General features: G+C 37.3%; 1 protein-coding gene and 1 pseudogene across 2 annotated transcripts; both read right to left on the reverse strand.

Moving 5' to 3' along the window:
- Positions 1–30,473: 30,473 nt before the first annotated feature.
- Positions 30,474–31,350, reverse strand: LOC143562133 (transcription initiation factor TFIID subunit 7 pseudogene; annotated as a pseudogene). The gene is made up of 3 exons (XR_013140430.1): positions 30,970–31,350; positions 30,769–30,894; positions 30,474–30,666 (listed from the first exon to the last, which is right to left on the reverse strand). The product of XR_013140430.1 is annotated as a transcription initiation factor TFIID subunit 7 pseudogene (transcript).
- Positions 31,351–35,768: 4,418 nt separating this feature from the next.
- Positions 35,769–38,044, reverse strand: LOC143562121 (feruloyl CoA ortho-hydroxylase F6H1-3-like). Its single transcript, XM_077050023.1, has 2 exons — positions 37,248–38,044; positions 35,769–36,430 (listed from the first exon to the last, which is right to left on the reverse strand). Exons 1-2 carry the CDS (start codon positions 37,757–37,759, stop codon positions 35,857–35,859), a joined length of 1,086 nt encoding a protein of 361 aa, XP_076906138.1. The 5' UTR covers positions 37,760–38,044; the 3' UTR covers positions 35,769–35,856.
- Positions 38,045–72,089: the final 34,045 nt, after the last annotated feature.

The following is a 72,089-nucleotide window of genomic DNA, read 5'->3' on the forward strand; positions in this document are numbered from 1 at the left end:
AGTCATGCGCACAAGTCCAAACGGATGGACTTGGGATATATGAATCCCGAAAAACCGTAACACCGCGCCTACAAACCTTGTCATCGGAAGACGAAGGTTGCAGTGGGTGAAAAAATGGGTGTACAGTGAAATATAGCCGGGAGGCGGGTCCGCCTCCGTTTGCCCGGCCACAGGCAACATGCAGCCAAACACAGGGAGAAAACCCTGTGACGAGATGAGGCTGTCGAGATCGGCCTGCCTCAGTTTGCAGGGGATTTCATTCCACCTTTTCGTGGCCTTGGTCCTCCCTACTTCCTCCGATGTGGTCTCAACAACCCTCTTCCCCTTGCCCTTTTGCTTCAATGTCGACATCACCACAGATTTCACACGGCGTCTTCGAGAGGCAATAGAGGTGATTGAGGGGTTAGAGGAGTTTGAGCTATCAGACATACAATAACAACAGCAACAGATAACAGGGTATTTGGAAGCAATAACCAGAAAATCGGAAAGATAGAAGCTTTGGAGTACACAACAATGAAGATGAAGATAAAATTTTTTGCTAAGGGCCTGCTTTTATAGGCCCAGGAGAGAGAAAAGTGGCAACTGATCGGATTTCACGCGCCCCCACTCGCAGGTGTAAGCCAACGAGGGCGCGGCACGTGTCCCTAACACTGTTGAGGGGACATAAAAACGTAACGGACCTTCCACGGAGCAGAGACGCGCCCCCACTCGCAGGTGCAAACCAATGCGAGCGCGACACGTGTTCCAGACAGCTGTGCGAGGGGACATGAAAGGCAACTGTAGCACCTCGAGCACACGAAACGTCTGACACGTTTACGGCGCACGTCACCACCAACCAACCACGTGTTTGGACCCTTCGTTTCAACCAAATGGATAGAACTTCGCGCAACGATGGAAACAACCAAGAAAACGACAAAACCCCATTAAAAAGACCAAATCAGTAAGTCTAATATCTATCTTACCGCGCTAGCGCGAGATAAGACACATATTAGACTGGGGGGGGCTTGAAGAGGTATGTACCCGCCTCAACACCGAGCAAGGCGGGTTAACCCACAAGATAAAGACATTATGAAGGCACAAAGCCAAAACCTATGCGCATGGCGCATACAAAACATGCTCAGGCATCATATGCCCAGGCACACATATGCTCGCGCATCACATATGCGCGCGGCGCATCACATATGCGCGCGGCGCATCAGCGCGCGGCGCATATCACATGCTCGTGTATATCACATATGCTCGCGCATCACATATGCGCGCGGCGCATCAGCGCGCGGCGCATATCACATGCTCGTGCATATCACATCTGCGCATGAAATATCTGCGCGTGAGAATAAAGAGAAGACCTCGCGCATCCTCAGGATTGGCGCATATCACACATGCACATAATCGACCTCGTCCTTATCCAAATCAGGATTAGGGCAACCTTGATTGTGCACGTCAGACAACCTTCCAGAAGGCATCTTTTTAAGGAGTAAGAATATGCTGATGTTGATAGCTGCCAAATGAAAGGTCGACAACTCAGCATGACACATGTGCTACCACGTGATTACAACCAACGAGAAAGCGCCAGGTGTCCCAGAGGACACGTGGCGCAGTGCGATTGGAGGAGGCCAACGAGGTTGAGCCCAATCAGTGGAAACCCTAGCACTATAAATACAGCATCAACTCCACTTTGATGGACACATTCATACTCAATCATTGACAGTTACAGGCAGTGATATCACATTCAATCATATTGAATTACATTCACTCACAGTCAGTTACATACAAACACACAGTCACACAATCATACAGTATTCAGCTATTAAGCAATACTCTGGAGATTCCCTTACTCTCATATTATTATCTTCTCCACCATATACTTATTCTCACGCCGGAGGGTTACCCCAAAGAGGACCCCTCTGTCCCTTTCTGAGGGGTAAGTTAACGGCGTTGTTCATTTTGTAGGTGGAAGAACACAGATCCAGAAGAACCATCGGTGAAATAGTACAATCAAACCCGAGGAAAGTAGATCTGCTACCAGCGAGTAGATCCACGTTTCTTCACAATAATATGCTAGGCAACTCATTTTTAGTTTTTATATTTCTAAGTAATAAATTAGTACAAATTTATTTGAAACGTGTAATTTTCAACAAACTAATGTGTATACTGTATACTCTATGTCCAGCATTATACCTGATACACTACAGGTAATGGACTAGCTATAAGACACAGTTTTACAATACGGTATAAAACTGAATATACCGATACTTGACGGCCTGTACTTACCCAACCCAAAAACGTCTCATCGTCATCCATGTTTCATACTTTGATAATGTCATTTCTTATGTATTTTAAAGGAAAATTGGATTTTAATAATCCCAACTTAATGCAGTTGGCCGATAATAATCCCAATTTTGAAAATAGCTGTCACTGGTCCCAACTTTCACACTATTTGTTTTCACTGGGCCTCTGTTAAAAAAACTTAAAGAAGTTAAGTTTTTTTCAAATTTCAAACTGATATTTTAAGGCTTTTGATCGGAATGAGGATACGAGTCGATTTATGTAAAACTTACCTTCAAACGGTTGTCCAAACGACTTAAGGATGCCTCAATTCCGGTGTTTAAACTTTTATTTAACAAAAATCAAGTTGTTTGAACGGCGTTTCGAGTTAAGTTTTACATAAATCGACTCGTATCCCCATCCGATCAAAAGCCTTAAAATATCAGTTTGAAATTTGAAAAAAACTTAACTTTGTTAAGTTTTTTTTAACGGAGGTCCAGTGAAAACAAATAGTGTGAAAGTTGAGACCAGTGACAGCTATTTTCAAAGTTGGGATTATTATCGGCCAACTGCATTAAGTTGGGATTATTAAAATCCAATTTTCCTATTTTAAAAAGGTGTGTCAAGCTTATAATAAGTGAGCTATACACATTGAACACCAACTAATTCACCAATCAACACCCATTGTTAATTTTCACCAAAACATACGTTTACTAGAAATCTTGCAAGGGGAATCTACTACCCAGGGGGTACCCATCAGGGGTGCCCGGGATTAGGGCTGTTTACGAGCCAAGCCGAACCGAGCGAAGGCTTGCTCGTTGTTTGGCTCGTTTACAACCGAACCGAACGGCTGAAATTCGAACCGAGCGAAAACCGAAACTAGCCAAATTTGAATCGAGCATTTTTCGATCGAACATCGAGCATTATTTATTTCTTTTTCACTTTAAAAGTTTCAATAAGAAACAAATTTGAAGGTTGTAAATAATATATTTTATAAATAAATTAGTAGGTTTTAGATAAACGTGTAATATATTGTAAAGTTTTATCAAAAAATAAGTTTGAAGCGAGATATAATGACTATGTAAACAAACTTCTAGTATTCTAAAAACTTGAATCGAACAAATAAAACTATAAAATTGACGGAATATGAAAAATTTAAAGGGGTAAAAATAATTGTAAGCTTATATTTATGTGTTTTGTCATATATAATTATATATAAAATAAATTAAAAATATTCGATCCGAACCGAACCGAGCAGACCCTTGCTCGTTGCTTGGCTCGTTTACAAACCGAACCGAGCAGAGCGGCTCGTTTTCAATCAAGCGTAAAAACGAGTGAGCATTTTTCGAGCAATTTCCGAGCGAGCGACGAGCGAGTTCGAGCGACGAGCGCTTTGGACGGCCCTACCCGGGATACCCTTCAAATTTCACGAAGAAGAGTAAAATACATTTTTCTTTTCTGTTTTATGTATTCGAATATACTAATGAGCAAATATTAAGATACCACTATGTTCAAATTTATTTTGAGATATTTCAAATTTTTTTCTCTGGATACACCACAGTACCACACTATGATATATCCAAATAAAATTATATATTAACTAGTTCTAATTTATATATTAACTAGATGATAATTATTTCATTACATTCTTTTTTTGTTGTGTATAAATTATCTGTTTTCTTTTAAACAACTAGACTTTCCGAGCAACATGGCACATTATATATGAATTTACTATAACTTAAATTAAAACACGTCAATAAACATGTAAGAGTGACTGGGTGAGATTGAGCTTACGGTTGAGGTGAGGAGTTTGAAGACTTGGGCACTACGGCTCATGCTTATGCCCTACGGGAACATCACCTTGGTCTAGTGTGAGTGGCCCGTGAGCGCCACACTACTGAATTTGAAATTTTCGACCATTGGAGCAATTTGTCCATTTTGAAATGGCTAGAATAAAAAAAATAAAGATACAAAAAAACGTGTTTTAGTAACATACAAATCTTAACATTTTTTTACACAAAAATCATTCTTGCTAATGAGTTCAACATCCTCCAAGACCAATTAAAATATATGTGTTGATGTCGAATCTACAGCTTTACTCAAATGGCTCAAACACACTTGATTAACTCATAGACTTCATATAACCGAATGGTTAGAGACGAACCGAAAGGTTCAAGAACAATGTTCTTTACAATCTTCTAATCTCCAAAACACCTCATCACTCTATGGACTTAGACGTTCTTAAATAATAGAAATTGTTTCACATAAAAAAAAGAAACAAATAAAAGCCACCAAAAATTAAGTGAACTAAAATTTAAAATAATTTCATATAATTATCTTGTAACTTGTTCCCCAATGCTTCACTCCAATTATTCCTCCTCATAAACCATATTCGGTCAGGTCAAATTATGAGTGTTAATACTCCTGTAACACGCGCTCTTGAACAATTTAAAAAACATGATGTTTACATGTTTGTTTGGATTGATTTGTTTTTTTTCAAGTTTGAATGTATCAAATAATAGAGATTTGAACCATTAAACCTTTTGAACACTTTTTGAATTTTCGGTCATTCCTTTACGTGCCAAATGAATAATGAATTCGTGCATTAAATAAACTATATTATTGGGCAAGTCACAATAGTTATCAACCCTTGTATCACAATTATATAAGGCTATGTGTAGTGGAGGGGCTACAATTTGGGACGTTTTGCGCCGTGTGACACCCATTTAGCAAACGATGAGAATTTGTTTTTGGGGTGTAAAAGTGTAGGGACTACAATAATAATATATATATGTATATGTATATATATACCACACACATATTAATAAAATATTAATATTCTTCAAACCTTTTCAGGCGACAAATAGTCCCCGCCCCCGCCCCATTTCGCCCCAATTTCGTCCAGGGGCGGTGTTCCACCTTAATTTCGCCCCAAATTCGCCCACTTTCTCGTCCAGTACGTTTGGCCTAATAGTCTTATTATTTAGTATTAAAAGGAAAGGAAATGAGTCTATTGATGTGTACGGAAAAGAGACAAGTCGATGGAAACAAGCATAAATAATGTTATAGCAAATAAATCATTGATATAAGACTTAAGAGTTTTTTATTCAACTTATTAGTTTATGAACATATTATTATGATTAGTTGATACTTTTATAAACTTATAACTACTGAAGTGTAGAATTTATACTGATAAATGATTAGTTGATCACAAGTAAAAAAATTTATATAATATCTCAAACTTCTTTATATGTAATTATTTATATTTTCATAATTTAATTACTTGTAAAATGAATAATATATATTAAATTAATTGTACTACAACACTGTTATTAAGAGTTATTAAGCATACCATAAGGCATAAAACATTAAATCATATGCTTATATTGAATTCACATATAACAAATCTACTCATGTAATTTATTAAAAAGTTATAAAACATAGGAAATAAAGAACATGATAAATAAACACGGTAGCTTTAACTTTTAGGTACCTTTTTTCCTGTTATTTAAACCCCCAAAGAAAAATTAATTATATTATCTCAATTAATAGTTAATTATTGCACTTTTTTTCTTCTAAAGGAAATAAAGCAATGAGCGAGTCGGTTACGTATAATGCATTAAAAGTCCAACACCACTCATTCATTTTATTTCATTTCTTTTGAATTTATTAGTTGAAATTTCATGAATCATAATTATTATTTGACTGGTTTGCTAGGAAAGTTAAATATGCCATCTTTATTCACACCGAACCTTCAATCCACAACAACCACTTAATTTGCCGAGAAGTGAAATTTATACTTTTATCTATACTCTCTAATAAAATACTACAAATTTTGTCACTTGTCACTTCTACATTAAACCTCATTCTTTTTAACAAAATTATAATAGTAAAATAATAGTTACAATTCTTAAAATTCATGCTTTAAAATTTGTTAATTTAATATTTACTTCCTTTTTTTTCACATTTGATATTTATAATTGTTGCTACAACAAAGATAAGACCAATGATAGTGAATAGACTGGTTAGGCTAGGAGGCTTCAAAGGTTCAGGTTAGCCTAACGCAGGTCGTGGTGTCCCTCTACGTTTGCAAAACGTAGAAGGAGGTTCACTAGTTAGTTGTTCGTTGTTATAGCTCACCGAGGATCAAGAACCGTGATGTTTGGAATCGGTTTTAGGATGATGTTCTTGGTGAAGCTATGAAGTTATTGAAGTAAGAAAGAAATAAGCTATAAGCATATTTCTCAAGGAAGAAGAGGAGATTAGGGAGATGGTGTTATCTGCCCATGTCTGTTCTGTTTATGTTTAAGGCTAAGTTATCTATTTATATGAAGAAGATCTAAGCCTTTTAGTCCAGTTAACTAAACTAGTTAGCCTCTTGTTTGCATAGAGAGTTGACCTTTATGGGCGGGAAGGCTTGGACCGCTGGTCCATAGCTTAAAATAATAATACTTTATCTGAGTATGTACTTTGGTCAGGGGAGAACAGTGACTTGACATCGTACTGTAACACGTGGGTACTTGTTTACATAAGTTTGGGCGGGAAACGAAGCTTTTAACCTTTTAACCCTTTTAGCGTTAACGTGTTTCAGGCATTTTATTATTTCCTTGGGCTACCCCTGTCATCAATAATTATCTTTTACTTTAAAATTGTTTTAAAAGCTATTGTACAACGACTGTATTAATAGTGTTTAACGGGTTTATTGTTTCTTGTATACTAATTATTTATTAAATATTGTATTTTCAAGAACTGTCCGTGTAGTATAAGGACCTCAAACTAGTGTTTAATAATCGAATGTCTCTCTATTTAAAACCAAGAATATATTAAAAATTTCTAAAGGCTGTATTATAAATTTATAATATATTTTGTAAGTGCATAATATATAATTAAAATATGGAGAGACAACGTACAAGACACGGGCTTCTGACTTTTGCACACGTTTTGTTTATTGCTTAAAGGCTTCAAGGCTTGAAGGCTCCGAAGCTTTGTTCAGTTTTGGTTATTTTTTGAATTATTGATGTGACAGTTGATGTGATTGTAACTGTCAGATTGCGGTTTTCAATGACTGCTTTTCATTAATAGTTATTAACTAAATAACTATTCACTTTCATCCAGATTTGTTTAACACTTTCCACCATTAACACTTTCAAGTTTTCTTCGATCCATTACCAGGTTAGTCTCGATCTTTCATCTTTCTTTCGAAATTATGGTTGCCAAAAAGGATCTTTCGATCAGTTTTTCCCGATTGACCCAAGAGGAGGTCGAATCGTTTTGTATTGAATGGGGGATAGGGTTAAAATACAAGCCGATTGCTCCGCCGGTCGACTCTTCCATTGATCGTTGTCCGGCGGGCTTTATCGCTTTATATTGCCGTCATTTCGAATTTTCTAACCTCCGACACCCTTTTTTGGTTTTTGTTCTTAATGTTTTGGAGTATTATCGTATATCATTTGGCCAAATCCATCCGTTAGGGCTTGCTAGGGTTCTGCACTTTGAAGTTTTGTGTAGAGCCCTAGGTTATGACCCTTCGCTTTTGAACTTTTGCCGTTTCTTTCGCTTAGCGAAAAATGGTGATTGGTATACGTTCGAGCATACCAAGGTTGATGTATGTTTGGTTTCCTCGGCGGTTACGACCCTCGGTTCTTGGAAGGACCGGTTTTTCTTTGTTTCTGATTCTATCCTTCCGTTTAAACCCGTTTGGAGACAACCCGAAGCCGTTCTAAATGAACCGGATCCGGCTGAATCTAAGTAAAACGAAGCCTTTTTGAAATCCATTAGAACATGTCCTTCGCGTCTTCGCCCTCTCCCCGAACATCTTCTTGTTTTGTTAGGAATTAGCAAACTCTGGGATAAGCCTAATCGGGATCCCGTGCTTATGAGGGATAATAAGGGTATGCATTTGTTCTTCCCGCTTTTTCTTCATCTTGTTGATATATTTATTAACGGATTTCTTTTGTGTTTGCAGTCATGTCTGCTTTGGACTTCCTAAAGAGTGATGACACTTCCGACGTTGCTTTTACTGATGTTGCAGCCGTTGCTGGAGAGGATTCGGTTGTTCGAGGGAAAGAGGGTCGATTTGAGGATGCTGAGTATGCTGGGGTTGCCAATGTTAAAGGGTTCACCAAGACCGTTGTTCCAAAATCTTCCACTCGTCGTTCTACACGACGTTTGCTGAAGTCTGTTGCTACCTCATCCTCTCATGAGCCAGTTGAGGTTAGTGATGACATTCAAGCCTCCGACTATGGAGGTTGAGAAGGAACAGGGGTTGGTGGTTTCTAAGAAGAAGAAGTTGACTGGCAAGAAGGTTGAGATGCCAGTCGTTCAAGGGTTGGAGGGGAATGCCGTTTATGTGTCGGAATGGAGTGTCAGGGTTGGGGATTCTTTCAAGGATCCTGAAGTTTGTGCCGATGCTTTAGCCCACTTTGCTCCTCCGGGGGTTCGTGATACTATCTCCAAGATGGAAGGTGACTCCTTGTTGTCCAGGTTGATATTGAACTCCTGTAACGTTTTTGCCCTTTTGGCGGAAGGTGTCACCCGCTTTAGGAAAGGGATGGAGGAGTATGAGGAGTTCATGAAGATGAAGGAGAAGATGAAGGCCTCTGTGGCGGCCATGAAGAAAGATGTTGAAGGTTTTTCTGAGAAGGAGAAGGTGTATGTGAAACGGATTGACGAGTTGTCTCGTGGCCATGAGATTGAGATGGTAGGGTTGAAGAAAGCCATGGAGGCTGATAGGGCCAAGTTGAATGCTAACCGTGAAGCTTTTAAGATGCAGAAGAGAACCTTCGACATGGAGAAGGAAGGCTTGAAAGCTTCGATTACTCAGACTTCTGAAAATAACAAGTGGTTGATCGAGCATGGGTTTCAGCAGGTTGTATCCTATTTGCTTCATTCTAAGGAGTTTAACTCGGTGCTGGGTGATGTTTACACGAAGCTTCTAGGTCATGGAAAGCATTTGGGTTTCATTGCAGGCTTCCATCATCACGAAACCGGTCAGCCTATGGAGCAGTCTCCTTTGTTCAACCCTGAAGCCTACAAGCTTTTCACCAGTTCAGTTCACGCGATAGAGAGGCTTACTTACCCTTATGTGGGTGCAGTTTCATCTTGCTATGGTAAGCCACTTTCGGTTTTGCAGGGTTTGAAACCAGCCGGCCTTGATGAGAAGGTTGCCAAAGAGGTCATTGAGTCTTTGTCGAAGAAACGTTCCCGTTCTGGTGATAATGAAGAGACCTTATCTGGGGGAAGCGACGGGTCTCATGTGGCAAGCCTTGAAGGCTCGGCTGTTGCTGATGTTGTCCCACAAGTCAAGAAGTCCAAGAAGGCTAAAGGTGGTAAGGCTAGTACCTGAAAGCCTGTTTCTGATGTATGAACACTTTTATTCGTAGCTTTCTTAGCACCATAAAACAATGTTATGTAATGCTTAAACAATGTAGGTTTGGTATGGAACTCTTAAAGTTCCTGCCTTGTGGTTATGTTTGGCCTTTACGGCCTTTGAACATTTTCTTGGGAATCCATGTGGTTTCCATGTTTTAGCCTTAATCGGCTTATTGTGTATGGATGCTATTTAGTTTATGGCCTTAGAATGACCTTGTTTATGAACCTATGATGTTCTATGTATTTGTGTGTTGATTGCTTGTCTTATTAGTTTGATGTGATTTTAGCTAACATTTCCTTAAGAAGTTTTAGTGCTGCAGTCACTTTTAGCTTCAAGGCTTTGTTAGGTAAAAAGTACATGTTGGCTATCCTTTATATCACTACTTAGTGTATGTTTTTTTTGTTTTCGTAAACTGTTTTGAAGTTTAAGGAACGAATTGGTGTAGGCTATTCAGACCTGTCTATGAGACAAGTTTTGGTTGAAAAAAATTTCTATGTCTCATGGAGTCGAATTGATATAGGTACTCACCCCTTATATAGGTCCATTTAACCCTTGAACCTATTGAGCGATGTGTCCTGGGAGCTCATCCCCTTACACGGCCCTTGCCATGGAGTTTCTTGCTAGGTTCTCAACCTGATTATAGGATAGTAAAGACAAGTTATGACAAAAGTTTATCATTCATTCAAGAGGTTGTTGTTTCACAAAAAGGGAATTATGCATCTCTTGAAATACATTTTTACATTTTGACTAGGCATGGAACCTTCTAAGGGTTTTGCCGTTCCAGTGTCTTGGAAGCTTTTTGCCTTCTGTGTCGGTCAGCTTCTAGGATCCACCCTTGTAAGCTTCGAGGATTGTGTATGGTCCTTCCCACTTTGGGCCGAGCTTTCCTTGGTTTCTTTCTTGCTGGCCTCGTTGTTTCGGAGTACAAGGTCTCCAGGCTTGAAGCGTTCATGCTTTACTCTTGCATTGTAATAAGCTTCCATTTTTTGCTTGTACTTAGCTTCCTGTATTGCGGCTTGATCACGAATTTCTTCGAGGAGTTGCAAATTCAACATGGTCTCATTGTTGTTTGCTTCGAGATCCATGTTGAGTGTTCTTTGAGTCAGAACTCCTACTTCGGCCGGGATTACAGCTTCCGATCCGAACACTAGGCTGTAAGGTGTTCGTTTGTGGCTTGTTTTTTCGGTTGTTCTTATTGCCCATAGAACGTTTGGGAGTTCTTCAAGCCAGTTGTTGTCATGCCTTCCTAACCTTGTTTTGATTCCTTCAACGATGGTTCTGTTTGTTCTTTCAATTTGGCTGTTGGATTGTGGGTATGCGACTGAGCTGAATACTTGAGTGATTCTGAATTCTTTGCACCATGTGCTGAAAGGCTTCTCAGCGAATTGTTTCCCATTATCCATGACCAATACCCCTGGCAGCCCATAACGGCAAATGATGGTTTCCCACATGAAGTCAATGACTTGTTTGTCCGTTATTTTTGCAAGTAGTTTGACTTCAGGCCACTTGGTAAAGTAGTCGACGGCTACTAGCAAGAATTTTACCCCACCTTTGGCCGGTGGGAATGGACCAACAATATCCATTCCCCATTTGTGAAATGGCCAAGCCGAGGAGATGGGGACTAGATCGTGTTTAGGGCTTTTGGGAACCGGTGCACGAATTTGACAGGCTTCACACTTCTTGAGTTGTTCCGTTGCATCTCGGTGCATGGTAGGCCAGAAGTATCCAAGGTTCATCAGTTTTGCAACCACCGTTCTTGGCCCAAAATGAGCTCCAATATACCCTCGTGAACCTCTTTGAACAGATATTAGCTTTGTTCGGGTCCTACACATCTCAGTAGTGGTGCAAAGTAAGCCTTTTTATAAAGTGTTTCTCCTTGTAACACATACTGCCTGGATTTGATTCGAACCCTTTCAACCTCAGTCTGGTCCAAAGGTAACTCACCATTCTTAAGGAACCTTTCTAAGGGAGTCCTCCAATTGGGACCTTCTTCAGTGATTACATCTTGAACCTCCAGTTCTTGTATTGAAGGAGTCTTCAGCACCTCCACCAGTACTTTCTTGGTGAGGTGTGCAAATGTGAGATATGTTAGTTTGCTCAGGGCATCGGCTCTTTTGTTTTGTGATCTTGGGACTTGTTTGATGGTGCATTCTTGAAACGTGGTCATCAACCCTTTTGCCTTTTCACGGTATTTCTTCATGTTGGGCTCTTTGGCTACATAGCTGTCATTGACTTGACTTGAAACAAGCAACGAGTCTGTGAAGACTTGTAGCTTTTGGATCTTCATTTCTTTGGCAATCTTCTGACCAGCAATCAATGCCTCGTACTCAGCTTCGTTGTTGGTGGTCTGAAATTCAAGTCGAAGAGCATATGTAAATTCTAACCCTTCAGGGTTGATTAAAACGAGCCCAGCTCCTGACCCTTCAATGTTGGGAGCTCCATCGGTAAAAAGCTTCCAGGCTTCAGGGTCAGAAGGTTCAGTGGCAGTTGTGTGTATTTCAGGAATGACTTGTTTTGGGATTTCTACAATGAAGTCCGCCAAGACTTGGGCTTTGATAGCTTTCCTTGGGACATAGGTGATGTTATGTTCACCTAGCTCCACAGCCCATTTGGCCAATCGGCCTGAATTTTCTGGTTTTTCAAGCACACTTTTGATGGGTTGGTCAGTGACCACTTGTATAGGGTGTGCTTGAAAGTACCTTCGAAGCCTTCTGGCCGTTTGAATTAAGGCCAGAGATAGTTTTTCCAGAGGAGGATATTTGACCTCTGCCAGTTTTAGTGTTTTACTAAAGAAATAAACGGGTACTTGAACTTTGTCTCGTTTGATGGTTAGAACCGCGCTTACTGCTTCTTCAGCAACAGGGAGAAAAACAGAGTTCAATTCTCCCGTTTCAGGGGCTGCAATAGCTGGAAGTGAAGCCAAGTGTTGCTTCATTTGGTTGAAGGCTTCTTCTGCTTCTTCCGTCCACCTGAAATCTTTCTTGTCGGTGCAACCCTTTAGTGTTTTGAAAAAGGGTAGGGACTTCTCGGCAATCTTGGAGGTAAAACGTTTCAAGGCTGCAAGCCTTCCATTTAGACTTTCCACTTCTTTTTTGCTTTGTGGAGATTTGGTTTCGAGAACAGCCCTGATTTTGTTAGAATTAGCTTTTATACTTTGTTTTCCCACAATGTGTACCAAAAACTTGCCTTCTTCGATCCCGAATGAGCACTTTCCCAGGTTAAGCTTCATGTTGATCTTTCTCAAGTTTTGGAAGGTTTCTAGTATGTCTTCGAGCATTTGATGCTCGATTTTGCTTATGATTACTAGATCATCGACATAAGCTTCCAAGTTTTTGCTAATTTGGCTAGCAAATGCTTTATCAATTAAACGTAGGTAGGTTGCACCGGCGTTTCGTAGGCCGAAGGGCATCTTTTGGTAACAGAAAATACCCTTGTCCGTGTGGAAAGCAGTTTTTTCCTCGTCTTCCACTTTCATGAGAATCTGATGGTAACCCTTGTAAGCGTCGAGAAAACACTTAAAGGGATGGCCGGTTAGAGAGTCAACCTTGAAGTCCATCTCGGGTAAGGGATAGAAATCCTTCGGACATGCTTTGTTTAAGTCTTTGAAGTCGATGCACATCCTCCAAGACTTGTCAGGCTTTCGAACCATGACTGGATTAGCCACCCAAGATTGGTACTTGACCTCACGTAGGATCCCGGCTTGTACAAGCTTTTCAACCTCTTGGCATGTTGCCAAGCTTCTTTCTGGAGCCAGGCTCCGTTTCTTTTGGACAACAGGCTTAACATCAGGAGGTATTTTCAGCTCATGTTCTGCAATGCTTCGATGGATGCCTGTCATGTCTTTCGGGCACCAAGCAAAAACGTCGCTATGGTTCATCAACAGCTTTTCAAGGTGTGAAAGTGTTTCTTTGGAGAGGCTTGTGTTTACCCGTACCTTTTGTTCAGGGTACTTGGGGTTTATGATTAAGCCTTGTTCTTCGTCTTTGCTTTTAGAGTTTTCCCCTTCAACCGCGTAAACCTCTTGGGTAGGTTGAAGGGTAGCAATTCCCATGTCGGTGGGAAACTTTACAGCACCTTGACCAACCGAGACAGCCATGTTGAATGCACATTGCCCAGGCCTTCCTATGATTATATCATAGCTGGAAGGTGTGTTGATAACTATAAAAGTAAGTGGTTTGGTTTTCTTCATCCTGCCTTCACTAAAACAGACATCAAGGGTTAGCTGGCCTAAAGGCTTCAAGGATACGTCGGCGATACCTTTTATAGATGACTCTGAGGGTTGAAGCCTTGAACGCTCTTCCTTGCTCAGCCGGTTAAAGAATCTTTCATACATGATCTCTGTGGCTGCCCCTGTGTCGATGTAGGCTTTGCTTGTTTGGAGTGTTCCCACGTTTGCTTCCACCGTTAGAGGGTTTGAGAGTAAGTTACCTTAAGGCGGTAGGAAGCAAATGCATTGAAGCTCCCAAGCTTCCAAGCGTTGTCATTTGTGGGGAATACCTTGGTCTATATTCACCATATTTATTTCTTTGCCTTTTCTTTCAGCCATCTTGTCTTTGACCCCTTTCACCAAATGAGCCAATTCTCCAGACTTAACGGCTTCCTCAATTCTTCTCTTGAGTTGAAAGCAATCGTTCGTGTGGTGACCTTTTTCATCGTGAAACTCACAGAACTGAGTGGAGTTTTCGTTCTTCTTGCTCTTGGGCAAGGGTCGAGGAGGTCGGAAGTTGTGTTTTACTTCTTCAGTGGCAAGGATCTCCTGACGGGTTTTGGTTTAGGCTGTGAAGTTCACAGTCTTTTCCCTGCTTGGAGGGTTCCGACCTTCAGGCCTTCGTTGATCTGAGCTCCTTGGATATTTATCATAAGGATTGTAGTTCCTTCTCTTTCGGTTGGGGCTGTTGCCTCGCCAACTAGGAGCTCTTTTTCGTTGCTCTTTAAAATCAACGGCCTCCTCGCCTCGAATATGTGCCTCGGCTCGTTCAAGAGCTTCTTCAAGGGTTTTAGGCAGGCACTTGTTAAAGTCCCTTGTGAGGTGCTTGGAGGTGATGCCGTTCATGAAGCCCGCCACCCTTATTTTTTCGTCAGCCCCCACATATTGTAACCCTTCTTTCTTGTACCTTTCGATGAAGTCTCGAAGGTTTTCATCATATTTTTGTTTTATCTGAAAAATGACCGTGGCGTCCTTGACGTACCTTCTTTGTTGTGAGAAGTGGGCCAAGAAGCCCTTGCTCAGATCGTCGAAGCTCCGAAAGCTTTGAGTAGGAAGGTCGTTGAACCATATTCTTGCCGATCCGACTAACGTTTGCATGAACATTAAGCAACGCTCAGCATGGGACAATTTTTCAATTCTGGCTGCCCCAGTGAAGACCTGGAGGTGGTCTTCAGGATCTTCAGTCCCATCATATGTTTTTATATGGGGTGGCATCTTGATTTTTGTTTGGAAGTCATAATCGGCGATTTGTTGGGAGAAGCATGATAGGTTACCGGGCTTGTAAGGCTTTGCAAGATCTTCATCTGGCCTCACAACAGGATTATGACTTGTTGTCCCTTGGTGAGTACCCAGCGCTTGGTTGATGAGCTGGGTCCACGGGAAGTGCGCCATCATTTGAGCCATCATTTGAGGCATCAGGTTAAAGCCTTGAAGGCTTTCAGGTGTTGCTGCTGTTTGGTTTGCTCCCATGGAAGTGCTCATCGCTGAACTTCAAGCCAAGGGCAAGACCGACATGGCCTGCTCCCATGTAGTGGCTGTAGGAGGAGCATTTAAAGTTGGTGACCGCCATATTTGGTTGAGAGTGGTCTCGTGCCCAAGGGGTTCTGAGGTGAACAAAGGGAAAGTCGTCGGGCTTGATCTCCCATAAGTGTAGGGAGAGGGGTTAAAGGGTTGACAGGTTACACTTGGACCAGCTTCAAAAAGAGAAGCAGCCGGTCGTGAGCTGGTTGGAGGGGAATGTGGACTTCCGAGCGACAATGAGGGCTCCGATTCGTCATAATCCAGCCCGATTCTTATTCCTTTTTCTCTTTCTTGGCTCACGTGCTGGTTAAGGAGATGCCTTAGTTGCAAGAAATGTCGTGATACCCCGTCCATCGTCAATTCGACACGTTCTGGGATGTTTGTGACTCCTGCATGAGGAGAAGGAACTCCGGATCGCGAAGGGGTTGGAGTTCGAAAAGGTGAAAAATCGAGGAACACAGGTCTCGTCGAAGTTCCTCCTGGAGTGGAAAAAATCGAGGTCGTCGCCGGAGTTTCTTGACCGACGCTTGGTGTCGGTGTTCTTGACACTTGATTAACTTCTCCAGGAGATCCACCTTCTGACATGGTGATGAAGCTACACTACTGGTCTTTATGATAAAGTAAGCGGCGTAACCCCACGGTGGGCGCCAACTTGTTGCTACAACAAAGATAAGACCAATGATAGTGAATGGACTGGTTAGGCTAAGAGGCTTCAAGGGTTCAGGTTAGCCTAACGCAGGTCGTGGTGTCCCTCTACGTTTGCAAAATGTAGAAGGAGGTTCACTAGTTAGTTGTTCGTTGTTATAGCTCACCGAGGATCAAGAACCGTGATGTTCGGAATCGGTTTTAGGATGATGTTCTTGGTGAAGCTATGAAGTTATTGAAGTAAGAAAGAAATAAGCTATAAGCATATTTCTCAAGGAAGAAGAGGAGATTAGGGAGATGGTGTTATCTGCCCATGTCTGTTTTGTTTATGTTTAAGGCTAAGTTATCTATTTATATGAAGAAGATCTAAGCCTTTTAGTCCAGTTAACTAAACTAGTTAGCCTCTTGTTTGCATAGAGAGTTGACCTTTATGGACGGGAAGGCTTGGACCGCTGGTCCATAGCTTAAAATAATAATACTTTATCTGAGTATGTACTTTGGTCAGGGGAGAACAGTGATTTGACATCGTACTGTAACACGTGGGTACTTGTTTACATAAGTTTGGGCGGGAAACGAAGCTTTTAACCTTTTAACCCTTTTAGCGTTAACGTGTTTCAAGCATTTTATTATTTCCTTGGGCTACCCCCGTCATCAATAATTATCTTTTACTTTAAAATTGTTTTAAAAGCTATTGTACAACGACTGTATTAATAGTGTTTAACGGGTTTATTGTTTCTTGTATACTAATTATTTATTAAATATTGTATTTTCAAAAACTGTCCGTGTAGTATACGGACCTCAAACTAGTGTTTAATAATCGAATGTCTCTCTATTTAAAACCAAGAATATATTAAAAATTTCTAAAGGCTGTATTATAAATTTATAATATATTTTGTAAGTGCATAATATATAATCAAAATATGGAGAGACAACGTACAAGACACGGTTACGTAGTTGTCTTATTTATCACAGTTTTATAACTTATATAAGCAAAGTTGTACTACAGTTTGTAGTATTTTGTTGGTTTTGAAACGAACACATTTTTTTTTCTTGTGTTAAAACAAATAAATGTTTCCAAAAACATAAAATAATTTTATCTAAACATGTTTTAAAGTAGGTTTTGTCACATGAATAAATATTTAATAGATATCACTTCGTTATGTCGGAGTCTTCCCGGCCCATGCAGTATATATTATACAATCCATTTTCCATGTACACGATTATCATTTTATTTTAATAATCAAATGTAAAATAACATATTTTCACTATAACTTGAAAGATGGGATATGATAAAGTTTGTGCTTAGTTACAGCGGTGACTGAAGTCACAAACCCAATACCTTAGGTGTGACCATACTAAACAAAAAAACGACAACGACCGGGATCTCTTATACTTCACCCCTGATCGTCTCAATCCCTATAACCTTTTTTAATAGACTTTCAATTAATATAATAAATAAAATTATATATATTTAATTGAATAGAAATAATTATGGAGAAACAAAGAATGAATCGGATCCGATGAGTTTTAAATATAAACAAAATGTTATATATGTTGTAGTCCCATGTTGGTACTGGTTACATAATACATATAGACATATAGCAGTCATATATAGTCACAAATGTCTCAACATACTATTTGTTCTTTAGATCGATAAGTGATTAAAAATGTACTAGCTAGTTTTTTTATTTGTTCTTTAGTTGTGCTACTTTTTTTTTCTTGAAGGACGAGGTGGTACTGTGGTAGCATGGAAGCTAGTAAGAAGATGGCGGGAACTTAACAATAATAATATTTAAACACTTTATCTAATCTTTTTGGGTTCTTTAAATAAATAAATAAATACACTGCAAGCTGGAGAGCACACAGGGGTAGAGATGATCAAAACGGTTTGGGACTAGGAACTGGAACCGGTTCCTAACCGGTTCCTATATTCAAAACCCCCTTTGAAACCGGTTCCAGGCTCGAACCGGTTAGGGAACCGAACCGGTTCTCCCACCCTCGGACCCCTAACCTATGGAACCGGTTCTTACCGGTTCCTAAACTGGTTCCTGCACTGTAACCGGTTCCAAACGGTTACAGTGTAAAAATTTTTTTTTTTTTCGTTTTTCGTTTGCGATTTGGATTCTAAACTACGATTCGTATTTGTATAGCATGAAAAATAAACAAAACAATTAACATAAAATTCATTTTATTTACTTTAAGAAGTTCAAAAAAAAAAAAAAGTTACATGTTTTAAAATCTTCAAAAACAAACTAACAAAACATTAAACTTATAAATATAAAGTTGTGACATATTGCTTTTAGAAAAGCCTTCTTGTTCGTCGTAATTATTGAGCGGCGACTTCTTCCTCGGAATTACTTGTAGAAATGCCTTCTTGTTCGTCGTGCACTCGAACATCAAGTGGTGTTTCATCTTCGAGAGTGGTTAAGTGTTGAATACGATCGATTGAGTCCAAGTGATCCTTTAAGCAAATGCACATCTCCACCGACTCCGAATTTAGTCTTGTTCTTCTCACCGATATTACCCTGCCACTAAGAGAAAAAGCGGATTCCGAAGCTACCGTAGAAGCTTGGACGGTTAGCAAATCACGGGCCATGGTGGCAAGAATCGGAAACTCGGTTTCCTTTACCTTCCACCAAGCCAAAACATCAAAAGTGCCATATTCCTCTTCGGATAAACCGGTAGAGTAATCATTTGCACTATACCTTCCTAGTTCGCTTGAATGGGTGTTACCCCTTTGTTTTTTAACCGTTACGTTGCGAACGGTGTTCATAAGGCTAATCATGGGATCTCGTGCACTTGAACTTGATGAAGACCCCCCCCCCCCCCGGCATAGGCATGTGTATGTTTGACCCATATTTATTTAAATAAAAGTCATACATAAATTTAAAATTCAAGTTAAAATAATTTTTTGCCTCTGTTTAAAAGTTTGGGTCAATTTCATGCATATCTAAGGCTAAAAAAATTTCGTCTATCACACATTCAACCCCCGTAAACATTTAACATTGGGTTTAAAGCGGCGGCGCAAGTAAAAACCGGTGGCAATTCAAGAAAGTATTTTTTTAATTTAAACTTCATTGGTAATATGATGTTTGAAAACATTGGACTTTTATTTTCAAATTCTTTAAGATTGTTAACCATTAAAAATAACTCCGAAAGAACCAAGGGACTTGTCGGATAATACGTTCCCGATAGTTTCGTAGTTGATGTTTTAAAAACTTCAAGAAAAGTCGATAAGTCATTGATAATTTCCCATTTCTCATTTGAAAAGGGGATTGCCAAATCATTCTCAGCAAGACTAGAATGAAACATTTGTAAAGTTTCTCTTTGTTCCAAAGCACTTTGAAACATTGTGCAAGTGGAATTCCATCGATGAGGTACATCCCAATTAGCTCCCAAAGCTTTTCTTCCCGTATCTTTACAAAATTTTCTATAATCCATTTGTCTTTTTTTACTTTTCTTAAAAACTTCATGTAGCATTAGTCTAAAATCGTTTATAACCGATGTAACCTCATCCGAAGCAAGTCCGTCTTGCACGATTAAATTAATGATATGTGCAACACACCTTGAGTGAAAAAATACACCATTGCAAATCGGCGTATATTTTAATTTTAATTTATCAACCGCCGATGTATTATTCGACGCGTTATCAAATGCCATTGAAAATATTTTATTTTGTAGTTTATAAGTTTTTATAACATAATCTAAAATTTCAAACAAATTATCTCCCGTATGTGGATACTCAAAGAGTTCGAAAGCAATGGTGCGTTTCATCATTTCCCACGATGACGGGTCTACCCAATGAGCGGTGACACAAAGATAAGATTCGGGTAGACCATGTGGAGCCGACCAAACATCACTAGTTAAGTTTATTCCCGTATTTATATTTTCAAAATATGCAATTAGTACCTCTTTGGCCTTCTTCCACAATTTTAAACAATAACGTTTAAGAGTATGACGACTTACGTGAGTGTATTGTGGTTGAAGCGTATCTCGAATCATGGCGGTTAAGCGAGGGTTGTCGAAGTGGCTAAACGGCAAAGCTTCTTGAATCACAAACTTCGCCATACGATCTTGAACTCGATCAATTTGTTATGTAAATATTCCGCCTTCACTATCCATTTGCGTTTGTTGCGAATCGACGTTCTTTTTCAACGCCTTGTAATACGGTTTTTCGATGTGTTTCTTCAAATTTGAATTCGAAAGTGGGTTTAAATAAACCCCACAAAATTTGCACCGAGCCTTCAATGAATGGTCACTCAATTCAACCAAATCCCAATTGCACCAAATCTCTTGATTACGATTATGAGGTACAATACGAACGAAACTTGGTTCGCCGTTGGAACCTTGACCAACCGATGATTGTGAGGCAGCCATAACAAAAAATATGAATATAGAAGAAGAGAAAACAAGAGATTAGAGAACTCAAAACGTTGTAATAGCGTTTTTTTGTATTTTTTGCGTTTGGGTTTGCGTTTTGAGTGTTGTGATGAACCCATGACACCAAATACCTATTTATACTAGTAGTGGGGTGTTTGGGGGAGCCAAAAAACGGCTATTTTTGACCCCAACGGTCAAAAAAACGGCCAAAAAACGGCTACATCGATCCAACGGCTAGAACCGGTTCCTAACCGGTTCCGGATGGAACCGGTTAGAAACCGGTTCCGGTTCGGTTCCGGTTCCTACCCGCCCTCACTCAGAAACGCAAGAACCGGTCACGGATCATCGGGTTGAATCAGATAGGGTCCGGTTCCTACAAAAATCGGGTAGGAACCGGTTCGGGTCCGGTTTGGTTCAACCGGAACCGGTTTTTTTTGATCATCCGTACACAGGGGAGTATGGTGTAGTATTATTTGACTATACATTGGATAAAAATTACATTGTCTTGTGTTCCGTATTTTGTGATCATTAAGTACTTATTATTTCATAATATATAAAAATAAAATAAAATACCGTCTACTTGTATTTCATTTTTTTTTAAATTTCACTCACAAAATAAGTCACTTGTTTTTATTGTGTTATTAAAAAAAAGTCTTTTTTTCCTCATTGTTCTAAAATGCATGTCGACATACTTGGTAGTTCATTGGTTTAATTGGTTAATTTATCTCGAAAACAGTATGTAGGTTGGTATAGGTTGGTAAACATAGAAGAAAAATACAATTGATAGATTATTTGTGTTTGGTCCGGTCCATTAACCGGTGACCGAACAAATTCTATCAATGAGTATTTGTTTAACCGGTTATTACCGGTACAAATGTATACAGTTCAGAATTAATAGTATTAAACCAAATTATGAAACTGAACCACTTAATCTCAAACTATCCAAACAAGCGGACTTGTTTCGGTTTATATTAGAATAACTAATTCACACGACTTATAAACAAACTTTTATGTCTACACATTCATTTGATAAACAACTAAAATCCTCACACTTTGGGAGATATAATAACTTATTTTCTTATAGTGAAATAAGTGTGAGAAATAATGAGTTATATTCTATATTCTTTTTAAAATATCCTCTTACATGGAAAATAAACTAATAATAATAATAATGACGCCAACTGTTTGCTACTTCTACTCTCACGTGGACGCGGCTAATATATGCAGCGGCACCGTCGACACCTTAATTGTAGGCACCTGCCAGGTGTCACTTTACGTATTGTCTTCTTTTTATTTCACTTTTTAATTAAAAAAACCTATGAATATATTTGTCACTGTAACCCAATTGGAAAAGACGATCTTATGTGAATGTATATAAGACTGTGTGTAGTGAAGCTGCATTTTACCCAATATCGCCCTCAGGGGCGGATCTACGGTATAAACGGGTGGTTCTGAGGAACCACCCGAGTTTTGAAATAATAGTGTATTTATATATAAAAAATAATAAAAGAACCATCTTATAAATTAGGAAGGAACCGCCTTATATCCATTTGAAGCGCTTCCCCAGCTGGTAACTTGTTGGTTTTGATACCCGAAGGTCGCAGGTTCGATTCCCACTTTCAAAAGTTTTTTTACTAACTCACCCTAATATTATTTAGGGTTTTATAAGTTTCCCCTCCCTAATACAATCAAATTACAGCTCAACCTTGAGAACCAAGACACACAGCTCTTCTCTTAAGCTCTCAAATTCTTCAGTTCTTTGTTCGATCATAGGTAATTCATGTGGTACAGGTCATCGATTCTTTGTTTTTTGTGTGCGTGTTCTTTTTCAGTTTAGGGTTTTATTGAGTGATCTATTCGTTTTCTATGCATCCATTTATTTTATTAGTATTCGTTTTGATATTTAATTCCGTCTATGATGATTGGAACTTTCTTATGAAAGTAACAGTATAGATTTTAAACCCTCACATCCCCTCCATGTGATTTGAGGAGAAATTACATTTGCCATGTTTAGAATAATTCGTGGTTCCCAATTTTGCATCTGCCATGTTTTTCTAGGCTCAAAATTATCACTCAAGCATGGAGAAGTAGTTAGAATAATTTGTTTAGAGAGAGGTAATGTAACGATTATGGACTGTGATGTGTTTTTATTATTATGGAGAAGTAATGCAACGATTTCAAAATATGAGACTCGTAAGGAATAACTATAAGTATTTTATTTAATTCGTAAAGACTATTTTTATCTATATTATGTGTTTTTTAATTTCTAATGACGGTGTTTCTTATATTATTTTATCGTATTTTTATTATGTAATGAACTTTGCCCGAACCATTGAACCGACCCGAACCTCAAACCGATCCGGAATTTTTTATACCCGACTCTATGAAATTAAAACATCTAAAAGTAGTGCACCACCTGAAAAAAAATCCTAGACCCGCCACTGATCGCCCTCCACACCTCCCCCTAGGTGATCTTGGGTGGTTTTGAGAATAGGGGGGGGGGGGCATGTATTTGTCGTCGTTAAAGTTTGAAAAATAACAATATTATATTATTTTGGGACGATTTTTTTATTACAAACCACTACACTCAAATGAAAATTGCCCCTCCAGCCCTACTGACGTGGCGCCATGTGCCAAATCTTCTCCCCCCCCCCCCCCCCCCAAAAAAAAAATAAATAAAAAAATAAAAGCCCGTGTGGGTCTAATACAAATGGTATAACAATCTAACACTAGGTAATCCAAATTCACTATCTCCTGTTCCGGAGAAACCCATAACCTCCAATTCTAAACTCACAAATTTGTAAATGTTAGCTACCCCAACTAAATAGCGTTGTTAAGATTGTATGCAACGTTAAAACCCATTATTCTAACTTGACAACATGTCATATTAGCTTTTCACGTATTATTTCACATACTCATTTTACTCCGGACGTTATCATACACATGATTTCCACAAGTTCACAATAGTACATTGACTTAGGTTTGTTAATACACGTTGACTGTGGAGTACGATCGAGTTGACTATTTAACATGGTTCTATATATTAATACTACTTGAAGCTACTTAAATAATTGTATTAAACTATTGAATGATGATCCAAGGATGTATGATAGTTGATTTAATAATATAGACTCTTTTGCCTAAAAAAAATACCAACTACTACAAGATCAAAATCAACTAAAAGAAGATAAAAACAAATACATAAGATGAAATTTAACTATGTTTTTTTAACAGCCAACGAATCCTCTAAAATGGGCTAAATTTATCACATCGGGATATAATCGTCTTTCAATCCGGGGAAATTAACCCTCACCTAACGCCCCAACATTCGTGAACACTCGCGCAAAGGCTTGACAGTGTGGTGTGATACAACTCGTTCAGTTCAACAATCCAAGTACTAGTGAACATCAACTACTAGCCTAGTCTCACATCATCATCTGGTGCCGCTAAAACTAAATGATGGGGACACAAATCAAACATGGGTCGCATGAAACACCAAGTATCTCCCTTACCACTATATCAAAAGCTCAATGGTGAAATTAAATATTGGGTTGATAATAACAATAATAATTTTAATAATAATAATAATATAAAATCAGAAAAACACACCACACAAACACAAGATACAAAATACAAAGAAAGCTAAGTATAATATCTAACACATGTTCCTTGTGTATTAATTCATAATATTCACATTATTACATTGTAATTACAAGTTGAAAGTAATGATAAATACTAAAATTTAAACTTTATGGTATTTCCGATATTTATTAGGCTGAGGGGTGTGGGGGGGCTCTAACGGGGGCGCGAGTGGGGGCTCCAGCCAATAATATTATGACGTGTGGCAGAGAGAGAAACTGGATAAGGTGGGAGTTGGAGCCCCCGCTGGAGCCCCTGGCCCTGGTGTGGAGGGGCTCCAGCAGGGGCTCCAGCGGATTTTTTTTTATTATTTTTTTTGTAAATATATTCAAAAAACGTATTATTAAAAAAACTCATAAATTATTAAAAAAAACACACATTAAAAAAAAACACATTAATATCTAAAAATAAAATAAAAATTAAAGTACTAAAAAAACATTATTCTTATTCTTCGGCTTGGTCTTCTTCGATCAACCTCTTTCGGATACGTTCCTTTTGCTTTTCCATCAGCATTTGATCGACCGGATTTAGGTTACTGAAGTCTCTTGTAAGGAAGTCCAAATCTCTCATTCGACTTTTTTCCTTTTTGTCATTAGAGACCACCTCCATGGTTTTGTTGAATTTATTGAGGGATTCAACAAGATCGACGATGTTTACGGCTCCCCCCTCAGCCGGTTTTTTCCCCTTGGCGTCCCGTCCCAATGGCCGCCTCCTCGGCGGTGAAGACGTTTCCTCCCCCGCAATGTTTAGGTCGAATCCAACGCGGCAATCCGACCCGGCAGAAGTGCTATACGCTCCAGACGAACTAGTTTTAGTCCGTTTCGGCCCTACTTCCGCATCATGGTCCGGCGCCACAAGCTCAACCCACTTGCAACACCTTTTCAACCTCTCCCACAACTTTAAATCGTCCCACGTCTTCACCGTCCCATACCTCCGCAAACACTCCTGCCTCCACTCTTCGACAGTGAAATTGTAAACCGCCAAATCATCACTGCCACTTGGTCTCATACGACCGGCGTTCCTGTTGAAAAGATTAGTAAACAAGCCGACAAATTTTCTGATTTCGGACCACCGACCCGAAATCATATCGGCGTTTCGCTCTGTACTCCCAACGAGCGTATAGAACGTCTCCCTAACCTTTGTCCAAAAAACCTTGCTTTTTTGGTAGTCGGCTGCAAAATGAGTAATTAAATTAGATTTCCAGTTAACTTTTTTATTTAACTTTTTTATTAAAAATCATTTTTAAAAACGTTAAAACAATTACCGCAACGCCGATCCTCAGAAATGACTATCCAAGCCCGACACAAGGCTTCCTTCTCATCCGATGACCACGGAGTGGTTTTCCGTTTCGTCCTCGGAGTCGAAGCCGGTCCCGGCCCGTCCTGCAAGTTGTTTTTTCCGGTGGACGCGTCTTCTTGCTCCGGTAGCATCACCATGTGATTCTTGTGTCTCTGGAACAACAAAGTTAGGAGACGGTTGTATGTTGGATGGTTGAAAGCCGGATGTTTCTTACGGCCCCGAATAAAACATCGGTTGGTCTGGTGACGACCATAAATCGTCGTCAGTATAATCTGAATCTAGGTTTGGGTACCAATTTCCAGACATTTTTGGGGTATTATATAGGAGTTTGGGGTATTATATATGAGTTTGGAGATTGAAGTTGTGTTTTGATATGGTTGAAATAGGTTGATTTTGGGGTATTATATAGGGGTTTTTAATGTTTTTTTTTTTATTTTATCCGAGCTCAACGGCTCTTTGCTGCCTCCACATCACCTTTTTCTCTCTCTTCTCCCGCGACCACACTCACGCCTGCCTGGGGCTCGCGCTCGCGCCCCGTTCGCCCCAAGGTTCGCGCCCCCGGTGGTGTGGGGTTAGCGCCTGGGGGCACGAGCGGAGGGGCTCACGCGCCCAGGTTAGCGCCCCACACCCCTCAGCCTTATGGTAGGGTAACATTTTATAAGAAATAAAATTCCACGTCAAATGTCACCTCAGCATGTCAATATCACACCGACGATTTATGCACGGTTTGGTGAGATGTCATATTTAATCTTGAACCAATGGTCCACCACTTTTTGAAAATAGGTTCATCTTATGGCCAAAATAAATAAATTTGTAGCTCAACTAGTGATGGTGCTACTTGCACAATATTTATATAGGAGACCATAATATTTAATAAATTAGGTATGATTTTTTTTAAATGTGTTATTCATACACCTTTTATAGGGTGTATATAGAGATAATATGTGTGTTAAGAGGGTGTGTGAATATTCAAAAAGGGTGTGTGAATAACCAATGCCTTTTTTAAATAATTATGAACTTCATAATTTTATAACTTAACTAGCTTCTAATGATTGGATTAAGAGCCACATTTGTAATATAAATTAATGGAGTTAGAAAACCGTTAGAAAGTGACCGAAATGTCCAAGTCGAAACAAATCGGATGGTTTTAGAGAAAAAACGATCTGGTTTTCAATGTTTAGCAATCTAAAGACCCGGCCCAGTTTGTATCTCAAACTATTCGTTTAACCTTTTTTATATTTATATATTTATATTTTTACAGCTAAAGCCTTACATAAATAAAGCTTCGATTAACTTTTAGAAATACACTATCAAGTAGGTGTGCATTAAACCTAAAAACCGATCAAAAATAGAAAAAACTGAAACAACCAAATCGAATAAAAATCAACGGTTTGGTTTTCTTAAAAACCAAACTTTCAGTTCGGTTTTGATTTTGCGTGTAACTTGAAGCGAAAAACCAAACCGAACTTATAGATTTAAAAAAGTTAACCCAAATATTTTAACTTAAATATATAATAATTAATTAATTATTAACTAACACAAAAAAAATACATACCCAATTTCATTAGTTTTAGCTAACTTGTTCATTTTGCCCACATTTTTAAGCCGAAATGGCCAACTGAAAAGACCGAAACTAAACAGTTTTTGAAAACCCAAATGCCGACATTTTTGCCTTTGGTTCGATTTTAGCCCAATATCAATCCAAACCGACCCGACCCGACCCATACACACCCAACAATCAACTAAGTCCAAACTATGGATTAAAGGAATAAAAAAAAGTCAAAATAGAAAACCAAATCCCTTTCACCGGCCAAATTGCATCACAAGTTCCCAAAAGATATAATATCATCAAGGCGTTGACAAACAAAGATTAAAGAATGTTAACACATGTATGACTATCATGCTATAGTGATTAGTAAGTTGTGCAATAAAGGTTGTAATAATTGTATAAGGTGGGTGACCCTGAAAACACCCTCCCAATCATGCCCTTGTAGTCTTGTGTTGACTATTGTTGTAGGGTTTTTAAAAGTCAAACATACCATGTATGCAAGGTGGCATGATGTACACTTTTGTCACTTTCATAGTTTCATCATGTGAATTGAAAATCACCTTTTTTTTTCTAATTCTTTTTGTGCAACTTTGGCTTATAGCATGCCTCATGCACATATAGAATAAGGATTATTTTGAAAAGGACCAAAACGGCTTATGATGGTGATTTATTCTTAAACCATGACTTAGACTACACGGTGTGGGCGTCATAGAGCGGTGAAGGGGAGAGAACACCACGTCAGGACTTTAATTTTGTGGGGTGGGAGGGGGGGGGGGGGGGTAAGGGGAAAACGGGCTGTATGTGGACGTGATGGAGCCTTTTGATAGCTTTTCACTCTCTCTCACACACACATACACACACACATATATATATATATATAATGGGGCGGTAATGGCCGTTAATTCACAACGGGGCTTTATGAAAAGTTGCTTTAAAGCCTCGTTTCCTACGTGGCTATGACGTGAAGGGGCCCTCCACAACACACAATCTTATGAACACAATGAAATGGTCACGGACATGACATTAGTAAGCAAATTGTCAAAAAGAAAAACAATTTAAAAAATGTTTTTTTTTGGAAAAATTATCTTTGTAACATGTAATACAAGTTACCTACAAATAAAATATGTTTATAAGAATACACAAACACATAAACATGAATGACAATTGACAAACACATTCATGTGAACATGCATGAAGACATGGCAATCTTCGAGATTTCGAATGCCTGAAATAAGTACTAGAAAATGAGGTTTCTTTATCCTTCGATTGTTTAACCAAACTTAAAAAAGCCATCTCTTTTCACACCCGTGTACTTAAATGGTTAATGGGCCCTACAATCAGTAGGTGTATTAATGATCCGATTGAGTCTATTAATAATTTGATCGCCCGTATAAAACTTTTATAAATATACACACACGCACACGCAAAGAAACTTTTTGTCAAAATCAGGGATGCAAACCACATGGGGTTACAAACATAACATGATTGTTTGTGTTCGTATGTTAGGCATTTATCGGACAAACGACGGTTCATGAACACTTTACCGAGAACGTAAACTGACACTAACAGGGACAAATGAACATAAACAAACACAAGTGAACATATATTAATTTGAGATTAATAATCACTAAATCAACACAAAATCACCCAAAAATCTGGAAGTACACTACATAGTATATCCAAAAAAGCTTAACACGGTAATCATAAACTTAATTAAATTAAAATAGTAATAGTAAAAATATATAAAAATATTAATAGTAAACTTCTAATAAATGAACATATATATGTAAACAAACGTAACCGGACGGACGTAAACGAACATAAACGAACGTAAATGAACGAATATAAACGAACATTAACGGATGAACCTAACGTGAACACACGGCCTCTGTTCGTGTTAATTCGTTAAGCTTACCGATCGAAATTCTTTGTTTGTGTTCGTTCATTTATTAAACAGATGAACATAAACGAGCTTCCCGCCGAACCGCTCGACGGACGTTCGGTTCGTTTACAGCCCAATCTATATCCAAACAACCCCTAAAAGTATGGCTCCATAGCTTGTTAAGGCAAATCTAATCATGGACACAATGTCGAGCTGTCGATAAGTGTGACACAATGAAACAAACATGATGTCCAAACCATAAAAGTCCCAAATGTTCAATAAGGATATCTAAATGTGGGACTACTTAATATTTGAATTGGGCATCTATGTCTTGAGCCACAAGCTGTGTATAATACTGTTCCATTAAAATCACTTAGAACCAATGCTAGGTCATAACTTGTCTAAAGCATTTAAAGACATAATAAGTTTAAGCTTCCCATCACTAATCAACTGTGTATTGATTAACTCGGAAAATGCTGACACGGCACTTAACCTTCGAACGTGACATTAAGCAATTATTTTTTAGTATAAATAAAGCTCAAACGAACTGTTACTTCTTCAAACGCGCGAACAGATTTATTTTATAATTTTTTCACATAAGCAATTTTTTAATATGTGGAATCAAAAAGTAACACACCAATAACTTATAAGTTATTTAGAGTTGGATAGATATATATGTATAACTTAAAATACAAAGAAATTAGACCCCATGTAACTAAGTTCATTGAATATAGGTAAAAACGAGTTTGAATCTACCATGGTAAGCGAAAAACATGGTAAATAAATGTAACATGTAGTAATATTGCAACGATGAAAACAAATTTTGAATAAAGTAAAATGTGCTTACTCTAATCCATATCAACATAAGAATCAGTATCATCAGAATCAGTATCATCAGAATCACTTCTCTCGGGCTCCCCAACATTCGTTCCCGCCACTGAAACGTCGTGTTTTGCTGCAAGTGCCGGTGCAGCTTTCTTCATATCACCAGTTTCATTTTGTTCAGTCATATGTGAACAAAAAACTAAAGTCAAGGAAAATAAGTATATAAACAATCATAAATGCAGGGGATGGTTTAAATAAAAACCAATAAGATATATTTTTTTAAACTTCGTGATCTATATATATATATATATATATAGGATTAGGATCATGTGAGAACAATTTTGAAATTGAGAACTTTGAGAACCATTTTGGACCACAAAAAAGATTCTTTTTATAAACAATAAAAAAAATTATAAAAAAAAACACGAAAATAAAAAAAGTAAAAAAACCAAAAATTTTTATTTTTCATCCCGGTTTCATTAAAAAATAAATAAATAAAAATATCGGTTTAACAAAATTATACATATATGTATAATACGAATTTTTTAATTTTATACAAGTTAATCTTTATACACATATGTACAATTAAGATAAATGATAATTTACATATGTGTACATTATGTAAATCAATATTAAATTAAAATACGCATGTGTATAACTAGAGTGTTTTTTTTATGAAAACGGGATGAAAAATAAAATTTTTTGAATTTTTTACTTTTTTAAAATTTTCGTTTTTTTTTGTTTTATAATTTTTTGAAGGAGTTTTTTTTGTGGCTTAAAATGGTTCTCAAAGTTCTCAATTTCCAAAGAGTTCTCTTAGGATCCTCACCCTATATATATATACATATATTTTCTTTTTGATTTCGTAAAGAATAATAACCTATAAAAAGAATGAAAAAGTAAAAATCTAAAAGTTATGTGGTTAAAAGTGATTTTCACGTGTTTTCAAGTTAAATGTGGTATCAAAACGTGCGTGTATTAGACAAGTATAAGTAAAACTACAAAAGGATATCGAAATTTCCAGCAGTTCCACCATTCATGATGTTCAAAAGATCTTTCTCAACTCTTTGCACAAGTTCAGGCTGCAATTAATATAAACATTAAACACCATCATATCATAATTAAAAGTTTAAAGTGCAGAAAATTTACAAAAACATATAATAAAAAAAATAAAAAAATCATACATTTAAATCAGGTTCTCTGCGAAACCTCCGCTTTCTAGCGTCTCGCATAGGAGGGGTAAGACCATGGCGGCTCTCCACTACATCTGGCAGTAGATCACCGCCACCCTCTTCTCTAACTACAATCATCTGTCACATTATACAATTGTCACTATGCTAATGTGAAAAAATATTATAAGTTATAAGATAGGTAAAACCGCCTACTTGACCAATATCTGCTGTTTTGATCAGAACATTATCATCATAAGTTTTGTATGACTCCGTGATAGTCGGAAGGTCCAAAAGTGAAGCGGGAAAACAGTCATTTCCAATTAGAAATGTGCCATTCCTACCGTCGTCTGCAATGTGCGAATAGAATAATAAAAGTAGAGCAAAAGTCCAGAAATTAGAGCAGGTATTAACTAGGGGTGCAAATGAGCCAACCCGCTCGCAAGCTACTCGAGATCGGATCGGTAAAAAGCTTGAAACAAGCCGAGGCTTAACGAACGCGATCTGAGCTTGAGCCTCAAATAAAACTCGTTTGGTTATCGAGCCTGAGCTCGAACCTTGTATGGGAAGATCGTTTAGGCTCGTCGACCCTTGTGTATTTTTTTAATTTTAGCTCTTTTGGACTTATATGTATTAGTTTCATACTACACAACCGAGCTCGAGCTCGTTTAAGGTACTGCACATGAGCTTTGGCTTGTTTGAGGTTTTCTCAAAATATATAAAAATGACAAAGACTGTATATAAGTTTATTAATAAATAATAAACGAGCGAAGCTCGAGCTTTAGAAAAAAAACCTTATAACAAGCCGAGCCCAAGTTTGAAAAAACGACTCAGCCGAGCCCATGGTTGTTAAGAACAAGAGCTCGAAACGAAACGAGCCGAGCTCGCTTGCTCGTGCATTAGAGAAAGAGCTTGAAACGAGCCAAGCTCGAAGTTGAAAAAACTATTAGCAAGCCGAGCTCGAAACGAGCCAAGCTTGAGCTTAATAACAAGAGCTCGAAACGAGCCGAGCTCGAGCTTATAATAACAAGAGCTCGGAACAAGCTGAGCTCAAAACGAGCCAAGCTTGAGCTTAAGAACAAAATCTCGAAACGAGCCGAGCTTGAGTTTGAAAAAACTATTAGCAAGCCGAGCTCGAAACGAGCCAAGCTTGAGCTTAATAACAAGAGCTCGAAACGAGCCGAGCTCGAGCTTATAATAACAAGAGCTCGGAACAAGCTGAGCTCAAAACGAGCCAAGCTTGAGCTTAAGAACAAAATCTCGAAACGAGCCGAGCTTGAGTTTGAAAAAACTATTAGCAAGCCGAGCTCGAACAAGAGCTCGAAACGAGCCAAGCTTGAGCTTAATAACAAGAGCTCGAAACGAGCCGAGCTCGAGCTTATAATAACAAGAGCTCGGAACAAGCTGAGCTCAAAACGAGCCAAGCTTGAGCTTAAGAACAAAATCTCGAAACGAGCCGAGCTTGAGTTTGAAAAAACTATTAGCAAGCCGAGCTCGAAACGAGCCAAGCTTGAGCTTAATAACAAGAGCTCGAAACGAGCCGAGCTCGAGCTTATAATAACAAGAGCTCGGAACAAGCTGAGCTCAAAACGAGCCAAGCTTGAGCTTAAGAACAAAATCTCGAAACGAGCCGAGCTTGAGTTTGAAAAAACTATTAGCAAGCCGAGCTCGAACAAGAGCTCGAAACGAGCCAAGCTTGAGCTTAATAACAAGAGCTCGAAACGAGCCGAGCTCGAGCTTATAATAACAAGAGCTCGGAACAAGCTGAGCTCAAAACGAGCCAAGCTTGAGCTTAAGAACAAAATCTCGAAACGAGCCGAGCTTGAGTTTGAAAAAACTATTAGCAAGCCGAGCTCGAACAAGAGCTCGAAACGAGCCAAGCTTGAGCTTAATAACAAGAGCTCGAAACGAGCCGAGCTCGAGCTTATAATAACAAGAGCTCGGAACAAGCTGAGCTCAAAACGAGCCAAGCTTGAGCTTAAGAACAAAATCTCGAAACGAGCCGAGCTTGAGTTTGAAAAAACTATTAGCAAGCCGAGCTCGAACAAGAGCTCGAAACGAGCCAAGCTTGAGCTCAATAACAAGAGCTCGAAACGAGCCGAGCTCGAGCTTATAATAACAAGAGCTCGGAACAAGCTGAGCTCAAAACGAGCCAAGCTTGAGCTTAAGAACAAAATCTCGAAACGAGCCGAGCTTGAGTTTGAAAAAACTATTAGCAAGCCGAGCTCGAACAAGAGCTCGAAACGAGCCAAGCTTGAGCTTAAGAACAAAAGCTCGAAACGAGCCGAGTTCGAGCTTAATAACAAGAGCTTTAATTTGAATGACAACAAATTAAACATTAATTTGAATGAGATTGAAATTGAAGATTTAGGGTTTATTACGGATTACAAAATCACGCAATTAATTAATAGAATCACTGAGATTGAGATCGTACCTTGAATCGTTGCTATGGTGAAATGATAATACAGGTTTTGAATTGGATAATATTATCAACTCCGGTGGCCGGAATCCAGAGTCTCCGACGAAGCAGAGGTATGGATTTAGATTTTATAGGTTTTCAAACCACCGGTTTATAACCCGGCCCACCTTCGGTAAAAACGGGTTTGGGCCAAACCGGTTTGGACCTGTCCTAACTAAAGGTGCACAAACCGATTTAAAACTCAAAACCGGTTCGGTTTGATCAACAAAAGTCAAACCCGGTTTATGATCAGTTTCGGTTTCGGTTCGGGTTGAAACCGGTTTCTTACCATGTTAAGATCAGTTTCGGTTCGGGTTTTGATAGGTGGTTGTCCGGTTTTGGTCGGTTTCGGTTTGGTTAACCGGTTTTGATGGAGAAAACTACAAACCGGTTCAAATCGGTTCCAAACCGGTATCTACATAATCGGTTTCAAATTGGTTCGGTTTCTTCGTTTTTCGGGTCGGTCTAGTTAACCGCTTTGCTTGCCTACCTCTACTCCCAACTGTCTTGTGTACCAGTTCGTAGTCTTGTTGATGGAAAGCGCCTGAAACCAGTTTTGGACCCGACCCAAGGTAATAACACGTCAACAACCCCGGGTTTATAATCTGGCCATAATCGATATGGTTTGAGCATTATTCCTTGTAAACTACCCGAACCCATTTTTTACAAACCGATTTTTATTATCTGTTGACCAATCCGATTCAGTTTATAGCTCAAACCGGTTTTGTACGCCTCTAATTAAAAGCTTTTTTTTCTCTATTTTTTTTATCATGTAGAATAACAATATTCAGTCTAAGACTAAGGTGGTGTTTGTGTTTTCATAAAAGAGCTCCATAGCCTCTTTTGTCTGCGCCTGGCGACATTGAGGTTTGCAGACTATTTGTTTTCCGGAAGACAATTCATTAAAAAAATGTCTGCGCGCCTTCTTCTTCGCGCAGACATGGACCACTCACTTCTCACCTCTTTTAAATGGTCAAATGAGCATCTAAAATGCTTATTGAAGAGTTTTGAGCGATGAGTTGTTCGAACAATACAATCAACCCAATATGTCATTCAGAAATACTCATGTGCACTTTGATGCTAAAGAAGACGAGGTTGAAGCACATGGCACTGCATCAGATCGAGGATATATGACGCAATTACGAGATGAAATTATTGAGTAGTTAATGCAAAGTACTGAAGAAATTATTTAAAAAAAATTGTGGTTTTATGAAAATTATTTCAGTGTTATTTGACTATTATTTAAATTTCTATGTTGAATGAATTTTTTATTTAAATTTCAGCTTATTTAAGCATTTATGTTATATATTAGCAGTTTGCATACGTTAAAAAGCAAACAGTCTTCTTTTTCATACTGTAGAGTTTTGGTCCACCTCTTCTGCTATAAATGCCTGCAAATATAAGCCGCAAAATACAGACATTTTACCTCTTAAAAACAAACAAAACCTAAAAGCAGGAGAAGTCGTTTTCTACTTTTTCAATATATGGTACATTGCAAGCCTATTGGTGCAAAGTCTTATATTTTAATAAGTACATGCGTGGTTTTAGTTTGTCTTTTTTTTTTTCTTTAAAAAAACCAAATTTCTTTTTGTTTAATTTAATATACAAAACCTTACACCCTCTTGTTCGTCAATCGACACTTTTCAACTTTTACTGGGGTGGATTGACGAAGAAAATAGTGGAAAAGTTTTTGTTTATTAAAAAAAGCTAAATTAGGGATTTTTCGTATTTTGTACTTCTGCTACTTCAAATGAAAAGTGTTTTGCACGTCTGTGTGAGCTCCGATAATTACACTCGGTAGAATGGTAACACATCAAACAACTCACTATTTCAACCTTGACCTGAAACCTGATGGTACTTGCCTTGCAAGACCCATCAACCCGAGACCGACCTTACCATTCATGGTTGATTTTCGGTTCACATTTTTCTGCACAATCGGTTCTAGGCCAGTTCGGACCCATTGGACAGTTCTACGTACCAACACTTATTTACTAATGCATATACACACATACACATGCGCATGCACTTACACGTATACACATTATACACTGACTGTTGTGATCTAGATTATACATAAACAATACAAATATTTTATAAACTATGAATAGTTTTTGGTAGTTTTATTGAATGTTATTATCAACTGGTTTATATATGACCGAGCTACATAATATTGTATAGATTGTATTATATTAGTTTGTTTATTTGGGTTTATAATTGTGGTCTCTTTACTCTTATATTGAGACTTTGAGAGAGACATATTAGTCAAAAATCCGTATGCAACACTTGATCCGATCGGCTAAGATGTTTGATTTTTTTTTTCTTAATAAAAACTTAATAATAGTTGTTTGTGTAACCCGGCCAACCTAGATCGACAAAGTGAACTTTTTTGTATAGCGATCAAACTCACATACTTTATCAATACTCTGCTAAGGTTAAGCATGGTGTACAATAAACTATCGCACCCAAAATAGAAGTAACAAAACTATACTAGTAACAAATTGAAAGTTTAAATACGTTGATTTCATATACTATGTATCACAAGCTTATACAAGCTTGATTCTCCATACATTACATATATCACTCATTTATTCTTTACTCTTTATTCATAAAACAAAAAACAAAACAAAAAAACATATTGTTTTGTTTCACACCTTTGCAAAATCAACTGTGGCCTTCCCATCATGAGCCTTTCTAAAAAAATGCTTGACATAATCCGAGTAGAGTACATTTTTATAGATCGGTTTCTCTCCGCTCTCAATCACTTCCGCCAATGGTCCAATAATGTCACTAGGCCTCGGGTTGACAAATATCGGGACAGAAATCCTGTTATCATTTCCATTAGCAATTACACGATGCTCAACGCTTTTGTACTTACCGTTACTCATGATTTGAAGTGCGTCTCCAACGTTGATTACCAAAGATCCGCTCACCGGAGGGACATGAACCCATTTCATAGAATCTATGTTTCGTACGTATAGCCCCCCAATGTCATCTTGAAGTAGTATTGTGAGTGTGGATACGTCTGAATGACGGCCCACACCTACAGTGAGCTCAGGGTTAGGGCATTTTGGATAGTAGTTAAGGTTGATCCTCTTTGATCCCATTAGAATCGACTCTTTAGTTTCGTCGATTTCTTTTACGTTTAGTCCATTCATCAGTATCTTGAGCAACTTCTTGACAACGGTTTCGGAACTCTTTATATATTCCAAAGCTTGATTCCTGAGGTGACAAAGATACTTTACATATGAAACTTTATTGCGCATGTCAAGTATAACACTAACTAGATGTGTCAAATGTGATACACTTATTTAATTATCAAACCTAGTTACTTTTATCACTTATATAATTTATCACTTCCATCTCCTATGATTAACTAATCAACAAAAACTTATAGATTAATAAATGCTATTTTTTGTTGTTATATTTACTTACAATTTGTTTAAAATAAGGTTATACAATTATGCAAATTTTACTAATCATGAAGTTTTGTTACCTCAAAATGAGTACTAGTTACAATTTTAAATCTTATAATACCTGATTTTTAGTAAAAACTTTTAACTGGCTTCTAGTTAGGTTGCAAATGAGTCGAGCTGCTCGCGAACTATTTGAGATAAGCTCGTTAAAAAGATCGACCGATGCGAGCTGCTCGCGAGCTACTTGGGGCTCAAACTGATATATTATTTTATACATAAAACTATAACAGGAATAAAATATTAAAATAATTATAATTATATAAAAAAATAACATTTTTTTGAACTCGAGGTTGAAAATCTACTCACGAACCAAGCTCGAGCTTTGAAAATAGAACTCGAAACGAGCTGAGGTCTAGCTCTGTGTAAGTTAAATGAGCAGAGCTCAAGCCTAGTCGAGCTCAGGCTTGGCTCGACTCATTTGCACCCCTACTTCTAGTGAGATTTTCAAAGTTCATAGTTAGCATAACATACTTATTGACATGTTTTCTTCATATATACTACATACCATAAGTGGATTAATATTTACATTAACTTAACTCTAAATTAAACAAATATACTTTTACCTACAAACTGGAGGCCAAAGGGAAGCAGCCTCATCATCAGAAACAAAGAACAAGCTAAGATAATCCTTCCACTCGAGCGCTTTCTCCGCTTCAGGAGTAAAGCTCGTACCAAACCGGACACTATTGGTAACCGATTGCTCTTTCGAGTATTTCAGCTTTTCTTCAGCTGGCAACTCATAAAACTTATGAGTTGCATCTTTCACATTTTCAAGAACATGCATGGGAACTCCATGGTTTATTATTTGAAAAAATCCCCATTTTTGCGCGGCATCACATACCACTTTTGTTACCTTTGGATTATCCCAATTCGACAAGTCAATAACCGGGATGGAATCTTTATTAAATTCTTCGTTGGTTGTATGATCAAACCGCTCTTGTGGCGGTTGAATGTACTGGTATGGTAATGTCTTGATCCCCAGGTCGGATAATCCTTTGACCCCATGACCTTTGTTCACTACAAAGTCAAGAATGTTGAGTGGGGTTGAGTGGATAGTGGAGATTGATGGAGCCATGGTTCAAGAAGCTAGTGTGTTAATTAATGTGATGGTTTTGTTTAGTTAGTTTGGTTACTATTTATATATAAAATCTAGTGGAAGATAAAATATAATAAGTAGCAGTATTCATGCCTTGTGACATGCATATACATGGCTATACACATTCCGGTTGGTTTGTGAAAGGAACAGTTTATATTTCGTGTTATTAATATTATTAAATAAATGTTTGATTAATTAAATTCCAGTGGTGTAGAAATCGATAGTTGGTAGTCGGGCGGTGGGATGGGGACTAATGATTAGTCGGAATTAATCATATCGGACTTTAATATAAACTTTTCAATTATATATATACACATACATTATTATATGTAATTTTCATTTTTATATATACGTATATATACATTTTAGCTGGAAATTGGCAATAATCTCATTGAAAACCGTTGAATTTGGCTGGAACATCATCGGAAACCGTCGAATTTGGCCGGAACTTCGCCAGAAAAATGTTGACTAAGTCCCGACTAATTGCGATTTTCACCGGATTCAACCATTGACTTAATTAATTGGCCGACTAGTCCAAAATTAATCAGTGAGGTGGCTATACACACTCCGGTTGGTTTGTTAAAGGAACGGTTTATATTTCGTGTTATTAATATTATTAAATAAATGTATGATTAATTAAAGCTGATATGAATTCTTTTTATTTTCTTTTTTTTTTCCGTAAATATATTTTAATGATTTAATCTAATATATCTGATTTATCTTTTATAAACTAATCTACAATCATGCCTTGAAGGCTTGAACGTTGAGGTAACGGTGATGCTATAACGTTATATTTGGTTCACATAATCGAAACATTATATATTTTTTTTGAAAGGCAAATTTCTTAATCCCTTGTTGAAAGTGAAATTTGAACCCAGAACCTTCACAAATCTTAGGTGTTTTTAGAGGCTTTGCCTCTATCATTGGAACACCATCCCAATATATTTAGGTGTATGAATTATTATTATTATTATTATTATTATTATTTTGTGTTGCCGCTACAGTGCATATTATTATCTATATATAGTAAAACACAAACTTGGGGCCGTAGTATTTTGGTTGGGCCATATGATGCTCGGTCACTGGACCATGCTATTTATTTTTATTTTTTTCATATATTTTAATTTTGGTACCGTAACGAATATAACGAAATGACTGATATTGTATATACTCGCTGCCTCAAAGTCGGGACTGGCAAGACTCGGCTTTTGCCAATGTCCGGGTTTTACCGACCGGCGCCACCTCACCTGTCCACCTCGATTTTTTTTATATTTTTTAGTTCTAGTATCATAACGAACGTAACCGAAACCGATCGAATTCATTTCGACTCACTTTCTCAACGCCAGGGACCAACAACGCTTGAGTTTTCTAACACTAGAGTTTTACCGACCAAATACACGTCGTTTTAAATATTTTGTTTAAATACGTTAATCTTTTATATATTAGTTCGACGAATTTATGGTATCGTTACCAACGTAACTGATACCTACCAAATTCTTGTCGCCGCACCATCGCAACTCGGAATAAACATTGTTTTACCCTACGCTATAAAAGTGGCGCCATATTTTTAAGGTTTTATTCTAAGTATGTTAATTTGACGAATATTTATGAACGTAAACAATACTGACCGAATTCTCAAAACTCATCAATGCAACTCCCGGGTTCGCGCAAAGCGCGAGTAAATTACTAGTTGATATTTAATTTTGACTTAAAAATTCCACATTTTGTTTGAATTGATGTTTAATATGACTTTGTTTTTCCAACCAAGATTGCATTTTGTTGTTGTTCAATTAATTTGATGCAATAATAATAATAATAATAATAATAATAAAGGATATGTTATTATTATTAACAAATTGGTTAATAAGCCTTTGTTAGGACACATTTATCAACTGGTCGACCTGTTTAAGACGAAACATGTTAATCTCAAGCCTAAACTCGTTAATATTTGTGTCATTTTGTGTTAGAAGTTGCGAGTCATGTCTATGCTCAAACCACGTATATACATATGGGGGAAAGATAACGTACAAATGATATTAGCGTGCTAATTGTGAGAATTGGGTAGAGTAATTACATATACAAACAGAGTTATGTAATTACATCATAGAGTAATTATGTAATTACTCTATGATGTAATTCATAATTACCGTACTTATATATATAATTATTGTACTTGTATATACAATGCATATAGGACTACAAAAGTACAAAATAAAACCGTTTTTCTTTTAATCAAGGATATGTTATCAAAAAGAGTTATATAAACACGTTAAGACAAACAAAGAGTACATTTTGATAATAGTAAACTAAACCATTTATGAAAAAAAAGGTTTCATTTCGATGTATACCTCGTTTGATATAAATTCTATATATTCACTTGCAACTCTTGCTATATAGGTTAGGGTTCAATGTTTGGTTGTGAATTTCAGTATGTATTTGTAACTATAACGAACTATACACGCTAATTCACAAAAAAAGCATTTCAATTCAATTAAAATTCCTTACAGAGACGATGTGAGAAGTAAGGTTGCCTTGTTGAGAGAATTAAGGCTCACAATTGAACCTATAACCGATTGCATGTTTGTTGTCCAGTGGTCTCAAATAAATCCAGTTTAAATCTTTAATCGCGCAACTAAAGTATATTCTTTAACCACTGGTCAAGGAGTTCCATTCGTCAACCTAAAAGTAAGCTCATTTAATAAACGTTCCCAAACCCAAGTTTCCACTTATCGAGCTCGAGCCGACTCGTGAGCCTAAATAAGCCTATCGTTTTTATAATTTTTCAAAATATATATTTAATAATTATAATTAATATAAGATGTTATGAAACAATAAATAAAAACAAATAATTATATTATTTATACATAAAATTATAAAGAAACAATATATATTCATAACTATAACTATATTAAAAATAATCAAAAAATAATAAACGAGACGAACTCAAACTTGAAAATCTATTCATGAGCCAAACTCGAGTTTTGAAATAGAGCTTAAGCTCGACTCGTTTGCATCTCTAGAAGCAGGCTGTAAATGAACCAAACGAACACGAACAAGGCCTTGTCCTTGTTCGTAATTCGTTAAGGAAATAATGTGTTCACGAAAGGTTCATGAAAACTTACCGAACGGGATTTTATGTTCGTGTTCGTTCATTATGGAAATCAATGTGCTCACAAAAGGTTCACGAACACAAACGGACATAAATAAAATCGACAGAGCCTCGAGATTAAGACCGATGTATTCATCAATGTGAATAATGAAAGCATGTAAACGAATTGAATGAACACGAACAAGGGCGTGTTCGTATTCGTTCATTTAACTTTAAACGAATACGGACACTTAATCGAACAAATATTTATGTTCATGTTCGATTATTTAAAAATGAACATTTGTGTTCGTTTAAGCCTATCCAGAAGATACATATTGTGACATCTGCCCTGATCCGACCCGACCCAGGTACCCGTTTCTCTGACCCGATCTCTCTTTTATTATTTAATATTTATACTTATATTTTATTTTTAATAATAATAATATATATTTCCTTCCCGCCTCTTTCTCTCTCTTTCTTTCCGCCGTCCCGTCCCTCTTCCTTCTCTCTTTCCGCCTTCTTTTCCCTCTTGTCGCCGTCCCGCCCTTACGCCTTGTTTCCCTCCTCTTTGCTTGTCCTTTGGTTCTTCCCGCCTAAGGATGTCTGCAGCTCCACGCGCCAGACTCCTTACATGGAAGCCTGCGTGAAGACATCTTGTTCCTGCGATGAGTGAAGAGAACTCTTCTCGCAGCACGCTAAGAATGCATGTTCTTCCCGCAATGCGCTAAGAATGTATGTTCTTCCCGCGATGCGCTTAGAATTCTTGTTCTTCACGCAGCACGCTAAGGATTTGTGATTCTTCCCGCAGTACGCTAAGGAATGTTGTGCCAGCCTTCGCGCTCGCGCACTCAGCCTTCCCGCGCTTAACTCTTGTATCTTCTGTTTAAATCTAGCCGTTTGCTTTTGTGTTGTCTTATCTTTTGAGCTGTTGACCTAATCTGCTTTATGTCTGAATAGTTACTTTCGGCGCAGCATGCGTACCAACCCCCATTGGTTGGTAGAAAAAGTGACTGACATTATCTTTTGAGATCTGCTTTTGCCATGCTTGACCAGTACCTTTATCTGACCTGCCCATGCCTTTTTACTGTTCGCTGTCAGCTTTATCTTGCCCCCTGCAGCTGCCATATCTTTTGATATCTTTACTTTTCAGAACTTTTTACCGTTGATATCTTTTCTTTTACTTTTTGAGATCTTTTCCCCTTTTTCTAGGGTTTGTGTCTCCTAGGGTTTTCCTATAAATAATAATAATATTTTCATAACACATCACACACAAACACTTAATCTCTCCTGTTCTCTTGCTCCTTGCTCTCTCTGCCGTCTTCCTCTCCTGCCTCCGTCTTCCTCCCTGTTCTTCCCTGCTTTTCCGGTAATATATATATATTATATATAATAATTTACTTATTAATTATGCTAACTTATAATCAAGACTTAAAACAGATCATTAAAACAATAATCTTATTTATAGGTTAACTTGTGCTTGTTTAAAGTTGGTTCTTGCTTTATCTTACACCGCATCGTTTATCATGTGAGTTATCTCGTATCTAATCCCTTTTTATTTTAAATGCTTTGGGATGTTCATGTGTTCATACAAAACTTGAGTCTTAAACTTGTTTATGAACTTTAGTCGCGCAGTATCCCATGTGTTGAGGACGTTTACTTGGCTGTTTATTTGTATGTGTGTATCATTAACCGCTTTGTTCGGCCTATTCCGCAGTTCCGTTGGTACCATTAGTTGAACACGGGAGACCTATCGTTTACGGTTTTCTTTGTTTACACTTGCACAGATGTTTTCTCGTTTTTATGCTCAATTGGGAGCATGGATTGAACTATGATCTATGAACTATCTTAGGCTTGATCACAATCTGATTACACCCTTGTTAAACTCTAGACATACACGTGTTGCGCGCAGATTTACTGTGTTTATCTATGATTATCTATTAAACTTGATTTCTCACCAACACGCAAGTGTTTGACGTTTATTTTAACACATGTTCAGGTTTGCAGTAGCTGTTTTGGAGCTTGTGGACACGTAGGACGTTTTTACTTTTGGACCTAGAATTAAAATGTATCAAGACAAGTTCATGTTGTTTGAATATTATAATTTATAATATATTGATTTATGTTTGATTTATGTTCTTTATTTTCCCCGCTGCGCGTGCGCGATAAAATGTGTATTAATAAATATTGACACCAATAGTGTCGCGAGTAATGAAGCAATATGTGGCGCCCCGATGTATAATCCGCCTTTGGTCGGGGTGTTACAGATTGGTATCAGAGCTCGTTGACTTTAGGATAGGTGGTTAGACGTAACGGCCTAGAATACCTAAGAGTCCCTTCTCGCGCATGAGAGAAATCTCATGTTTGCGCGCTTATTGTTAATTACTCGTTATTTATGAATATGCTCGCACTTGCGCAGTATATGATTTTATGTTCTATTTCGCGATACTTCGATTTTGGTTGAATTTCGATTTTTATTGATTTTACTTACATATTCGTTTGTGGGATTTGAAAATCCGAAAAGTCATGGTGATACATGAATAGTTGATTTTCAATTTCCATTTACGATTATGTTCTGAGGTTGGAGACTTGAAAAGTCATGGTGATACATGAATTGTCAACCTCCAATACTCATTTTCTTGTATATTTTATATTGAAGATTGGAAAGTCATGGTGATACATGAATCGTCAATCTCCAATACTCGTTTACTCGTATATTTTAAATTGGGAATTCGGAAAGTCATGGTGATGCATGAATTGTCGATTTCTGATTTGAATTTGTTACCTTTATTAAGTCTGCATATGGGGTCATTTATTTTACTTTAACTTTTGATAGCATCTAACTCCGTGAAACCAAGCTTTATAAGATTAAAACTTTGCGCTAAAACCAAGATATTAACTAAAATTAAAAATTTTTATATAGAATGCCTCCGCTATCTCGCCGATTTCAGAGAAGAGAAGCCTCGCGCATGCGTAGACAGCAACGTTCCCAGGAAATGGCCGCCGCAATAGCCCAAGCTTTGAGCCAAAACAATGCTAATACCTCCAGTTATAACATTAAGTCCTTTAATGCGGGTAACCCTCCGAAGTTCACAGGTCTTGAAGGAGCCACCGTGATGCTCCAATGGCTTGAGAAGATTGAAAACGCTTTCCTCCATACCCAATGCCCCTCGGAAAGACGAACCCTATATGCTTCCAGTGTCCTGGAATCCAGAGCGCTTACATGGTGGAATGGAGTAACTCATGCGCGTGGCGCAGAGGCTGCTTCTAGCATGACATGGGAGGAATTCAAGGAAATTCTTACGCGAGAATTCTGCCCTCCCAACGAAGTTAAGCGCCTGGAGGAAGAATTCTGGAACTTGAAGCAATACAGCGGTGAAGCGCGCGAGTACGCGACGCGCTTCCACGAGCTAAGCTTACTGGTCCCTCACCTTGTTACCCCTTCCCGCCGAGCCATCGAGAAATTCCTTGGGGGTCTCCCCATGGAAATTCAAGATTCTGTATGGGCCAGAAACCCAGTAACTCTCTCTGACGCCATCGAATTGGCCGCTGTGCTCAGCGACAACCATGTCAGAGCAGGAACCCTGTTCCTGCGGGGAACTGAGAAGACCAAACCCCCCAAGACTGTCCCTGAACCAACAGAAACCAAACCAGAACCCTCAAACCATAACCAGAAACGTAGGCGCAGACAAGCCTATGCGCTTACCAACCCGCCCATTGTCCAGCAACCCGCTTACCAACCTCCAGTTTACGCGCCTAACCCACTGTCAACCTACCCAGCACCTCCTGTAGTCCACAACTATGCCTTAACCAATCCAGCACTTCCTGCCCCCGCCAACTAAGAAGCCTTACACAGGAAACCAACCCTTTTGCCCAACCTGTAGACTTCATCACCCACCTCAAGTCCCGTGTCGACAATGTAACCGATGTGGCCGCGTAGGTCACTCCGTTGAGTACTGTAGAACCCCTCCCTCCAATCCGATTGCGCCAACACCACCAGCCTACCCGCAGAACCCACAGCCAACTTACCAAAACCCACGACCCAGATCGTGCTTTAACTGCGGTGATCCAAGTCATTTCCGGAACGCGTGCCCAAGGCTACAAGTTCAGATTACTCAAGCGAATCCGGTGAACCAAATTTCGAACCAAGTGACGCGTGGCCGAGCTTTTAACATAACCGCGCACCAAGCGCAAGCGAATAATGACGTAGTTAATGGTACATTTTTGCTTAACGGATTTTATGCATCTATGCTTTTTGATACTGGCGCCGATAGAAGTTTTATCTCTCGCGCCTTTGAGCGGAAGCTTGCGCGACCGCGCAACGATTTAAAAGAAGATTTTTCAGTTGAATTGGCTAATGGCGAAACTGTTTTAATAAACTCGGTAATTAAAGATTGCACGCTTAACCTTAACGAAAACGATTTTCTGATCGACCTCATCCCTATGCCTCTTGGAAGCTTTGATGTTATCATTGGTATGGACTGGCTCTCGAAGAATCGCGCCGAAGTTATTTGCGCCAAGAAGTTGATTCGCATTCCTCGAGAAAATGGTGATCTTCACATCTACGGCGAAAAACCCTCCAGTGGTCTTAAGCTTATGTCTTGCGCCGAAGCCCAAAGACTCATGCGGAAGAAGTGTGTTGCATTTCTAGCCCATGTGGTTAAACCCGATGAAGGAAAGAAGCTTCGCGATATCCCTGTTGTGCGTGATTTCCCTGAAGTTTTTCCTGATGATCTTCCTGGTATCCCTCCCGCTCGTGAAGTCGAGTTCCGTATTGATCTTGTCCCTGGTGCTTCCCCCGTTGCTAAATCTCCTTACCGTCTTGCACCCGCTGAGATGCAAGAATTGGCCAGCCAACTTCAAGAGTTGACTGCTAAAGGATTCATTCGCCCTAGCTCTTCGCCCTGGGGTGCTCCGGTGTTGTTCGTTAAAAAGAAAGATGGATCGTTTCGCATGTGTATTGATTACCGCGAGTTGAACAAACTCACCATTAAAAACCGGTATCCCTTACCGCGTATTGACGACCTTTTTGATCAACTCCAAGGTGCCTCCTGTTTCTCGAAGATTGATCTCCGTTCTGGTTATCATCAGTTGCGTATCCGCGATGAAGATGTTCCGAAGACTGCTTTCCGAACTCGTTATGGCCATTTTGAATTCTTGGTCATGTCCTTCGGTCTAACCAACGCACCCGCCGTTTTCATGGATCTAATGAATCGGGTGTGTAGGCCTTTCTTGGATAAATTCGTGATCGTGTTTATCGATGATGTTCTGGTGTATTCTAAGACCAAGGCCGAGCATGAGCAACATCTTCGGTTGGTGTTGCAGAAGCTTCGAACCGAGCAGCTCTATGCTAAGCTTTCCAAGTGTGAATTCTGGTCTGATGAAGTACAGTTTCTTGGTCATGTTGTAAACAAGATGGGTATTCATGTCGACCCATCCAAGATTGAAGCAATCAAGAACTGGATTACGCCATCCTCTCCTTCTGAGATCCGTTCCTTTCTAGGCTTAGCTGGTTATTACCGGCGCTTTATTTCGAACTTCTCGAAGATCGCTTTGCCTTTAACAGCTCTGACGCACAAAGGTAAACCGTATATTTGGGGCTCGAAGCAAGAAGAAGCCTTTCTAACGCTCAAGCGTTTGTTGTGTGAAGCTCCTGTTCTTGCACTACCTGAGGGTAATGATGATTTTGTCGTGTATTGCGATGCCTCCAACCAAGGTCTCGGTTGTGTTCTTATGCAACGAGGCAAGGTTATCGCTTACGCATCAAGGCAACTTAAGGTTCATGAAAAGAATTATACAACTCACGACCTCGAGCTTGGTGCAGTTGTTTTTGCCTTGAAGATCTGGAGACACTACCTTTATGGTACTAAGTGTATCCTCTACACTGACCATAAAAGCCTTCAGCATATCTTTGATCAAAAGGAACTTAACATGAGGCAACGCCGATGGAACGAACTCATCAGCGATTACGATTGTGAGATCCGGTATCATCCTGGTAAGGCTAATGTGGTAGCCGATGCGCTCAGCCGAAAACCCTGCCAGCTTAACTGTATCTTGCCGCGCACCCAGCTTCACTTCGCGCCGATTCAAAGCAACCTTGAATCGCGCATTCGTGACGCGCAGCGCGCATCCATCAGTAATGGTAATCTTCGCGCCGAGTTAGCGTGTGGCGCGGAAGCACATTTTGTGCCTAATCTGAGTGGAATTCTCTGCTATCTCAATCGCATCTGGATCCCCTTTGATGAGAATCTTCGCGCCGATATCCTGAGTGAAGCTCATAAATCTCGGTATTCTATTCATCCTGGCGCTGATAAGATGTACAAGGATTTGCGCATTACTTATTGGTGGCCTGGCATGAAAAAGGATATTGCTGTGTTCGTAGCTAGATGCCTGACTTGTTCTAAAGTAAAAGCTGAACACCAACGCCCATCTGGTTTGCTCGAACAACCTGAAATACCTACGTGGAAATGGGAATGTGTAGCGATGGACTTTATTACCAAGTTACCTTTGACAGCAAGCAAACATGATAGCATTTGGGTAATAGTGGATCGATTGACTAAGTCTGCTCACTTTCTGCCCATTCGTGAAAACTACCGTGTTGAGCATCTCGCGCAGCTTTATGTCAAGGAAATCGTCTGCCGCCATGGTACTCCTTTGAGCATCATATCCGATCGCGATGGCCGTTTTATATCTCGCTTTTGGAAATCTCTCCAATCTGCGCTAGGAACTCGCTTGGACATGAGTACGGCATATCATCCTCAGACTGACGGTCAGTCTGAGCGAACTATTCAAACTCTTGAGGATATGCTCCGATCTTGTGTTCTTGATTTTGGAGGTAATTGGGATTCACACCTGCCTTTGATCGAGTTTTCTTATAACAACAGCTATCATTCCAGTATCGGTATGGCCCCATTTGAAGCACTTTACGGTCGTAAATGCCGCTCCCCGATTTGTTGGAGCGAAGTGGGTGAAACTCAAATCACAGGACCCGAACTTGTTCAAGAGACAACCGATAAAATCGCCAAGATCCGTGATCATTTGCTGACTGCCAGAAGCCGACAGAAGAGTTACGCAGATCGTAGGCGAAAGCCTCTCGAATTTCAAGTTGGTGATCTTGTTCTCCTCAAAGTGTCGCCTTGGAAAGGTGTTGTCCGCTTTGGGAAGAAGGGTAAGCTTGCTCCTCGTTATGTTGGTCCATTCAAGATTCTCGCGCGTGTGGGAAAAGTTGCCTACAGACTTGACCTGCCGCTCGCGCTCAGTAATGTGCATCCAACGTTCCATGTTTCCAATCTCAAGAAGTGTTTAGCTGACGAGAACCTTCACATCCCACTTGATGAAGTTCAAGTTGATGAATCCATGCATTTCATTGAGAAGCCTGTTGAGATTATGGATCGCGAGGTTAAGCAAACCAAGCGCAGTCGTATCCCTATCGTGAAAGTTCGCTGGGAGTCCAAGCGCGGAGCCGAGTTTACATGGGAAAGGGAAGATCAAATGAAGATCAAGTACCCGCACCTGTTCTCTGCGCAACCTACTTCGAGATAAATTTCGGGACGAAATTTCTTAAAGTAGGGGAGACTGTGACATCTGCCCTGATCCGACCCGACCCAGGTACCCGTTTCTCTGACCCGATCTCTCTTTTATTATTTAATATTTATACTTATATTTTATTTTTAATAATAATAATATATATTTCCTTCCCGCCTCTTTCTCTCTCTTTCTTTCCGCCGTCCCGTCCCTCTTCCTTCTCTCTTTCCGCCTTCTTTTCCCTCTTGTCGCCGTCCCGCCCTTACGCCTTGTTTCCCTCCTCTTTGCTTGTCCTTTGGTTCTTCCCGCCTAAGGATGTCTGCAGCTCCACGCGCCAGACTCCTTACATGGAAGCCTGCGTGAAGACATCTTGTTCCTGCGATGCGTGAAGAGAACTCTTCTCGCAGCACGCTAAGAATGCATGTTCTTCCCGCAATGCGCTAAGAATGTATGTTCTTCCCGCGATGCGCTTAGAATTCTTGTTCTTCACGCAGCACGCTAAGGATTTGTGATTCTTCCCGCAGTACGCTAAGGAATGTTGTGCCAGCCTTCGCGCTCGCGCACTCAGCCTTCCCGCGCTTAACTCTTGTATCTTCTGTTTAAATCTAGCCGTTTGCTTTTGTGTTGTCTTATCTTTTGAGCTGTTGACCTAATCTGCTTTATGTCTGAATAGTTACTTTCGGCGCAGCATGCGTACCAACCCCCATTGGTTGGTAGAAAAAGTGACTGACATTATCTTTTGAGATCTGCTTTTGCCATGCTTGACCAGTACCTTTATCTGACCTGCCCATGCCTTTTTACTGTTCGCTGTCAGCTTTATCTTGCCCCCTGCAGCTGCCATATCTTTTGATATCTTTACTTTTCAGAACTTTTTACCGTTGATATCTTTTCTTTTACTTTTTGAGATCTTTTCCCCTTTTTCTAGGGTTTGTGTCTCCTAGGGTTTTCCTATAAATAATAATAATATTTTCATAACACATCACACACAAACACTTAATCTCTCCTGTTCTCTTGCTCCTTGCTCTCTCTGCCGTCTTCCTCTCCTGCCTCCGTCTTCCTCCCTGTTCTTCCCTGCTTTTCCGGTAATATATATATATTATATATAATAATTTACTTATTAATTATGCTAACTTATAATCAAGACTTAAAACAGATCATTAAAACAATAATCTTATTTATAGGTTAACTTGTGCTTGTTTAAAGTTGGTTCTTGCTTTATCTTACACCGCATCGTTTATCATGTGAGTTATCTCGTATCTAATCCCTTTTTATTTTAAATGCTTTGGGATGTTCATGTGTTCATACAAAACTTGAGTCTTAAACTTGTTTATGAACTTTAGTCGCGCAGTATCCCATGTGTTGAGGACGTTTACTTGGCTGTTTATTTGTATGTGTGTATCATTAACCGCTTTGTTCGGCCTATTCCGCAGTTCCGTTGGTACCATTAGTTGAACACGGGAGACCTATCGTTTACGGTTTTCTTTGTTTACACTTGCACAGATGTTTTCTCGTTTTTATGCTCAATTGGGAGCATGGATTGAACTATGATCTATGAACTATCTTAGGCTTGATCACAATCTGATTACACCCTTGTTAAACTCTAGACATACACGTGTTGCGCGCAGATTTACTGTGTTTATCTATGATTATCTATTAAACTTGATTTCTCACCAACACGCAAGTGTTTGACGTTTATTTTAACACATGTTCAGGTTTGCAGTAGCTGTTTTGGAGCTTGTGGACACGTAGGACGTTTTTACTTTTGGACCTAGAATTAAAATGTATCAAGACAAGTTCATGTTGTTTGAATATTATAATTTATAATATATTGATTTATGTTTGATTTATGTTCTTTATTTTCCCCGCTGCGCGTGCGCGATAAAATGTGTATTAATAAATATTGACACCAATAGTGTCGCGAGTAATGAAGCAATATGTGGCGCCCCGATGTATAATCCGCCTTTGGTCGGGGTGTTACACATATCACCAATCACATATCACATGTAGTTCAGGGACTATTTTCGTAATTACTCAAAAGATAAAAGTGAATAACCTATAACCCGTTCTCTCTCTCAACCTCTCTATATAAACATACGATGAGTCTCCAGATCTATTATTATTATTATTATTATTATTATTATTATTCTCTACCTTTTTTTACTTAATAATAAATTTCATTACAATATGCAAAAGGATCCAATTACAATAAAGAGGCAGATAAGCGGGCAACAAGCTGTGCCGCCACGCCCTTCTGAATGGCATAACCGATCCTACTGAAAACAAAATTATCGTTCTTTGGCGTTGTTGAGTTACTGTACACGAACCGATAAACTCTTTTTAGAAACGTAGCAACATCGGGAGCAAGAGACCCAAATGTATTAAAAAAAAGGAATGAAGGCGTGTTGATTCTCCACACACGCCTGATCGTGCTTTGCAAATTTTTCCTGCTTCTGCCTTTAGCACGGCCTGCCTAGCAACAAACTCGGTGTCCCTAAGCCCGACAAGAGGGGACACCCCAGTAACGTCCACACAAGCATGCTTCCCCCAGCCCATCCAAACACAAGAATGTCCGCTGGTCGGAAAGTAGGCATTCCTTCACGCGGATCCGACAAGAAATTCATAGGAGCCTCTTTTCTTGCCGAGATTCCGGCCCGTTTTAACACATCACAAATCACATCCCTGACCAAATCATGTATATATTTAAACCCCAGTAGTTATTTGCAATGAACCGCATGTTCACCAAAATTATTTAAACACACCTTACGACAGACCGGGCAGGGCTCATCAACTGGGAACATGGGGGATTATTAAACGATATTTAAGAATGGCTCGGTACTCCATTGCTGACATGTGTTGGCCTAACCCTTCGATGGGGTGACAGTCAAAAAGCCTTGAGCATGAGGAGCCTAAAGGCATTCTAATACCGCTCTCTGACAAGAGGACATGCCAAACTTTTCTCTTATACTTTGGACTAGCATTTTACACAACCACCATGAGATCTCTACCTTTGAATCTCAAACTCTCTTCCTCTAAACATAACACCTCTTAGATCTCTCTATACAGTTTACACAACCACCATGAGCCTCCGGCAACCAAGTTTCATCATCGTCTAGTATGTGACCAACTGAATCAGTCATCTCCGATTGCCGATCTAGCTTAGATCTATATCTATTTGTACAAGATCGATAATCAGAGCTGACTTGTTCCGCCGGACCCATCAAATCCCGACTGATTAGTTGCTAGATCTAGCTCAGTTAAACACCAGGTTCATATTTAATCCTTTCTTTTATATATATATATATATATATAAGTGTTTATGTTTGTACATTAACATTAAATAATATAGGTTTACATACCAAAGATTTAAACTTTTAATTCTTCTTTTGTGTTTGTGTAGAAAGTAATTATTATTATTATTATTATTATTATTATTATTATTATTATAGTTCTAGTAATTTTTTTTGAAATTATTTATTTATTTGTTATAAGGTTTCATTTTTATACTTAAATATTTCAAAAACATATTTGTAATTATTTTGTTGATTTTTAAAAAAAATCTGGTCATAACTAAATCTTTAGGTTTACATGTAAAAAATTGAACTTTACATTATTCTTATAGTTCTAGTAAATTTTTTAAAAATTAGTTGCTTATTTGTTACAAGTATTCATTTTTTATACTTAAATATTTTAAAAACAAATTTATAATTTTTTTGTTGATTTATAAAAAAATCTGGTCATAACTAAATCTTTAGGTATACATGTAAAAGATTGGACTTTACATGGTTGATTGTTATATTGTTAAAAACTTGAAGGGCCAATTGTTAAAATTTTTGAATAAAACGGTATTTCCCTCAATATTTGTTCATATTATTCAAATCCCTTTCTTCTTCGTAACACACAACTACCTACTAATTCTAGAACCCGTTGCTGATAACAATCAAGAACCCGCTGCTAATAACAATCAAGAACCTGCTGCTGATAACAATGAATAACCTGCTGGTTCTGCCTTTAATTTGCCTATTGATTCTACCCTTAATTGTTGTGTCTTAAACACAGAATATTCCTATATTCCAGTTCTAGAAAACAAACTTGTCTTTTTTAATCCTGTTCGCAGTAAAAATGCTAGTCTTGGTCTTGGTGTAAAAGCGGATGTTGGAACTAGTGCTAATCGTGATGGTGTGGCCGCGAATGGTGATGTCGATACGGGTGCGGGTGCAAATGTAGACGGGACGGTCAATAATAATGTGTGTGTATTAAATATGGAAGATCCGGATATTCCCGTAAATAACATAGTTTTCATTAATGCTGATGCGCGTGCAAATACTGTTGGTGCGAGTGAAAACCTCGGTGGATGTGAACCGGTTACTGTTGGTGTAGGAATGGTTAATGTCGGTGTGACGGTTAATTGTTTCGCACCAATTCTAATTGTAGAATAGATAATTATAATAAAATAGCTTACATTTGGTTCACAACTTATCTATAGGTATTTTCATTAACAAATTTTTATATAAAAGTTAAGTTTTTGTTTATAATGGGTTATATATTTATTTATTTTTTCATTTATTTTTAAGTTTTATTATATCATATGCTAAAGATATGATAAAAAAAATTAAAAACAAAGGATATGAAAAGAAACAATATAACTTTGTAACCTAAAAAAATCAAAATTTACAAAATATTTATTAATCATAATTCACATAAAACTAATGTAATTGTGTCATTAGTGTTTCGATCTGTTTTTACACAAACATCTTTAGCTTAAACCCTAACCCGCTTAATTTCATACCAGGCCGTGTCACCGATAACATATCTATAGAATATATATCATTGCATCATTATTATGTTTATGTTTAATCAATTTTTTTATAACAAACCGTCAGTTCTTTTAATATAAATAACATTGAATTGTAATATATTATATATTCCAAATTACAGTATAATTATTACCTAACATGTATAAATAGACGCTTGGTGCCGCAAGGCATCCCATTGGCCAAGTGGCGGTCCCGCATTGTGTCACGTCAACGTTATGTTTTCTAGCTTCGTTACCGTAATGAACACAATTGAAACTGATTGAATTTATGTTGACTCGCCGTCACAAAGCCCAAGACTAACAACACCCGAGTTTTACCGTCCTTTTTATTTTAGTTTCAATACCGTAATGAACGTAACCGAAACCGACTGAATTCGCGTCGACTCACCGTTTCAACGCCTAAGACCAACAACGGTCGATTTTTATCGACCATTTTGTTTTAGTTATGTTACCACAAATACATAACCACCAAATCCATGTCGACACACCACCGCAACGCGCCACATTCTAAATGTATAAAGTTTATCCCAAATTTTGTATGCATATATTGTAGATTGTCTCAAGAAGTATTATGGTAGTAATGTGGCTTTCCTCTATACATAGACTTAACTCGTAGATCTATGCGGCAATATGACTTAATTATGAGTATATTACGAGTCGTTCTAGAAAATAAAAATAAAAAGGTAAAAAGCCATATATTGTATAACATATTATTTTAAGCTTTTGGTTGCTGTCACGCGTTTCTACAACTAACTTGATTCTCTGCAAATATATTGTGAGGATGGACCACCTAGCGTACAACACACATATTCCACAGCTCTCAAAAGGTTGCAGGTACTACACATGCTAGAATTGCCCAATTGCCCATTGTAACACAATAATTTTGGCCTAAATTTTGTTGTATTGTGATTTTGGTGTTCTAGAATCTTGCAAGTGCTGTTTTGTAATAAAATTATTTTGTTAGTTATTTAAAAAAATAAGATAATAGTTAAGGGACCATTTTTGTAATAACTCAAAAGATAAAAATGAATAAACAGTAGGCGGTGCTTTCTCTTTCTCTAATTATAAATATGAAAAGTCTCATTTAATTATAAATATGAAAAGTCTCATTTGAAATAAATCTATACACTATTTTCCTCTCAAACCCAAAACTCACCCAAACTCAAAGCTTTGTCTCTTCTTCTTCTACTCAAACTCAAAACTCTCTTTCTTCCTTCTAAACCTAATAAAGCTAGCTTCCTTTGAATACTATTTCTATTCAATAAAGCTAGCTTCCTTTGAATACAAATATGAGCCTCTGGAACCACACCCGACTGTTTAGTATGAAAAAAAAGGTTTCATTTCGATGTATACGGTACATATTCTATATATTCACATAGAGTCTTGCAACTCTTACTATATAGGGTCAGGGTTCAATGTTTGGTTGTGAATTTCAGTATGTATTTGTAACTATAACGAACTATACACGCTAATTCACAAAATAAGCATTTCAATTCAAGTAAAAATCCTTATAGAAACGATGTGAGAAGTAAGGTTACCTTGTTGAGAGAATTAGGGCTCACAATCGAACCTGTTAACCGATTGCATGTTTATTGTCTGGTGGTCTCAAATAAATCCAGTTTAAAATCTTTAATCGTGCAACTAAAGTATATTCTTTAGCCACTCGTCAATTTAAAAGTAAGCCCGTTAAATAAACGATCCCAAACCTGAGCTTCACTTATCGAGCTCGAGCCTGTCGAGCCGGCTCATGAGCCTGAATAAGCCTGTCGTTTATGTAATATTTCAAAATATATATTTAATATGAAACAATAAATAAAAATAACTAAATAATATATATTATTTTATACATAAAATTATAAAGAAAAAAAATATCTATTAATAATTATAACTATATTAAAATTAATCGATAAATAGTAAACCAGACGAACTCAAACTTGAAAATATACTCACAAGTCAAACTCAAGTTTTGAAAATAGAGTTCGAAACGAGCTGAGCTCGAGCTCGACTCGTTTGCACCTCTAGAAGATACATATCACCAATCACATATCACCTCTAGAGGTGCACAAACCGGTTTAAAACTCAAAACAGGTTTGGGTTGAAATCGATTCAGTTTGGTCAACAAAAGTTGAAATCGGTTTAAGATTGATTTCGGTTCGGGTTGAAACCGGTTTCTTGACCAGGTAATAATCGGTTTCGGTTCGGGTTTTTTACCCAGTTTTGGCCGGTTTGAGACCGGTTTTGGTGGATAAAATTACAAACCAGTTCCAAAACAACGGTTTCAATCAGTTACAAACCGGTTTCTATATAATCGTTTTCAAACCGGTTTAGTTTCAGTTCGTTTTTCGGGTTGGTTCGATTAATTGGTTTATTTGCCCACCTCTAATCACCTCTAGTTCAGGGACCATTTCTGTAATTACTCAAAATATAAAAAGTGAATAACCTATGGGTCGTTCTCTCTCTCAATATAAATATACGATGAGTCTCCATATCTATTCTTATTATTATTCTCTACCTTTGTATTTCAAACTCAAACTCTCAAAACTCTCATCCTCTAAACATAAACTCTTATATCTCTTTATACAGTTTACACAACCATGACCCTCCGACTACCAAGCTACATCCGGTTGTCTAGTATGGGTCATGCAGAATCAGTTAGCTATGATTGTCGATCAAGCTTAGATCCATATCTATTCGAACCAAATCTCGGCTGATTAACGTATCAGTGGATCCAAGTTAGCTTCGTTTGCTAGATCTAGCTAAGATCAAGATATATTCAAACCAAACCAAATTTTAAGTCTTTTTAACAATTTTAAAATCTAGTTTAACTAAATTTTTATATTTACATATCAAATAGTTAAAAAGTTTACATTTTTCTTTACTTATTTAAATTTAAAAAAAAGTTAAATTTTGTTTTTCTTTTAAATGAACTTTATTTAGAACTGTAAAGAGGTTTTTGTTATAAAGAAAATAATTATATTTCTTAACCATTTTTAGAAACATGAAGGGTTATTGTTATATTGTTAAAAACATGAATGGTCATTTGTTAGAAATTTTGAATATAACAGTTTTTCCCTCAATATTTGTTCTTTGTATTATTCAAATCCTTTTCTTCATAACTGTAACATCCAAAAATTTATAATGTTGAATAAAGAAAGTTACGCTTAATGATTTCGCGTTATTAATTAATTAATATCGAGTAAAGAACAGATCATGGACTTAGATTAATTGAGATGGGTTAATTGAGAATGGGCCTTCGGTCCATGGGCTTTAAGGGATATAAATATCCCCTAAACCCTAAACCATCATTCATTTCCATCTTATTCTCTAACACACTCCAAAACACACACGACCCGAACCAAGATCCAAAGGCGAGGACCCGAGCTTGTTGGTGCTAGATCGTCGTGACGAACCAAAGCAACAAGACCAGCTCGTGTTCGTAGTTCGACTCATTTACGGTACGTTTATATCGAGAACTTGTTCGTTTAGGTTTGGATTGGTATGGAAATGATAGATCTGTGTTTGTATGGTAAAAACGAATCCAACAAAGCTAAACTTACTGAAAATGGTTATGATTTGATGGGTTAATCGATTGATAAAAGAACCCGTAACCTATATGCCTAAATCGCACCCTTTAAACATCGATGTTAGGTCGATTTGATGGTTGGGGTTTGTAGGCGCTGGTCAGACGATTCCGTGTATACCTAAATCGAGTTATTTGGTTAAGAAACGAAGATGATTAAGGGATTTAAGAACGAACAGTACCTGCAGCTGGACAACTTCGCCTGCAAGCTAAGTTCGCCTGATGAACTTCGCCTGCAAAGCTAAGTTCGCCTGATGACAACTTCGCCTAAAGCTAAGTTCGCCTGATGACAACTTCGCCTAAAGCTAAGTTCGCCTGATGACAACTTCGCCTAAAGCTAAGTTCGCCTGATGACAACTTCGCCTAAAGCTAAGTTCGCCTAAGGTTTAACTTCGCCTAAAGCTAAGTTCGCCTAAGGTTTAACTTCGCCTAAAGTCAAGTTCGATTAGAAAATAAATTAAAAATCTAATGAAAAATGTGTTAAGACAGTTAATGGAAATAATATTTTTTCCAAGCTGACCTGGCAGCTCGACCCCAGCCAGGGGCTCTGCCCCTTGGACCCTGCTAGGGGCTGCCGCCCCTAGACCCCGCTGCCAGGGGCGCTGCCCCCGGACCCCCGTTCGTTGTGGGTTGTAATTAAGACTAGAAAGATGATATGAGTAGTGATAGTTAATTGATATGTATACTTGTTATACAGTCAGCCGTGCACAACTGAAGAAAGGGATTACGATTAACGGTGAACGTAACCGTGTTCAGGTGAGTTTCTAGCCCCAATTATGTGTTATGTTTTCGGGGCTGTGTGCATACTCGATATGTTTGTTAATACGCTTATCCTAAGAGATAAGTGTATGCCTTATGTGAATGAAGTGATATGTATGAATGATGGCTTGACGGTACGTGAACGATCTTCGGATATTGCACGTACTGTCAGGTTGTAACGCTAAGTATAAGGTAAGTATGATATGTGTATGAATGTGATAAAGTTAATAAAAGAAGGAAAGGATGGTTGCATGGTAACGAAGAGGGAATCGAACCCTACTAATATTCGAGAACTAGGGAACTGAACCCTACTAATATTCGAGGAAAGAGGGACCGAGCCCTAATAATACTCGAGGAAAGAGGGTACCGAGCCCTAATAATACTCGAGGAAGGAGGGTACCGAGCCCTAATAATACTCGAGGATGGAGGGTACCGAGCCCTAATAATACTCGAGGAATGTAGGGCGTAATGCTCTTTATAACGTAAGATATGAAAGTAAGTTAATACAAAAGAAAGTATGAAAGTATGAATGAAAGAATATAAGTTTATGTGTATTGTATAGTGTATGATTAACTAGAACTCACTCAGCGTAGCTGACTTTTAGTATGCACGCAGGTGAGTAGGATGAGGCAGCTCGCTTGAGGAGACACGTGGCACTGAATAAGAAGCCGGCATCGGAAGACTTAAGACGTATAAGTTTAATGTTTCGTTTATTTTGAAAGACAAAATGATGTTTTAAGACAAGATGTGTTTTGTTATGAAATGTTTTATGAAAGCTTTTATATTCCGCGAATGTTTTAATTAACTCTGATATTTAGAACTGTGTTTATGAGTAAATCCAACACGGAAGTAGGGCTACCTGTAACGGGGCCTTACAATAACACACCAACTGTGAAAACCCCGGTTTCTATTCTTCATCCTTCTCAAACCATTACTAATAATCTTCAAAAGATGAGACTGTTGTGAATAATCCGCAAGAAAATGAGGTTATTGTTGATGAGGTTGTTGTGGATGAGGGTTTCTTAGGAATGAAGAAGATAATGGGGTTAATCTGGTAGATGAGGCTGTAGTGAATAATCCGTAAGAAAATGAGGTTATTGTTGATGAGGCTGTTGTGGATGAGGGTTTTCTTGGGAATGGAGAAGATAAATGTTGATGAGGCTGTTGGTGCGAGTGAAAACCTTGGTGGATGTGAGCCGGTTATTGTTGGTGAAGGAATGGTTAATGCCGGTGTCGGTGTTAGAGTCGACGAGGCAGTCATTGTTGAGGAGGCGGATGTTAATATCGGTGGAGCGGTTAACGCTGATGTGGTTGTTAATATCGGTGGAGTGGTTAACGCTGACGTGGCTGGTAATATCGGTGGAGCGGTTAACGCTGATGTGGCTGGTAATATCGGTGGAGTGGTTAACGTTGATGTGGCTGGTAATATTGGTGTAGTGGTTAACGCTGAAGTGGCTGGTAATATCGGTCGAGCGGTTAAAGCTGATGTGGCTGTTAACGTTGAGGGTTTTACTAGTGATGAGTTGGATGCAACTACTGCACGGTTGCTTTTGGGAACCCGTGTGATCGTCGGAGTGGTTAACGCTGATGTGGCTGGTAATATTGGTGTAGCGGTTAACGCTGAAGTGGCTGGTAATATCGGTGAAGCGATTAACGCTGATGTGGCTATTAACGTTGAGGGTTTTACTAGTGATGAGCTGGATGCAGCTGTTGCACTGTTGCTTTTGGGAACCCTTGTGATTTTTTGTATGGTTTTTGGTCTTTAGAGTTATGGACATTTACTGAGTATTTTTGAGGCAATGAGTGTTTTAAATGATTTTGATTAACATTTTCTGGGAACCCTTGTTTTTCTAAGACTCAAAACTATTATACTTGTAAAAATAGTTGTTTACTGTTGACTGATTCAAGAATTTTATAATGTTATGTAAATTAAACATAATTATGTAAATATCATATACAATTTAAAATATTTTAAATCAAGCCTGGAATAGCATCAAATCGGTCGGTTGGGGATCGACGTTGCATAACTGTGATGCTATAGCGTTATGTTTGGTTCAAATAATCAAAACATTATATAACTTTGAAAGAGGAGACATGCTTGAATATAATAATAATAATAATAATAATCTACCTATACTAATAAAAGAAAATAATTCTGGACATATGGTATTCTGAGGTTAATTCTCAAATATCAAATTCCCGTCAAAGTCACTTCTTTTCTATTGATGGAAAAGAAAAAAAAATTGGTTTTAAATATAATATTGATTATAAATTCAACATACCGTATTGAATGGTCAATCTACATTGATTGAATTATTAATGATTGAATTATTAATATCATAAATTATATTCTAAACATACTTAATATAAAAAAATATTAATATAATAATTATCATAATATATATTCTTTAACTTGAAATGTAAATATAAAAGAGTTTATGTTTAAAGAGTACATTAGCAATCAATTGTTTGATACATCTTCATATTAAAGAAAACTATAATATTTTTTTTTTAATTTTTTTTACAAATATTTAGTCTTAAATATCATAGACAAATTTTTTATTTTTTATATTCATTATAAGAATATTTTTTTATAAGGACAACATGAAGGTTGTTCAAAAAGGAAAACTTTGTGTCTTTTTTGTTTATGGTCGAGTACGAAATGTATAACATTTTTGTGAAAGACTATAGGTACATCTTTTAGATCAAAAGGTCTAATTGTTTTAATTGTTGCTTCCAGTGGCATTGCTTCATTATTGTATACCGATGGCAGAACAACACATTCTCGATTTAAAATTCAAATATATATGATGATATAAAACAACTATATTTGTAATACATTTTTTAAATAATATAAAGAGACTTAATTATCATTTTTGTACGTGTATTAAGTTATTCATCGTAATTTATAAATTAATTTATCGCGTGTAATACACGGGTTTCTAAAGCTAGTAATAATAATAATAATAATAATAATAATAATAATAATAATAATAATAATAAAATGTTAAAAGGTAAATATTAAGAAACGGTACATACACGTGGTAAAAAAATATCTGTTTTGCACTAATTTTAATTGTAGAATCGATAATTATAATTATAACTAGTTTTTAGCCCGCGTGTTACGCGGGTTTCTTTTAGGTGTTTTTTTTTAAATTGTTATGAATATATATTTTTTCATGTATCTATATGTTTAGGTATTAAAATTAAAGGTTAAATGAATGTATAAAATCTAATTATTGAAGTTTTTTTTTTGTTAATATGTTGTTTTCATGGTCGTTGTAAAGTTGTTATATCATTGTTAATGTATGGGTGGTTTTAAGCTGGTGTAAATGAATTTGTTTGTGAATCTTCTTGGAACCGACTTGTGGTTTTTATATCCTATGGGTTGAAGGTTTATCGCTGTGATTTTATGTTTATTTTTGTACACTTGAGGGTTATTTTCATTCCAGATTATAAGGTACTATTTGATCTTTTTATGTTGGAGATATATAGATGTTTTATTCTTCTACCTAATTATCTTGTCTAGATATGATATAGGTTGTAAAATAGTTAGGCGACTAATAGTTTATTGCTTGTATAATGAATTTGATTGTATTTAAACAATTACTTCTAAATGGTCTTTAGTTGTATTTTATATTATGATGCTATGTTTGTTAGTATACATCTACATGAATTCATAAAATTCTACTAAATGCATAATCGTAATATTGTAAGTGATAAGAACTGATTTGATTTCAAATAAGAAAAAATTGCCTCGAAAATGGCATTTTGTAACGACGAATGTTTTTTAGAAAGAACTTGCTTTTAGCATCATTTGATTTAAATTGTTCTTTGTACTCATGGTTCGATCTATTTGATGGCAGTGGTATCTCAACAACGCCTTTATAGCAACACATTTTGTTTGGTTTTGTTTGCTTCTTCCAGCCTCTTCGTCCCAGAGATTAGCATGACATACCTCACACATAACAGATTGGTCTTCATGATCTAAGTAATCTGTAATTAAAAATTAAAAATGATAATATATATGCTTTTATGAATTTGTAAATATGTTAATATTTAATGTACAAACATCACATAAATAAACAAACCTTTTTAGATCTCATTAAACCTGGTATTCTCAGTTGTACATTGTTTTTTATTCTCTTATTATCCTTTTTATTTTCCTCATTATACGCGTATGTTTAGACGCAGAGTTGTATATTTGAATACCTAAATATGTATGGAAAAACCGGTTATTGGTTAATCAACAAAAGGTAATTTAAACAAAATGTTTATGATACATGTGTTTGGATGTCTAATCGTAGAAGTTCCGGTAGTAATTAAGAGGTTTAAATTTGATGATGTGGGCATATTGGATATTGAATCATTTTTCCCTCTCCTGGTGGGTGTCCAAATTTAATTTTCTTCACATAAGATTTAGTTTTTAAGATTATATTTATTTCTCCTTCTTAGGTGTTAAGAGTTTGTTCTTGCCAACATCTTGAACTTTTGAAGATCTTTTGGTTTTGAAGTTGACTACTACAATGGGGAATCAACATCATACATGTCTTGGAGATTCCTGTTCACAGGTTCCGCATTCTTGTTTTGTTTGTTAACAGTTGATGTCTTTGATATGTTTCTTTCTAAAGGTGTGACATCATCATTCTCAATATTAGCATAATCCTAAGAAAGGAATTTGTAGTATTATAAAAAATTCATAAATTTGATATATACTTACAATCATTCTAACAAAATTAATGTATGTTGCATACCTTATTAGATAAGTTTACAACAGGAAGTGTAACGGTATCTTCATCTTAATCTAAAGGTTCCTATGACTTTTAAACCAATATAATCAGATTCTATATATTATCAAATACGGTATGTGGTAAATATAGGAAATCTTAAACATGTATAAACCAAAAAACAATAAGTTATTTATAAATATCTTATCAGATTTAATTCATGTTTATTTTGTAAGCTCACTTAATATGTTAGGGTTTTTGGTAAGTCTAAAGATATTGTAGAAAGAGCCTCCTTTATCAATGTTGTACTGTTGAATGTTGATCTTAAAAGCATAAATTTGACCCTAAGAGCCTCTACTTCTTCAGGAATTACATCATTATTAGCACAACTTTGGGCATAAAAAAAATACCCGTTAACTATAAATCTCTAATTATTATTTAATTGTTAAAACTAAATCATATATTTTAATGATATTTTGTAATATTCGTATAACAAAACTTACCTTTATCAATTTCTAATCTTGAACATTGGAACAACTTGTCCTTGCCATAAAGTTATAGACAACGATCCAGTTGAGTCTTGATCAAAAGGAACTCAGTACTTGCATATTGATGGTGATTAACGTTATTATAAGCAATGACTACATGTGTTATGCTATTATAAATGCTATTGTAAAAATAAACAATAATTATATGTATTATCAAAAGTTACTGTTCACAAACCTGGCAACTATATCGACATATCTCGCATTATAATCAATAAGATAATACATATTTAAATGTATAATGATCTAGTAAAAAAAGATTTATTTTTTCTTAAATACAGAAAAAACGTCATTTTTTTCTCCAATATTCCCCAAAAAGACTCAGTTATTTTTCCTTGGGGTTCCGTTTCATATTTCATATAGATAGAAGTTGTTAAAGGAGACAATAAGACGAAATGAAATGAAAAATTCTAGATTTTAATTCAATCAACATCTTGAACTTTTTGGTATCAATTATGCTATATAAACATCATATAAAGAAAATTAGATAGTGGCTATGATTAAAAGGTGAACAAAACTATTAATATTGACACAACAAAAACAAAAGAAATCGTACAAATACATAAAATCTAAATGTTAAAAATACTAATAACCAACACTTTGAGCTCGGTTTCCGCATATATAAACCGAATACCAATTCCGTTTTGAATCTCTTTGTTTTACAATTACCCGAGAAAACCGAATATAGCCAAATATAATTAACATATTGTAGTTGTAATTTTACATAACATGATTTAAGCAAATCAAACTGAGTTAAGGATGGTTGAACATGTACTTTGAAAGTAAGTTGAAAGTGAGCATTATGACATACAAATTCGTCTTCTGATCTTTAGAATCACACATAGGAATAACAATAATTGGTTTTTCGTGCAGCTTATTGCTTTTACTTGGAAATCCTAAATTAATAAATAGAATAGCATCTATGATGTTCGTAATGCATGGATACGGCAAAATTAAAAGAACACAGGCCCGTTAGGTAACACTTGAAATTTCTTAAAATAAATACTCAATAGTCAATACATCTAAAAATCTCGCTAAGATAGTAAGATACCAAATTCATGCATCTCACCTACATATACATCTTTTTTTTAACTTTTAATTATTATATGTGCTTAAAACCAGTACGCACAAAACGTAAAACCCCCCATGCCTACACGGTGGTGATGCGGCTGGGCTTTTACACCACCACTAAGATGCCCTGTGTAACTTAATATAGACAAAATGATAACAATCAATTAAAAGTACTACAGTATTCAAGAATTGTAGCACAACTTATTTGAAAATCAAGATTCAAAAAGGATAAAAACAGGAAGGTGATATCTAACGGAAACTAATCAAACTACAATATCAAACAAACCCATCAACAAAATTGGAATTCATGTGGTTAACAGCTTGATTTAATTATTATATAACCAACAACACTAACAGTAATTGTTTATAACATCAACTAATTTAAATATAACAATAATCTAACATAACGTATGTAGCTGGATTGAACGATTTGATCTGAACGTTCAACTCGTATTGGCGGATGTTGAAAAACAGAGGTTGCGATGATGCTATATATTTACCTATAATAGGTAAAGATACAACCTAGATTAAATCAGAATTTGAATACAAATTTTACCATTGCTAAATGAATATAAATTATTTGGGTGCATATATATCTCATCTCTAACAAAATAATATCAATCTTTTTTTTTCCAAATATTCTCATTAAACTTTATATTCGGTTATATATTGTATATTTATGTAAAAAAGATTGATTTTCTTTAAATGACGTTATTGGGTCTAAAAAAAAATAAAAAGTTTGTTGAGAATATATATACTTTGAATATATATTATGCAAATCCCTAATTTTAAGTTCTAGATGGAAAAAAAAAAACCATAGGGACAAAAAAACAGCCAAACTATATTTGATAGTTGTTTTAGTGTTACTATGGGCTATTTCACATTAGAGTTTTTTTATTTAGGTCCTGCCAAATTATACTATGGGTGTTTGTAATCCGTTAAAACTGATCGGATAATTCAAACTGAAGTATATCAGCAGGTTCGGTCGATTAGAGATTTATGTGGTTTGATAGTTTAACATTTGGCCGATGGTTTGGAACTTGAAATTAATCCAACTTTGTATATGTCTTTTTTGTTCAACCGATCAAAGCTGACCAAAAAAGTCAATCATCTCGCAAATTAACCTTGACTAATAAAAAGTCAAAATTGCACAAAAATACCAATTTAGCTAGGTAATTCATGTCTTCATCATTTTCAAACAAACCAAAATTTAAAGCTAAGACAGTTGCATGAGTGTCTTATCATTCTAAAAAGTTATCATTTTGTAAATAATAACAGAATGTAGAGTACATTTTAGCCACTTCATTATGATACACAAACAAATACAAAGTGAACCACGAAAACTATTGATGAGAAAGAACACATTAGCACCTTACAATTGTCTCCATTTAAACAAAACTTTCTTTTCTTTCATTCTTTCAACTACAACACAGGTGCTTTTAGCACCAAATTGTTTTTATGTAAAACTTATTCCATATCTTACCACTAACCGGACTTAAATCTTGTCGTGCACATCACACAATACATATCTCAATTTAAACATGATTGTTGTTCCAAAAAAGCTATGTTTAATAACATCAATTACCTCCGTTGAATCCACAATATGCATAAGCCGTTCTTCAGTACAATGTTTTAAAAGCGGTTCTAAAAGATACGCGTCCGTCTCTCACACATCACCTAAATACCTAGCATTATCTATAGATTCTTGAACACAAAGATCAACCAAAGTAGGAATTCTTCTCACTGGCTTTGCGCCCCATTCTTCCACCATGTGGTGGTTTGATCTTATTTTGTAGTACTGCCCTGAAGTAAGCAATAAAACCTTTTTTCAAAACATGTTCAATATTCTTGCATTAATTAAAAGTTATCAATAAATTTGACACTGCAGTTGGGGATATTAAACCAAATTAACAATAACATAATGTTGCATTTAGATTGAGATCCAAGGGTGACACAATTGCAGGTATGTTATAAATTTTGTATGATTGGGCCTGGCATGACAAAAGTTCAAACATCAGCCCTAATCTAATGCTCCAAGGTTATTTCATTAAAATTGTTACACTATCAGTTACGTATTATTATGTTAAAAAATGTTGAATCCAAGAATTTATGGTTATTATTAAATATTAATCATTCAAATTGATCAACAAATTTGAAGTTGCAGTTGAAGATTCAAGATACTAACAAAACACCGTACCTATATTACACAGTTCATAGCTAATCGGTTAAAAAAGCTTTTATAATCAAACCTGGAATTGGCGAAGTATGCCTATCAGTGGAGAAAAACGAATCTTGGATAGTCTAATCGGCGCGAGAGATGATAATTAGGTTTTGGGCGAATGGGATATTGGAAATATTAGGAATTTGATTTTTAGAAGTTATGACCCGTGTAACATAAACGGGTTTAAACCGAGCTAAATCAATGAGAAGCCACCATTTAGAAATTAAGCAATTTGGTGGCTTTAGAAAGGGTGGGGAGCGATGTGAGAGTGACACGTAGGATTTTATGGTAGACAATTATATAGATAGTTAGATAAAATAACCTACATTTGTATTTTATCATAAAAATTTAAATTGCCTTAATCGAATCTACTAACCCATATCAAATTAGACTCATAGCCATCAATGCATATAAGACTACAAAAGTACAAAACAAAACAATTTTTCTTTTAATCAAGGATATGTTAGTATAAAGAGTTATATAAACACGTTTTGACAAACGAAGAGTACATTTTGATAAAAGTAAACCGAACCATTTATGAAAAAAAAAAAGGTTTCATCTCGATGTATACCTAGTTTGATTTAAATTTGTTTGAACACATTAATCTAACACATAGATTACAGATCTGAGCTATATATAATTAACACTTAATATGGATCTAGTTCATAATTACGCTTGGTTGTATGTTGTATATGATATATTAGTTGTATGTATGTGTATAATATTAATATTGAAGCTTAAGAGAAGATTTGGGCAGATGTTCGATAATATATCTTGGACTCTATGACGTTCTTTCAATTGGTATCAGAGCAACCTATTTATAGCCCATTTTACAATATACATTAAATACACGCACTACTAGACAACTTAAGTTATTCGATCGCTACGGACACCGAATCCGTGCACTAACAAAATTCTATATATTCACATAGAGTCTTGTGGCTCTTGCTATATAGGGTCAGAGTTCGATGTTTGGTTGTGAATTGCAGTATGTATTTGTAACCAGTGGTGGATCCAGAAAAATTTACAAGTAGGTTCACTATTTTGGTCGGTTTGGCAGTTCGGGTCAGTTTGACGGTTCGGTTCGTTTCAATAGTTCTGGTCGGTTAAAGTTTATCACATAATACAAATATTATACAATAAAACAAAACAAAAATCATCATTAAAATTAAAAACACATAATAGAAAATGCATGATAAAATCTATTAGTTTACACTATGCACCAACAACATTTATTAAATTTGGCGCATTACAAGAATTAAAATTTTCATGATGCTTGGTTTTAAAAGCCACAAGAACAAGTTTACCAACTTCGCTTAATGCTAAGTTCGCTATACCAACTTCGCTTAATGCTAAGTTCGCTATACTAACTTCGCTTGTATATAAGTTCGCTGAAGGTTAAGTTCGCTTAAGTTGAGTTCGATTAACATGTATGTTGGCTTACATTTAAGTCCGCTCATAAAAACAAGGTAACGAATCGGATAGCGAATCAGACTTAATTCGTTATGAAGAATGAGTTAAAGAATTAGAAAATAAATTAAAATCCTAATGGAAAATGTGTTAAGACAGTTAATGAAAATAAAATTTTTTCAAACTGACCTGGCAGCTTAACCCCAGCCATGGGATGCGGCCCCTTGGACCCCGCTGCCAGGTGCACTGCCCCCGGACCCCATTCGTCGTGGGTTATATAAATATGGAAACACGTTATGAGTAGTAATAGTTACATGTAAATATTATACAGTTGGCCGTGCACAGCTTAAGAAGGGAATAACTATTAACAGTGAACGTAACCGCATTCAGGTGAGTTTCTAGCCCCATTTCCTTGTTATGTTTTCGGGGTTGTGTGCATACTCGATGTGAAGTGTGAATACACTTAACTTAAGTGGTAAGTGTATGCTATAGGTGTTATACGAGGTAGCTATTATATAATGCTTGTCGGTGCGTGAACGATCTTTGGATATTGCACGTAATGCCAAGGATAGTGATGGCCAAGTGGTTGTTAGTGTGTATGAATGCTATGCTGTGAATTGCTATTATGTAAATAATATAAAGTGTGTTGTAGACAAGTAGATGTAGAGTGTGTTAGAAGTGGCAAGAGTCTGGTAAGAGTGTTAGTGGCATGACGATAGTACGTGGTAGGGTAAGCCTATACGTGACTTCGTTATTAAAGTGACAAAGCGGCAAAGTGGCATAACGTTATACGTTATTAAAGTGGCATAAGGTTACTCGTTATTAAAGTGGCTAAGCGGTAGGGGTAAATAAGAGGTTAAGTGGTAAGGTGAGCAGGTCAGATAGTGGGTTACGTGTCTTTGGATACGTATATAATGCATGTAGTGGTTGTATGATAAGTTGCTTGATTAACTAGAACTCACTCAGCGTAGCTGACTTTTAGTATGCACGCAGGTAAGTAGACTAAGGAGTTAGCATGAAGATGACACATGGCATGGATTGAACGGCTGGCATCTGAAGACGGAAGAAATGGTGTTCAAAATATGATGTTTTAAGTTGGTTTTAAATAAAGGATTTAATGTTTTGTAACAAATGATTGATGTTTTATGTTCCGCGAAAAGTTTTTAAAAACTCTTATTTGTAGAACTATGTTTATGAGTAAATCCGACGCTAAAGTATGGCTACCTGGAACGGAGCCTTACAACTCAAGTTTTGAAAATAGAGATCGAAACGAGCTGAGCTCGAGCTCGACTCGTTTGCACCTCTAGAAGATACATATCACCAATCACATATCACCTCTAGAGGCACAAACCAGTTTAAAATTCAAAACCTGTTCGGTTTGGTAAAAAAAAGTTAAAACCGGTTTAAGATCGGTTTCGGTTCGGGTTAAATCCAGTTTCTTGACCAGGTTATAATCGATTTCGGTTCGGGTTTTGACCGGTATGAAACAGGTTTTGGTGGAGAAAATTACAAACCGGTTCCAAGCTAATTGTTTCAATCGGTTACAAACCGGTTTGGTTTCGGTTCGTTTTTCGGGTTAGGTCGGTTAATTGGTTTAATTGCCCACCTCTAATCACCTCTAGTTCAAGGATCATTCCTGTAATTACTCAAAAGATAAAAGTGAATAACCTTATTTTTTCTCTCTCTCTCTCTCTCTCTCAATATAAATATAAATATACGATGAGTCTCCAGATCTATTATTATTATTTGCTACCTTTGTATTTCAAACTCGAACTCTCAAAACTCTGTTCCTCTAAACATAACCTCTTAGAGTATTCTCAATGGGTTCTCCATACACATCTCCATTTCTAAAATTTAGAAAAATAATTTAAATTACCACTTCAACCTATTCTCTATCTCCAAACTTTATATTCTAAATTTTAATGGAATGGCATAGAAAGCCTCCAAATTTAGAGTGTTGTCATAATACTCTATTTCCAACTACCATTCTACAAATATATATTAGAAATTAATTTGTATTGAAAATGATAATAAGACAAAATAGTTATGAGTTAAAATTTTAAATAGAAGAAAGAGAAAAAATAATAAAAAATAATATAGAGATGTGAATTGAGAATAATAAAAAATAATACTCATTTTAAAATTATATTTTATATACTACATATTACATAAAACAAATTTATAGTTTTTTTAACCATTTTTAAAATATGGTTTAACTAAATTTCTAGGTTTACATATCGAAGAGTTAAAAACTTTACATTTTTCTTTACTTATTTAAATTTTAAAAAAATTTTAATTTTTGTTTTTATTTTTATTGAACTTTCTTTATAACTGTAAAGAGGTTTTTGTTGTAAAGAAAATAATTAATTTTCTTAACCATTTTTAGAAACTTGAAGGGTTATTGTTATACTGTTAAAAACATGAATGGTTATTGTTAGAAATTTTGATTATAACAGTTTTTCCCTCAATATTTGTTCATATTATTCAAATCCTTTTCTTCATAACACACCAATTGTGAAAACCCTGATTTATATTCTTCATCCATCTCAAAACATTACTAATAATCTTCAAAATGTCTTCAAGTTCTAAACAATCTTCTTCACTTGCAGCACCAAATGATCCTTTTGATGAAGGTTATAATCAAGAACCTGTTGTTAATCAAGACTCTGCTGATAATCAAGAAGTGATTATTCAAGGAGCTGTTAACAATCAAGAACCTGTGATTAATCAAGACTTTCCTTTCAATGAACCAATTCAAGTCAATCAAAGTTCTTCTGATCCAAATTGTTCTGATTTGCCTGGTTCTTCTTCATCTGGTGGGGTTAACTCTGAAGGTGCTTTATCTGCTCATTCCACCTGAAGAAACACTAAGTGAACCCTGGGCAGATTATAGATAATCTGGGGGTTAAGTAATGTTTCCCACGAGGTTGAGGTCTTGCTGAGAAGGTTGTTCTTCAGGGGACCTGCAAAACAGACACCGTAAGCTCGTCACTGAGAAGGGGGGGGGGGTTCTTCCTTGTGACCACCCTCCGGCGTGAGAATCAGACTAGATTGCTCTGAATATAAGTGTATATTAAGAGATTGCTAGATAAGAGAGATATCCGATGATGTCCTTACCATTCCAAGGTGTTGGAGTATTTATAGCCGAAGGTAGGTTTCCTAGAAGGTACAGCCGGCCGAATAGTATTCCTGTTCCACCAACAGTGGACTACGCACAGGCCATGCTGGTTGGTGGATAGGCTACGGCCAACAGTAACAAGGTCGGCTGTACACTGTTCCTTGACTGTCGGCTACGCACTGTTCCACCAACTGTAGGCTGCGCACGTCCCATCGTAAGGGTTGGTGAGTAGGCAGCGGCTAATAGTGACAAACAGTACTAGAGGGTGCTCCTCCTCGTATTGTTGTCGGTGAGCTGTCACCCTGTGATTGGTTCATGGGCTGTTCTGGTCAAATTGTCTGTTCTGCCCATACCTTAGTAGGTATAGTACGAAAGATCTTCCAGAAGCATACGGACTGGCTCATTTAGGCGGGAGTATTCCTGCCTTGCTCATTCCTTCATGTGACTACTGAAGTAGCTAATGCCTTGTGCGTGTAGCCTTGCTGTTAGTGCGGGTAGCCTTCCCTGATGGCTTGTATCCGCAGCTGCGGGAACAGGCGGGGTACTTCACCATTGGGAGGCTTTCCCTGCGGGTACAGCTGGCGTACTGCGCGTAAGGTTCTCTGAGCATGGTGGGTCCTGCTGGAGCAGTTGATTGTTGCGCAGACGTCCCTGTTCAAGGTGAGTCTTGCGGGTCCAACTGGGCTCTGCTGGGACCTACCTCTTCAAGTCCCCCCAGTCCAATGTTCTTCTCATGAAATATTAATAAGTGAGGTGAACTTTTGGACTTAGCAAGGGGTTTTGAAAAGGGGTTTAGTTTTTAGGTTTTCCGTGGTGATTCTTCCCGCGGTTTTCCTGATGTCACGCAGAAATTCCCGACTTTTCTACTTGATCTTTGGGTGTGAAGCGGGTAGGTTTGTAACCTCCTCGCAAGTCAGGAGCGTTGAGTCCCACTTGTGGATTCTACATGGGGTTTTGGTAGTTTTCAACATATTGATCAATTATGCTAAAACCACCAATCCCATCATGGAGTTTCCAACAATATAGTTCTCGACGTTCCCGTCATGCGGGGACGTTATTCCGGTTTCCGCAAGCATGTCCCAGAAGATCCTTCTTGGTTTGAATTCCCTGCAGAGTGCTAAGTATGTGAAGGGTTTTGCCTTGACACTGTACCCGCACTCGTCTTACGGTTACTTTACTTCCAAGGTATTCATGGCGTCAATTCCCTGCGGGTGCTAAGTATGTGAAGGGTTTTACCTTGACACTGTACCCGCACCCGTCTTATGGTTACTTGGTTGCCAAGGTAAGGGGTATTTTCCCGCTTACTTTTGAATCTTTTTGAATTTTTTTTTTTTTTTTTTTTTTTTTGAAATTCGAAGAGTTGGTAAAAGGATAACAGTCCAAACCTCTGAAACGTCGTGCGACGGTTTCTTCTGACTGTGTCAGGACGTGCAGGAAGTTATGGTGACGTGACAGT

Source organism: Bidens hawaiensis, unplaced genomic scaffold, assembly GCF_021521415.1.
Source record: "Bidens hawaiensis isolate Kalapana, Puna unplaced genomic scaffold, B.hawaiensis_p1.1 tig00020911_1, whole genome shotgun sequence".
NCBI classification, from domain to species: domain Eukaryota; kingdom Viridiplantae; phylum Streptophyta; class Magnoliopsida; order Asterales; family Asteraceae; genus Bidens; species Bidens hawaiensis.

Excerpts from the sequence above, each read along its gene's own strand:
- LOC143562121 (XM_077050023.1), bottom strand. The coding sequence starts at position 37,759 with ATGGCTCCATCAATCTCCACTATCCACTCAACCCCACTCAACATTCTT. Across the intron at positions 36,431-37,247 it reads CTTTGGCCTCCAGTTTGTAG|GAATCAAGCTTTGGAATATA; the intron begins GTAAAAGTATAT and ends TTGTCACCTCAG.